Source organism: Ovis canadensis, chromosome 5, assembly GCF_042477335.2.
Source record: "Ovis canadensis isolate MfBH-ARS-UI-01 breed Bighorn chromosome 5, ARS-UI_OviCan_v2, whole genome shotgun sequence".
Lineage (NCBI taxonomy): Eukaryota > Metazoa > Chordata > Mammalia > Artiodactyla > Bovidae > Ovis > Ovis canadensis.
This window is the reverse complement of record NC_091249.1, coordinates 63,248,917-63,309,864: the sequence shown is the minus strand read 5'-3', so window position 1 is coordinate 63,309,864 and position 60,948 is coordinate 63,248,917. Positions and strand designations below refer to the sequence as shown.

Below are 60,948 nucleotides of genomic sequence, written 5' to 3'. Positions count from 1 at the left end.
TTGCAGGTAATTCTGATACATGCTAACATTTGAGAACCACTAGTAGAGAAGGCAATGACACCCTACTCCAGTACTCTCGCCTGGAAAATCCCATGGACGGAGGAGCCTGGTAGGCTGCAGTTCATGGGATCACTAAAAGTTGGACATGACTGGGTGACTTTACTTTCTTTTCACTTTCATGCACTGGAGAAGAAAATGGCAACCCAATCCAGTGTTCTTGCCTGGAGAATCCCAGGGACGGGGGAGCCTGGTGGGCTGCCGTCTATGGGGTCGCAGTGTCAGACATGACTGAAGTGACTTAACAGCAGCAGCAGCAGTCTTAATTCACAGAAGCATTTTGTTTGTATACCATGTCTCATACCTGACATGCAAAGGACGTGCATCAGTTTGGAGAGGCACTTTAACTCCAGCTTAATGAACAGCTCAGCTCAGGGTCCTGGTTGGAGAATACCTCAAATGCATTGCCCTCAACAGTTGATATTTAGGCTATCCACGGCCATATTCTATGGAAGCCAATACAGCAGTACAGAGCTGCTAACTCCTAGCCTTAGCTTGTATTATCCTAACCAAACTGTGTATACCAATTTTGTCTGATTTAAAAATAATATGCAGCATTCCTACAGATTTCCACTATATACAAGCCTCTTTCATCACAATTTATCCTGTTATTTTCCAGTTCAAAGGCACTAAAAGTACACTGTGAACAAAGTCAGGCAAAAAACAATGTGTATTCTTCCACTTTTATAACCTAACGCTGCCATACTACTTAATAGTCTGTATGTCCTTTTCACCCTAAAGTGAGTCACTTAGTCATGTCCAACTCAGTCCATGTTGTGACCCCATGGACTATACATCCATGGGATTCTCCAGGCCAGAATACTGCAGTGGGTAGAGCTGTTCCCTTCTCCAGGGGATGTTCCCAACCAAAGGACTGAACCCAGGTCTTCCACATTGCAGGCCGATTCTTCAGCTGAGCCACCAGGGGAGCCCAAGAATACTGGAGTGGGTAGCCTATCCCTTCTCCAGTGGATCTTCCTGACCCAGGAATCGAATCGCACTACAGGTGTATTCTTTACCAGCTGAGCTATCACGGAAGCCCTTTTACCCTAAGAAAAAGGGGTAAAAGAATTCAGAGGCTGGATATAAGCTTTAGAAGTTCCTTATAATCTATACCATATAAGAATCTCTAGAAGTACTTAGTCAGTACTCAATAGCCAGAAATCTACATTCCTCATTTACAACTCTAAATAAAATTATTGGGTTGGTAAGATCGTATGGAAAAACCTGAACGAACTTTTTGGTCAACCATGTGTTTTTAGGATACACACTACTACAGCTAGCCAACTTAAGCCTTACCAGAGTAATTCTCATAGGCCATATTTATTAGCAATGATAAAATAAAATTGTAAAACAAACATCAAGTTTCCTTCACTCAGGATTAACATCTGTATTAAACTAGAAACTAAAATGGGGGTGGGAAAATTTTCTACTTTATAGTTGGTTAAATGAAAAACATTCCTATTAAATAAAGGTTTGTCATAATCTGGGAGATAGCTGTTACAGGTTTATTCATCACTAGCAATTTATGAGAATTTATACTTTCCAAACCCTAGCAAATGAAGATATTAAACATTCTTTTCTACACCTTGGTATATCTAACTAACAAAGTAGGACCTATGAAAAAAAGCTGACAGAAAACAAGGGATGCCATTGTACACAAAATGCTTTGTATATAGCTACTGTTAGTTAACAGTTGGAATTAAAAGCTGGTAATGAGTAAAGGCCAAAATTAAACCGAAGTAAACTGGCAAGGATTTTTTGTGCATGTTACATTAAAGTGTCATTTTCCCCTCAGTGGTAAATCATAAAATTTCTTCGATTTGATACATCCTTTAATAGATCTAAGTGGTTCAAAGAGAATCTCTTAAATTATTTTTAAAATTAAAAACCTGCTTGACAATAATCTCTTAAACCAATTATCCCAACATATTTTGAAAGGCTGATACAACTAATTCTTGTTATTCCATGTTATTTCCAAGTTTATTGTTAACACTTAGACATGTCTAAACATGAGCTTAGCGTTTTGAACTCCGAAGGTCTGAAAAGACTATGAATAGTCCAATTTTTACTTATGTAACAGGAACAAGAAATCCACCAGCACCAAAAGCTTTAAAACTCAGATTTTTAGTAGCAGTTTTTAGAACACTCTAGATTAAAAATGGAATAATTTGTTAAAGCATGCAAGAAAAGTGTAACAGTAAATAAAAACCACAACTGTGACAAATATATTGGTTAACACCTCAAACATGTATAACCAATGAACATGGCCTAGGTTTTTCTTTTTTATTGGTACTCACTTAAGAAACTTGAATCCACAGATATAAGCAGTATATAATATAACCAGAAAGTTACAAGTAAACACAGATTATACATGCAAATTTCTGTTCACAAAGGTCACATATGCAAGTATATGAATTAGAAGCGTGCGTCTAAGATTATGGCCAAACTGTTTTTAAAATGCAGAAATGTAAAATTACATCCTGAAAATACAAAGAGATGGTCTACACACTTCAAAAATCAAATGTTGCTTATACCAGATGATGTATGACAGCTACAGGATTCAAGTGACAAGCAATAAGATCTCAAGAAATTAATACTGGTCAAAGAGAAGGGGAATATTTTTACATTTCACTGAAAATACATTGACTTCTAGAATACGAAATCTAGCAGGAACTTAGGGGAAAAAATTACAAAATCTAAAGCCAATTACTTAATATTTCTTATTATCTAAACAACATGACATTGAAAGAAAACTGCACCTGCATTTTAATTACCAATCTCACATTAGTGAAGTTCTCCATAAATGAAACAAAACCAAAAATGCTTCAAACTCCAAATGAAAAGTCTGCAAGGCTCAGATTAAAATGTGGAATGTTTCAGATGAAAGTAATAAAAATACAATTGGTTTTGTTCTTTATTGAATGGAATCAAAAGTTTTGACATATCTCTGAAGCTTGGAACTACTAAATTTCATTTCTCTGAATGCTTCTACATATCTTTCTTAGTGGTGCAAGTATCTTTAGCATATGAAGTCAGTCTCTACAAAGTATTTCTGTCTGTTACTATTTTGATAAAACAAAAACAATTCTTCATTAACTTAACCGTATATGTATTTTTGCTATAACACTTAACACATGAACAGACATCTATTATCTATTATTTTCCACTAAAACAAAAGAATACAATAGTTTTCTTCTAACTATCAGTACTGTATTTAAAAAAGGTTAACATTTAAAAACAAAGAACCATTATTTTCTTTGAAATCAATAAGCTTCTTGCACATCTCAAGCTTCCTTCTTCTGCCTGCGTTCCTCTGCCAATTTATTCAGAAATTTCTGAAAAGAAAAAGTTATAAGGATTAAGTCACCTTAGTAAAACATAACAACTGGATTAACTACAAAATAAAATATTCTATTGAAGTTTAGGGACCTGAGTCTAATTTAACTATAACCTTGTCAATATTTATAAGATCCAGTTATTCTTATCAAGCAGGTATAAAACTAAACTGGACACCACAGTAAGGCATGGGAAAAGAAACAGTAAAATATGAAAAAGTTACTTCAATGTGCAATTAAGACTAACTTACAGAGATGAGAAAACAAAGACCAAAATACGCACATAGAATAACTGCTGCTACCCCAAGAACTTAAGATTAAATGACATGTATTTATTCAATGCCCCTTCTTCTAAGACAAAAGGACAAAATATTATTAAATTTCTGCTACCACTGAAAATAACCGCTGTCCTTAATACTCTAGCAACTTTATATTATAAATCAGTATTATCTTTTTTAACTTCTACTTTCAAGTTTTCCCTCATCTATTTCAATACTTGGTCCTTAAGCCACTAACTAAAACACCAAACTTCAAAATATCCAAACAGAAATTTGTTATTATTATGTTGTGCTTTATTAATTTTTCCTTTTACCTGTATATCCTTTTGGTCATAAAACTTCACTGAAGTGTCATTATTAATAAAATAATAATTTAAAGTCAATGTAAAAATCATTAAGTATAAAGGGATATGGCACTTTATAAAGTTGAAAAAGCCTTTATAGTATTTCACTTGACTTTCAGGCCTCCAGTATCTTCCAAATTAGAGAAATTACAGTCTAATAATCATTTGAGAATACTCTTATACAACAGAATTTGTAACGTTTAAATCTATAAATTTAGAAATTACTGAATTATCATTTAGTTAATAGTGTATTCTAGAAAGAGGTTTAGCAGATGCTTCCAGAGTTCATCAAACTGCTCAAGGCCCATCAATAAAGAATGTTATCAGGATAAAGCGTGCTGGGTCCACAGATGGTACTGGTCCATAAACTTACGTGACTTGTTAGTTTTCACAAAAGAACTCTCCTCTTTTAGATTCAGCCTTACCTTTAATTTCTGATAATGAGGAAGGCTGCTGCAATGAGTATTCTTTGCAACTTCTTCATTTGTATAAAAGAGTGAACACAGCTTACAGTAAAACCCTGTTTTAGGTATCACATAGTCTATACCTAGAACACAAACATACATTCTTACAAATTCAGTAAACTGAAGGTTTTAATAGTGTTCTCAAATCTTTTTTTCCTGTCAATATAATTTGAATGAGTTAACAGTTGTGACATGTCCAATATAGCCTACGCTAAAACAAAGCAAAAACCATGACATCGTTAATAGCTTGTATTTAATTGATGTTTAAGGGCCCACACCTAATTGTTCTCTTAAAAATGTTGAAATAGAACGGTGAACAAAACAAAAAGCAATGTGAAATTCTCAGAAAATTTTATGAGGAGAAAAAAGAACATATTATGGAATGGTAACAAAAAGAGGAAAGAAGAATGCTTCAAGTAAGATTTACAAATTGTTCTGCGTAGAACTTCATGTTATCAGAGTTTATGTAAGACCAATTTAAAAAAATCTTATAGGAAGAGTTTGGGGAGGGTGAAGGGGAACAACAAAGCCTTAAATCTCACCAACAGGAACATTGGGTTGATATGGTCCAATTCTATACTCATCTGGGATTGTATAGTCCTCCTTGTTTTCATCACTTTGGCCATCTGCGTTTTCACTTGTATCTTTGTTGGGATCATCGGCGTTCTCAGCAGATTCAGCACCTGGCTCTGTATTTTCCTCATTTTTAATTCCATTTTCCAACGCTGCTTCATTTTCTTGGTCAAGTTCCTCGATCTTGTCCACCTTAATTTCAACCAAACCATCATCATTTTTGTCACCAGATTTAAATGCCATGCCCGATTTACGAAGTTTCTGAAGTTCCGAATCTTCCTCATCACCAACCTCATCTAGAGTGACAAAACCTTCCATATTCCCTGGGAAACGACGCTGTTAAGAAAGACAAATTTACTCTGCAACAATTATCCTGCAGTATCCCTTCCATTTGCTTTACTTGAAGGGAAAGGGATAGCGTCTTTGCCTTCATTTTCTCAAAAAAAAAAAAAAAGGTGGGGGGGAACTTTTCTTTCTCTCCCCCCAAATTTACTAGTCTAAAAAAAAAAAAACCTTAGCTTGTTTTAAAACTAAGTAATCCAAGGCTTCCCTTATACAAAGAGCAGAAAATAAATATGAGGACATTAATACTCTATACTTTGAGACATATTATGCTGCAAGATAATCAGAGAGCTGATTTCATGAAGTATCGATAAGCTGAATGATGTCCTTCAAAGAAGGTTATCTTATGGTGCAACTCTTTTTGTTACAGAACAGTCTAAAATACCACTGTGGTTTAAAAATTAAGCTCTGGAACATAACTGCTTAGGTTTAATTCTTGGCTCTGCCATTTATAAAAGCAGTATGACCACAATCTACTGAATTTTAACATGACTCAATTTCCTCATTCATGAAATATGGATAACAAGCATCTGTGGCATAAGGTTATTGTAAGAATCAGTTAATTAGCACACACAAAGAGATTAGGAAAATTGATGGCACATAATAAATGCTCAATAATTATCAGCTCTTAAGAGCACAAATGTAGTACTACATAACTATTACCTATTTCAGCCAGAAAACCTCAAGGATAACTTATTTGATCAAGCCATCAAAATCTAGAGGTAAATAGTAAGTTTTCTGGTAGTTGAGTATATCTTAGAAGGAATGAATGAAAGAGGATTATAATAATCTCATTTCAAGACTCATTTATCTTATGGAGTTCTAAAGGCATTGTAATGCTCTAATCTTTAATGGAGATAGTCAATTATACCATTGGTCTTCTGATTTACTATTTTTCTACCACGTATATATTTTTATATTGCTATTTGCCTTACTTTAAATATGTGACATGTGTTCTAAGAAAAAATGTTTTAAAACCTATTGAAGTATCTAATCAAGGTTACATTTCTATAATAGGAAAATTCCTCAAGTTCTACCATTTTTGACACAACGTTTTAAGTGTCCTGGGTCAGTTACCCCTGGGTCAGGTCAGTTAACTTACTGTAAAATCCATACCCCATGTTTCAAAAAACAAGTTGGACTATACATAAAGGCTGCCTACTACTATTTACACATTACCACTACCAAACAGAATCATATACAGCTTTAAGTCTTTCTCCTTTGTTACTAAAAAGTTCTCTTTGTGAATTGACATTTTCCTATTGCAGTTTAGTCCTATTCAATCTATGTATTGCAGAGTTTAGATTTCAATTTTTTTAGTGATTCCTTTCTATTTCTTCCTAATGTAAGTGACTGATTCTATTAAATGTGACCCTAAGATAAATAATTTGAAACACTGATCTAGTTTTCTACTGAAACAAGTCAACATAAAACCTTCATTTACCTTTTTAAGCTTTTTCTTTGCAGCTCCAGAAGCACTGGCATTTGCATCTTTTTTCACAGCTTTGTCTGAAGGTTCTTTCTTCCCATCAGATGCCACATCCCCTAAATTAGCAAGATCTGTTTCATCTCCCACTGAACTGCCACTTTCTAGCAGTGCTGCTGCTTCTTCTTCATCTACAAGTAGCTCATCTTCAGATTCAAGAAGCATGTTAGGCTCTTGTTCTGCCTGGTCATCCTTTGTATCTTTTTCACCATCTTCACCTGACTTCTCTTCTTGTTCTTTACCTTCAGCAGTACTTTCAGTCTTCTGAGAACCATCAGTTTTGGATTTCTTATCACTTGGAGATTCTTTGCCATCTGGAGAGTAAGATCTTTTCCTGAAACCAAAACATACACCTGAATTAATTCTACCGAGTTGGAAAACGAAGGTTTAATATATTAGTGTATACAGACACACACAAACACAAAGAAATTACCGTGATTTATCTTTTTTGAGTAAGTCAATCCCTCTGTTGGGAATCTAAAAGACAAAATTTCACCAGTTACATAAATGTATTAGATTTCATACTTAATTATCCCAATTAACTAATAAACGATGACCATCCTTTATATATCAACTAACCTTATTTAAACCATACCCAAGAATGTAAGCTTCTCTAACATTATTCATTACAACCAACATTTCAAGAGCAGTGAATAATAATTTTGTTAAAGCTTTACAAATAAAACTTTAAGTAAAACAGATAAAAATAAAGATGCTTTATACAGACATCAGTTTAAAAACTTCTGCATTAATGAAGACAAGAAAAAGAGAAAAGATTACTCTCTTTCAATAACTAAATCCTATACATGTATTAATTATTTACTTATTTCTGGTCATGATGCTGTGCTCTGGCTTTCTCCAGTTGCAGTGAGTGGGGCTACTCTTCGTTGAAGTGCTTGGACCTCTCACTGTTACAGAGCATGGCTAGAACACAGCTCAGTAGTTGTGCACAGAAGGGATCGTCCCAGATCAAGGATTGAATCTGTGTCCCCCACACCTCCTAAATCCTACATTCTTAGCATGTAAAAATTTATAAAAATGTCATGCCTTGAAAAGCTGAAAATAAGCTTTATAAAGAACCTGAATCAAACACTACATACCCTGAGTACCAATTTTTTGTATTTTTCAGACAGGTCAACTTTTACACATCTCCCTTGAAACCAAAGGGCCTTTTTCAAACAGTGGTCAACCATTGCCATTGCATCTTCTCTGGTCTCCATCTCAATAAAGGCCTGGGGCAAGAAAAACAAACAAAAAAAAGAACAAAAAATTTATTAGAAAGTAAAAGTCTACAAATTCATGAAGCTCCAAAAAGATTAAAGAAAAGATGCCCTACTTACAATTTTAAAAATGAAATGTAAGTATGAAATAAATTAATCCATCAATTAATTAAATTCACATAATTTGAAGTCTAATATCCAGTGTTTATAAAGCTCTTAGAATGCTAGTATGATTGTATATGAGTATTATTTTTTGAAGAGCATTTGGCACCGTCAAAGAAAAGAAAGCAAGTATCAGGATTCACAACTTCAATTATATGCATAAAGTCACATGCCACAAAATCCACAGCAGCATTAATGGCACAGCCAAAGAACTAGCATCTCTAATATCCATTAATTAAAGAAATTAAATTCATCACCGTTCACTCAATGGAATCATGTGTAAAGTGGAAAGTAACATTTTAATATAATCCCATTTGAAGTAAAGGGGGAAACTATACTTATATACACAAAGGAAGATCTTTGGAGGCAAATTCCGGAAATAATACTAGCCAAACTAGAGAAAAAGATCTTTACTTTTCACTTTATTTACTCAATATTCTTAAATATCTACTATGACTTTATGATAAGAAAGAACCAATCCCCTTTGGCCACCAAATTACTCCCCCACCCCTTCACTAAAAATGAGGATGTTAAAAAACAAAAACTTAAAATTTAAAAAACACTTTGGGAAATAATCTTTTTCAAAACCTTTACATGTATATTACCTGACTTTTCATCCTCATCAGTATATAATTCTTTATTTTCCCATAAGGCTCAGCCAGCTTGAGGACAGCACTGTCAGAATAGCCAGAATGAGGTAAGTTGCTGAGATGTATCACCCGTCCAAGCTCTTGTTTTTGATCAAACTTCTGGTCTGGCTTCCCCTCAGGTTTCTTTAATACACAGGAGGGAAAAAAACAAAAAACACAGGAAATCAAATGTTAAGTATGCCATAATTATTAGTCAAGATTATCCTAGATACTAGCAACAATTTTAAATAGCTGTAAGTTAGTAAGTATTAAAATGATACACTAACTGGTGATACAAATCTGGAGAAATAGAGATTGTTTACCTTTATTCTCTTATACTTCTGGGATAAATGAACTCTCACTGGCTTGCCAAATACTAATGCTGGGGTGGTTGTGTAATAATCCACTGCAGCCTGAGCATCTTCTGTGGTTGCCATTTCAATAAATGCCTAAAATTGAAAAAAACATATATTTACATTTCAAAAAATCAACCCAATTCCACACTGTCCAAAGTCTTTCCAAAAATATTTAATCATAATATAGAAAGCATTTTCAAGAACCTGAGAGAAAAAAAAAAACCCTCTAATTTCCTATTTTATTAAAGATCATCTCAGACTTTATTACTTTCATGACACTAACACTATCATTTATTATGTACTGAATTTGAAACAATAATTTGGCACCATTCAGGTAAAAGTTTGAAATGTTTTTCCAAATAATTATGTTTATATAGTCCTTACTGTGGCAGTAGTATAATAAAGACAATGTAACTGCTTAAGAAACACAATTTATAAAGTTACCAACAATCTATTAGTACTAGAATTTATTACTGATTAGTTCAACTATTGGCCCTTTCTGTCATTACATTCCACATTGATGATTAAGCTAACATTTTTTATAATACAAAATAATATATTCTCTTTAGGATATACTTTAGTGATGAATAAATACTACACACTTAACTCATACCTCATTAATTTTATTTAGAATAAGATGATTTGAAATAACTCCAAATGGTTCCACCAGCTGTAATAGTTGATATCTCAAGTTTTTCCCTCGCTGGAAATCCATGATGTGAACAACTCGGCTAGTTTCCTATTCGTTAGGAAAAAACCAAGTTAGTAAATAAATTTCTTTAGAAGCAATATGAAATAATAAAAACAAAGTTTTAGCTCTTATCAGAGTCACATATAAAAGCCTGTTGGTTTTCAAACTAAAACAATCTTTCTGTAATAAGGACTACAACACAGATTCAATTAGCAATGATTCAAGTCAAATCACATTTCCCCAAAGAGCTAATAAAGTTAATGCAGCCAATATAGTAAAAGCAAGAGCTTTATTACTGACCACTCTGCCTTTCTGCATGTGTCTTGGTCCTTGCAGGTTTCCATTTCCAGCACCTTTATGGGGAAAAAGTATATTTTTACTCTTAAATTAAGTATATTTGCCCTACCAGACTATTTTAATTGACAGACATCTCTCCAACAGCAAAAGGACATCACAAGTAACATGAGTATCATGTATTCTCATGAAATGTCATCTTTGAGTTACATTTCAATGACACTTCTTTTGCCTAAAATCACTGCATTTAATCTTTATGATAAAAGCTCTTAGGGAAAGGTAACATGAATTTTATAATCACCCAGATTTCCTCTTGGTCCAACTGCTGGTCCCCCAAGATGAAATGATGGGGGTGGAGGTCCCAGAATTCCTGGTGCTGGGTTTGTAGACTGCTGCAACATGAATGGATCACCCCTGGGAATGTGAAAACATAAAATACAAAGCATGATAAAGAAGTCCATCAAAAATAACTTAAATTTACTGTTAAAACACTCCTTGTATGACTATGATTCCAATATTTGGGGGCATTTATGCATGAAGTAACTAGGGGAAAATCTATGATAAAAAACAAAAATTACTACATAAAATAGTTTCTAAAAATTCTTTCACCCATGGTGACTTTTAACAAACTCATATTAAATAAAGAAATTAAGAAAATATTGTTTATGAAATGTGAAAAATTTAACCTGAATTCCTTACATTGATCTCCTTTACAAACAAGAGCTTAAAAAATTTAACTTACATTGTGTGTCCTGTATCAGTGTCAGGATTCCATTCTGGGTAGCTTTAAAAAGACCAGAAAATTAACTTTAAAATAAAACTGCTCTTTTCACAAAGTAGCCTTGTTTGGCCTTTAAAATAGATTTATTAGTAAAGTTATACGGCAGTATAAGTGTTAGAAATATTACTGTTTAAAACATGTCATATAGATACTTCCAAAGGAAAATTTCAAATTAATCCAAATAAAGGAGAATTGACTTGCTCTGTACTGCTTAAAAATGTTAAGTAATGCATATTACAATTAAAATAGTCCCTTATCTGTTTTTTTCTTGGGGCGCGGGCAGCGGTTCAGGAAGGATCACAGGACTCGTGGAATCTTAGTGCCCTGACCAGAGATTGAACCCTGCCTGGCCCACGGCACTGAAAAAGTACATGGAGTCATAACCACTGAGCCGCCAGGAATTCCCTACATTTGTTAATTCACAAAGAGAAGTGCTATATGAGGGACTGGAAATGTGGGTTATATAGGGAAACAAAGATTGACCACAGATATTTTTTTCCCTCCAACATTAAAAATGAAGAGCTGAGTTGAGTTCTGGCACTAGACAGAAAGGATAGCCATAGCACGGTGTATGTGAAAATGGCCACCCCAGTGAACAATGGGTGGGTTTCATGTTGTTTAGGTAGGGAGATTCTTTACAAATTCTATCCTAGCAGCTTAAACTCCATCACAAGTGTCTCAAAAGCAAAAAATATATCCTGAAGGGTTTTGCTTTAAAACTTGTTACTTCTAGTATAACTTCCCCCTTTTCTTCAAGGAAAATAAATATTTTCTTTATTCTTAGAGCATATATTATTATTGAAAATGCTCTTATGAATCTATTCTATTGTATCAATGGCTATCTTTAGGTCTCTTAAAAATTCTTTCCATTTTAAATAACAAACTATCACTATCACTTCATCTTAATAGTCCATATACAATTCCACACCTAAACATTGTTTGTAACTGGCATTGCCTAGACAGTGTCAACTATTCAGTAATAACAATGTGGATATTACAAGTAAACGATGAATTCCCCAAAACCAATCAACGGCTGTTTCTGACACAGTTAACTGATGCTTTAAAGGTATTTCAAACTCCTACATTTCAAGAAGAAGCTGGCATCGACGACTGTGACTTGCTCCATTGATATGTTGACTCCACTCCTGTAGCAAAGTAAATTAGTAGAATTAACAAAACTAAAACTAAGATTTCTTTGCAACCATTCAAACTCTAGGATGTTAATCTATATGTCTATATGCAATTATCATAAACTGAACACCTGACCATTCACTAATCACACTTATTTAAAACCATTTCTCTGAATCCTTGTAGCTTCATCCTGCCCTCAAATACGCCATGCACATTCTTGGAAAAACTGGTAACTTGGTTAACAAACTAACAGACCTGACAGGGAAAAGATAGAGTTAATAAAGATGAAGAGTAGTAACTGACTTTGAGATCAGCAGGTATATTAATTTCTGCTGTAGACAAAACTGAAGTTTTATTCACATATTATTAGAATTGCTTTCACAGAACTGATAAAATATCCATGCTTATATCACTTTTTAAGAAAACATATACTGTAAGTATGAATAATTAGTTAAAATAGTATCTTTAATTTCATCCAGCCTTTGAGGTATGTTGCAAGTGGACTATAGCCACAGAAAGTTAATTCAACAGGAGTGACTTTTCTAGGAAACACTCCCCAATTTAACAAAAACCTAAGTTCCCATTATATTTCCCAAAATTAGAGAAGTAAATTTCAGGAATGTCCATTTCTAAATTTTAGGAAGGAAAACATTTTATTTCTTCAATATTTGCTTTATGATTATTTTAAATTTTGAAGGGATTACTTTTTCCTTTACTTTATTCAAATAAACTATCCTTTCTTTAAAAATCCACATGTAAATGTTTAGCATTTTAGGCAATATAAAAAGAAGAGTTAGGAAAAGTAGGCTTTGCTGCCAGACTGCTTAGGTTCAATTCCCAAGGTACCACTTACTAGATGTGAATCCTTGGTACAAGTTATTTAAAAACACTGTGGTTCAGTATCTTTCTAGGGTTTTGTGGAAAGTAAATGAATAATAAAGGTAACCTGTTTACTGGAACACTACCAGGCACATAAGAAGTGCTAATAATAAAAAACTTTTTAATTAAAAAGGAAGAAAAGCAACTATTATTACACTGCTTATAAAACTATCTTGTTTTACAATCCCCACTTTACAAGTATTATTGTTTCACAAATCCTCACAAAATAAGGCAACTTTTCCAAGACTCATACTACCTGAAACATTAGAAAGTCCTTAAAAGGGAGTCTCACTTAGAGCTGAACTAAAGGAACCAAATTACAAGAGATACCATTCTGAAGTTTTAAAAAGTTAATTTATAAATGGAATATAATTTTTAAAAACTTACAGCCTGAATGTTTACACACATTTCTTTGCCCTAAATTAACTAAAATTCTGCGAATGAGGTAAAATGGAACATTTCAACAGAATGGTACTTCTAAGAACTTGGGGAGCTATCTTTCAAAGTTAGATTGTCTTTATGGCTAACAGTTAAGGAACTGGAAGAGATCTGTCCAGCTGCCTCTATAACCAACTGTTTGGGGTATAAAAACTTTCTATTTGCAAAGCAACAGACCACTGACTTGTTGGAAGCCACTTTAAAAATGGCTGTAATCAAGAGGCACCATAGGCAAAGTTCACAAAATTCAGAAGCGGGATTAAACAAATATGTTAACCAAGAATTTTCTTAATGAAAAGTATTCAGATTTAACATAACCTTGAGAAACAGTGTGTTCAGAGAGGAGTAAAAGTTACCCTATTAGGCATGCTTCTAATTAATAGGAGATGGTAAAACTATCTAGTAGACCAGAAGTTATTTATATCCAATCCCCCATGATCTTTAAGGGGTCAAACTTTTGAAAGTGGCTGGTCTTACAAAGTACTAGAAGGAAAATCAAGATCAAAGAATCAGTTATACCTCCCAAACCCACCCACTACTAATCTGCTCTACCATAATGGTTTTTTTTTTTTAAAAATCTGTATCCTTGGATTCTACATTGAGACAACACTCAGATTAATAAAGAATAAGGATTCACTTTTTGAATTCAGAAGTTCTGCAGGAAAAACTACATTAATGTCATTGAGATACCTAAATTATATAAAGAAAGGATAATTTGGAGAAGCACATGTGGAATGGCAAAATGAAGTTAAGAATAACTTAAGGGCTTCTAGAAAACTAAAAAGAAAAACATGAACCCAAGTGACAAAGACAGCGGAAGGGCTGTAGTGGCCAGTTTTCTTTAAGTGAAAGGAATTTTGAGGCAAGTTTGAGGCTGTGCAGAAAAGCAACTTGATGTTCTAAAATGACCTAGAAAGAAATAAAAGTAACATCATCACTGAAAGTTACTTAAAATAATCAAAAATAATGACAGATGTTTTTCCCCTAAAAGACTATTCATACTAAGAAGAAGTTTTGATCATGTAAGTTATTTAATGTTACCACTAAGTGAAAAGAACAGATTTTCCAAGTTATGCAGCAATACCAGAGAGCAGGATTAAATGTTTTAAAATTTTTCATTATCTATTTCCACAAGAATTTTCTCTAAACTCAGTGATTCTATCAGCTATAAATTAAAAAGATCCCTACCAAAAGCGAACATTTTTTTTTTCAATAATGAAGACACCTAGAAAACATTAGCTATGTTAAGGAAACTATATTAAGAGAATCCAGGTGTTAAAACTTCTTAAAATCGGTACAATTTATAAATACCACAAATTTTGAAAATCAAAGGGCCTCTAAAGTAACTGTTTCTAAATTTGTTAGAGTACATGCAGTTTTACAGAGTAAAAGTATCTCTTTACTAGGTAAGATACCTTACTCTTGAATCCAAAGTTTCAAATATTCAAAAATGTTCTTTGGCCAATTTAGATCCGTTTATTATCATTATTTATTAACTGTTCAGGAACTATAAGGTAATAACATCTGGACAAAAAAGAATAATATACAAAAATAGGAACTTTTTCTGATTCAAGTCCTTCTTGATTTCCTTTTGTGTTCCTTTACTGAATTGTTTTCCTGTATGTAAGTGGCAACATTAAGTTACTGCTCAAAGTCAGGATGAAGAGGCTTCCAACAGTGGCTTTTAATTTATGATGACTCCAGTAGCAAAGATTAAGTCCCTTACAATCATTTTCATTTGAGACACTGTAACTAGCTATCTTCCTTGGAATTTATAGAGAACCTATTTGAGAATATTTCTCATACTGTCATTTCTGCAAGCAGACATGAAGTAACAAAAAATATTTGGAGTCACCAGAGTTTAACGGATCTTTTCATTAAATCAATTCATACCAGATCTAAACCTTCAAGTTGAATACTGAACAAAAACTAAATTCCATTATATACTAAGTGTATCCAACAAATTTGAAAAATACAAAATACCAAAATATCTACTAAATACAATTCCCTAACTTTTATGAGTTTGTGGTTCCATGTCTTACATTAAAATTAATCTATGAATGTAAATTTACCATTTGAAGTTATTTTGACATGGATTGAAGAATAAAATATTCTTGTGTACCTAAACTATTACTTTGAAGATTTTTGTATTATAGATATATATACATGTATTTTTAGCTAGAAATCACTCTTAAAAAGATATTTTTCAAAATACTCTAAATTTAAACAATATAAGAAGTCTCTTAATTATCCGAGACAAAAATACTGAGATCTAAACACAGAAAAGGGGTTGATTGGTAAGACTTTTAAAAAGATTAAAAACAAAATCTCTAATGACTTACATGATTTAGTTTACTCAAAAATCAACTTACTTAAAAATGCATTTAAAGGGATAGATATGAAAAGAAAATGACCCTTCCAGATGTTACTGTGAAGAAAAAACCCTGTAACAGCAACCATCAAATCAGTTTCATGGCAGTAACATGTTCCAATTAAGTACAGCACATCAGGAAAAATGGATGGTCAGATTACAGATCAAGCCAGTGGACTGCTACAATGCTGACTTTAAGTCAACCGCACTGTATTCTGTTTTGGGAAAAAAACAGTGCGAATGATTAGCACTGAAAACGTTGAAAGAGAAAGGACAATATATTTAAAAGGGCATTTTGAAAAAGTTCCCATTTTGCCAGATGTGATAATTAAAGCAAAGGAGAATCAGGTTTTTTTTTTTTCTTCAAATGAGTATACCAGAAGTCTAAGTCAGAAAAAGAATATGCTTATGAGGAACACAGAGCAGGATACTGCAGTAGGTGATTTTCCCAAGTCTCTAACGGGATAGATGCAATATGGGATAATAAAAAGTGAGTTTTGAAGTATGTTTAAGAAAGTTGTGGAAAAGGAGAAAAAAAATGATGAAAAATTTCAGTTACAGCATGAGAGTTTGTGTTAAAGGGAAATTAAAAAGAAGAATAAACTAATCTAAAATATGAAATATACTGAAACAAACACCAGGGCTCTACATTAACTCTTTCCCTGTAGCCACAGATAAGGAAAAAAAGAGAATCGTTCAAGAATGTATCTTTACTACATATGAATCAGTAATTAAGACAGATGGAGAGCTGATTATCTAGCATCCTGAATGGCAGAGCACATTGACTGCAAAAAAACAGAAAAAATACTTAAAACAATTCAACAAAGCAGACAAAAAAAAACCTGCTTAAATATACGATTAAGAAGAACATATTGATGCCAAAAACCAACAAGATAATTCCAGTGGATGATAGCTTTGTGGCCAGAAGTAATCTATGCAGATTATATTAATGTAAAGCCCTGGTTTAAAATGCTCAAAAACAATTACCTTCCAAATAAAGTAAGTGTTCTCAAAAGTATAAAAATTCTTGATCAACTCAATGTCATCAGACTACAGATTCAGAGTACAAGATATAGGTAAATACAGAATAGGCACTACAACGTAAAAGAAATTAGAAGTATCTGTTGCATTAACTCACCTTATTAGAATGAACTGGCAAATCACATATAGAGCACAGATGGGGATAACCCTTCGGTAAGAGTCCATGGAAGTCTTCAATATTGCTACTTGGAGGAGCGCCCCTCTTTTTCTCAAAGAGAGATCTCTCTTGTAAGGGGCCAGGACCACGTCCCATTCTCTCATACTCACTGTCAAATTTATGATAGTTATGCGAGGTCTCACCAAAAAAAGAATCATCCCTACACCTTTCTCCATCTCTTAATCTGTCATCTTCATAATCCATTCTGTCATAATAACCAGATTCTTGAGAACGACTTCCATGGTCATAATCAAGCACTGGGTTGAGACTAGGACCACGATCATCAAAACTATCTCTTCTAAAGTGCCTTTTTTCTTCCCAATCGTCCCTAGGTACTCTGTATGGTGGCTCCCGTGTAGCAGATCTGCCATCTCTACCATAACTCAATGTAGGGCCTTCTTCAGTTCTCCTCCTTTTAAGCTGCAGAAGGATTTGGGGCAAATTCTCAGGAGTAATCTTGTCCTCTGGATAACGACTCAGTTCATCTAAGTCTCTAGCAGACAGACCAAAGCTGGCCAAAATGTTACTGGCCTGGTCTGCATCTCCACGGTGTTGAGAAGACAAAGGGAGCGGACCTCTACTTCCAATGTTAAATATAGACTGCAAATTATGGGAAGAAGTACTAGCAGAAGACAGTGCACTATGAGCTCCTTGTTGATTCAATGAAGAACTCATTCCAAGATTCATTAAACTAGCAAGGCGTGCAGTACCCTGGTTCATCCTTCCAAGAGATGCTGGCATACTTAAAGACTGGGTAGCAGCAGCAAGAAGGCCTATTCCTGCTGCAGACAGGTCACGCCCATGACCCTGCGAGTCCCTACCGAGAGATGACTGCTGGAATGACTTGGACATTGTAGAACTATCTCTTGTCTAGTTTATAGATTTAAAAAAAAAAAATTTTTTTTTAAGATGGCCAAAAAGAAAGCTCAACTAGAAAACTAGGTTAACTTTGCTTCAAAAAATGGTAACGCCAAGAAAAAGGATCAATAAGGACTGTAGAATCTTCTTCAAGCTGAGAACCAGCAGACAACTCTGTAGAAAAATAAGCAATTTTAGTCATAAATCCCTTTAAGTAGATGCCGTTTTTTTTTTAGAAAAAAAAAAAAAAAAACTTACGCATCATGTTGATTAAAAAAAAACATTTAAGATCTCAAACTTACAAGGAATTACATAACTTAAACAGATTTCAGATGTATGCAGAGCTTGCATATACTTAAAAAGTAGTCTTTCATGCTAAAGTTTAACTATTAAAGGGAATTTCATACGGAATTTAAAAACATTTCAATTGAAGGGTCAGATGTCTGAATATATCAAAATTTCAATAAAAATATAGATGGGTCTCTTCTTTTAGAAGAAAAATACACCCTATAATATGATGCTTAAGTTCCAGAAGACTAAAAACAAAACAAAAAAAAAATCAAGGTCAGCAAGTCAAAGATGAATCAGTTGTATTGTTTTAGAAAATGAGACCTATTAACACTATCAGAAAGAACCAAGTAAAATCACAAGTAACGAAGCTTCAGTGTCAAGTACCTAGCATAAGATCTAAGATCAAACACTATAGTTGAGATCTTTATGCAGCAAAATCAAATTGAGGTAAAGACAGATGTGAAGAAAAATAAGTGACTTCCTACAGTTTACAGATTTCTGCACAAATTTAAGCCAAATAATTAACTGCCTTATTCTCCATCCTCTATCAGGCAGTTGCTTACTTCATTTCTAATCTTATAAGGTAAGGAGAATCAAATATGGTCAGTACAGAAGTAGGAGACTCCCCAAGAACAACCACAAGTACAGGAAGTATAGGTGATTTAAAGAAGTGAAACTCCCCAAGGTAGTAGCTGTGAACATTCATTTAATGCTCAGAGCTATAACACCTCTAGAGCTCAAAACAGGTGAAAATGAAAATGAGATCTTGCTTACATAGATTTCTGTAAACACAGATTCTTTCACAAGAATAGCCCCATCATCCAGAAAATTTAAATTGTGAATACAATCCCTCAAGATGCGTTTCCTCAAAGATGTGATAGTAACAAAATTACTTTCATTTTTATTTTACCTCAAAAATTTTTATATAAGAATTCACAAAGCATTTACGAATGACCTCATAAAGTATTAAATGATGTACATAACTGTCCCTGGTGAAACAATTTTATAATCACAATTACACAAAGAGGTTTAATAAGTCTTAAATTGTTTGCTACATAATTCTACTATGTAGAGACACTGCTCAGTTAACTCATGAGTTTGATCACCCATATACCTAAACACTTAGTTTAAAATAGAAAACTTTATCAACATAAAAACCAGGCAATATTTAATAGTTACAAGTCAATTATGGGACCAATTCCACCAATGACAGATTAAGGAAACACTGGACGAAAACAGTGGTAGAAGAAGTATAAAAAAAAGTTGCAGGCAAGACTTAAGTTAGATTTTACAAAAAAGATGTAACAAAGTTAAAAAGACATAGAAATGCTATCAGAGGTGACTGGAATTACAGATGTTTTTGCACACCAAGAAAGATGAACTTGAGAAAAGACACCAAAGAAACTAATTCCAGATGAGATCCATTATGTAAACTACTTAGACCTTAAGATTAATAAAATAAAGACAAGAGTAAGTAAACATCATTGGATGAAAGTTTCTCTGATACAACTTTTAAATACCATACAGAATGGCGGTTAAAATACTACTGAAACATTTGTAGTACCCTCTTATGTTTTCATACATTGTTAAAAAAAAAAAACTCAAAAAACCATTATGAGGGTTTTTGAAATCAAAATTTCAAAGTATCTAAGTTACTATTAATTGCAGCTTTGCCCTTCATTTGGGAGTCAAAGCTTCGTACACCGAAAAGCCAGCCTTTCAAAAGAACTATTCTTTCCCTTTAGGGAAATTATACTATGGCATTATGACCATGTGCAAATTTTTAACATTGATATTTTAAGGAAATGATTGTTGAATTACAGAGATCTCAATTACTTTTCTTTGCAACATATATGAATGGTGGAGCTGCAAAAAGGAAAGGTTAAGAGAAGTAAAGGTAAAAGGTGATAACCTTAAGACAAAACAGAAAATGGATGTCAGAAAACTAAGAAAAAGAGAAAGACAACCATGTAAATCCCATGACAACTTGTAATTTAAGAATAACTTTCATATTTTTGTGAGTCAGATTCAACTTCAGTCCCACACAAAGACATGAGAGTAGCAGTACTGAAAAAGAACTTAAGTCAAACTTTTGAATCTAACAAATTTCTTAAAAAATTTCTATTAGAACAAAGAAATTAAGAGAAATCCGACAAGATAGCACTGATGTAAGAATATTTATGAAAAAGTTCCTTTAGTATCTTATCTTTGGTAATGAACATAAGATGCACAAGGCACTTTAAAGGCTCTAAGTGAGAACTTCTGCCTATGAAACCATCACAATGCTGAAAGGTTTACCAAGTTACTAAAGTGCTTTTTTTAAAAAAAAAGATTAGCTTCTTTTACTGCACGTTTTTTCTCCATAAAGCTACGTTTTCAGAGGCTAATAAAGTTTGAAAATAGTTCCTTTGAGATAACTCATCTAAAATGTAATGTTAAAACCCGATTTACTCATTTAACTTTATACAATATAGAATCTTTCACTTCCAAAAAAAAAGTGCCTCCACCCTGCCCCATCAGAAAACATTAGAAAAGAAACAACTAAGTAGGCTTCACAAATGCCATTTAACTATACTCTGATATTCAAATTCTCAATGAACAAAGTTCATGATATAAATTCTATTAAAGATGTTAGCTTCACATTCAACATCTGAACAAATATGTATGGTTAAGAAATAAGCTTCAGTTAATAATATTCAACCCTCACATTCCATAAATCTGATACCCTTTATTTATTTTCTTCAATAATTAGAAGAAATGGAATACTAAAACATTTTAGAAAACAAATCAAAGCTAAACTAAACACACAAAGTTAATGGAGAACACAGTGTTCTGTATCCAAATTTCCTGTGTAAAATAAAGATTATCTATTAGTCTATTATATATTTATTATTTCAGAGGGTTAGTTAGCAGGAAGTAAAATGAGCATAAGCATACTTTAGTTCTTTAAAACATGACATAGAAGAAACCTTCAGCATCTGAACTTAAAAACACTACGTTTTAAAGGTATCTACTACCACCATATGGATCTTTATACTTTTTGACTGTGTGAAATAAATCACTTTTTAGAAACAACCGATTTTAAGATAGTATAATCATAAAGGCATGTAGAGATACGTAGGAAAGAAATAGCCACACGTTGACATAATAACCTTTTAACCTCACATAAAAATTTAACATACAACAGCTAGAAAACAGCTTCTGAATTGTAACACAAGTGGGTCAAAGAAATTTTGAGATTTTCCCATCTCTATCAAGGTCAAACACCTTTGTGATTTAACTTATTCATGGGAAAATATGCCAAATATACACAGCAACCAACAATACAAATACATTAAAAATGTCCTAATCATGTTATCACCAGATGGCAGGGATAGTTCACTAATTTAAAGAAGTACTTGACTAATCAATCTCCAACTGAAGTACAGGGTATTTCAACTGAAGTAAATATTCCTTAAATTTTCTCACTTATTAACCTTATAATGGCTTGATAAATAACCTCAACATAGCTTCCATTTTAGAGATTAAATAAACTTTCATCTTAATGTTAGTTTACATCACTATATCTTTTTCTACTATATTTTATAACTTGTATTTCATTTGAGAGTTTTTTTTAAAAAAAAACAAGTATAACTGATTTATAATACTATATGAGCTTCACGTGTACAACATAGGATTCAGTATTTTTGCACAGTACACTCCATTGTAAGATAATGCAAGGTAACAGCTATTATTTCCTGTTGCTTATCCAGCTCTATTAACTTTGTATACACCAATGTGCCTCACCACACAACAAAGAAAAACTATAAAGTGCAGTACCCAAGAAGACTGAAAAAAAGGAATATTCTGAAGTGTTTTAAAACTACTGGTGTCAATTCATATGTATTACTGATCTGGATTAAACTTCTAACCCACTTCTTAATCCTTAGGTTAACAGCAGATTCAGTTGCTAAAAAATCTTCATGGTAATCCATAGAAAAGATTCCTATTATTCAGACTTGAAACATTTTTCTTCTAAGTTTTTTCCCTTGTGACTTTAAGTAAATTCATACTACAGGAAAGAAAGTTACTCCATTTAACTGACATTTTGACTCTTGATCTGACCTATGACACTACTTGGCTAACTCTCCTCTCTATTTAAAAGCAAATCTGTGGTTTTCCTCAAGGCAGCATTCTGCACCCTTATGATATTCCCCTCTGCTTCATGATCTGCTCTCTTGGCTTCCGCAAACATTTGTACAACTCTTTGATATAAATTGAGATTTTTTTTTTTTAAGAGCCCAAATGCCTGGATTTGAAAACCAGCTCTTCTGCAGAATAGCTGCATGAACCTGGGCAAATTACTTAACATCTGGGTTTATTCCCTCATATGTAAAATGGGAATAAAAATAACATCCATTTCACAGGGCCTGGCATATTGTAAGCACCACAGTGATCATCTACTGTATGCACTCTGATCCTCACAACCAATGAGAAAACAAACTAGAAGTAAAAGGACTGACCTAGAGACATAAACACCTTTCACTTTGTACTGGACTATTTCATGTATCAACTTATAATGTCTCATCCAATTCTATTCAAAGCCAGATTTAAAATCTGAAGGTTGTTATCAAGTCAGAAGTCAGCTTTAAAAGACTACAAACCTAAAACATCACTCCTCATTCTACTCTATTCAAAAACATACTATTCCCTACTATTTACCACATGAAGTCCACAGTATGGTTTTCAATGGCCTTCATATTGGTTGCATCCTACCTCTCTAAACCTATTTTGTGGCATATGCCAACACCTTAAGAAAAAGTTTATCTTATGAGCCATTATACAGACTGCTTAGTACTTGTTCAAACGTAATTATTAGCTAGTATGTGTCTCTCCTTTCCTCATTTAATACTAGCAATTCTCTTAAGGTCCAACACCCCCCTCGGCCCCAGCCTTCACATCATGTGTTTTACAAATCAGTGTATATAAATGCCAAAGGTCAGAAACAACATCAATAAAACCTTACATACCTATTTCCAATGATTCTTCCTTCCCTCATGGAGTCTCTTGTTTTTAAGTCCTACCACTTAACAGATATGTATCTTTTCAGTGTTAATTTTACTTTTCTTAATTTTACACAAATTGGCTGGATATATACATTGCTCTTGTTTAAACCTAATTTACACATGAATTAAAACTACATTTTCACTGTTATATAGATACCATTATGATATACATACTTATCTTTCAGAAGATGAACATTTAGACTGTTTCTAATTTCCTGTCATTACCAAGAATGCTGTTATGAGTATTTCTTGGTCTCCTGATGCTTCAGTATAAAATTCCCTCCTCCACTGTGGTTCTCAAGGATATCATAACCCACACAAGGATACATAGTTAAGCATTAAAATCGTTCTGTTGCTTCACACCTTTTCACAGCTAGAATGTTTTAAGCACAAATGTTTGTATTTCTTTGCTATTACTGTTCCTTTCCCAACTACTGTGTGAGTCAGGTGTTCAAACACTTTCACATAAGCTATAAAAGCTCCTCCTATCAGTGACTGTACCAAAGAGAGATATTTAATATCCTAGTAATTTCCGAAGGGGAAAAAAACGTACAGATCACCTTTAAAGACCAGAAAATTATCTATTTCATTAACAACCAATGATACTACAAATCAATGGATCTTCCCTGTAGCTCAGACAGTAAAGAATCTGTAGCAATGCAGGAGACCTGGGTTCAATCCTTGGGTTGGAAAGATCCCCTGGAGAAGGTAATGGCAATCCACTCCAGTATTCTTGCCTGGAGAATCCCATAGACAGAAGATTCTGTAGCCCACAGAGGCGGGCTACAGTCCATGGGGCTGCCAAGAGTTGGACATGACTGAGTGACTAACACTAAGTTCAGTTCAGTTTCTCAGTCGTGTCCGACTCTTTGTGACCCCATGAATCGCAGCACGCCAGGCCTCCCTGTCCATCACCAACTCCCGGAGTTCACTCAGAAATCAAAGATTCTACTGAGATTCTATTATCAACAGACTCCTTTCCAACTTCCATTTACTGCTTACCATGACACCTATAGACATTTTCCTTCTCTTTGCTCTTCTTATCCAGCAGCTATTCCAATGGCAACAGTTTGGAAGACCTATGATCCCACCCCCCACCATGGCAATCCTCTGTTCTATTAACCTGTTTCTGCCTTAGACAGGCACCAATAACCACAGGCTATTGGTACTCTATAAACAAAAAGTAGAGATTTATCAATTAAAAAACTTTCCAGAAAAAGAGCAAGTTTTTATATTAATTAGTCTTAAGTTCTGGAATAGTTTTTTAAAATCAAAATTTTAAAATCTTAAAATTTTAAAATAAAAAATTTACACCTAAGTTTTAATCGCTACTTCATATCAATTTTCAGAAACTCCTGAGCCTTTTTTAGACAAACATTAGGGCTTGACCTACAACTGGGAAAATCAATCACATCGAGGCTGCAACACATCGAAGATACTGCATCCATTCAGACCTGCCACCTAATAAATTATATTCGGGTCAGGAGAGAGAACACAGCATTTTATCATGTAACTTCTATTGTAGCTTATAGTCAATATGATCTGCAACAAACCAGAAGCGCAAGTACTTCAGAGGGCTTCATATTCACAGTTTTCTCAATCCACTGAGCTTCTATGCTCTACCTTTTACTATCCACTAAAACAGTTTCTCTATTTAAAAACCTTTTATCAAACATTTCAGAACCCTTAACCTAATGCTCCAATGAAAAGACCAACTACATAGTTACGAATTTTAAATTAAAGCAATTTCATGGACAGTGTTAACCTTGGATAAACCACATATATTAAAAAAATGCAAAACTACACTGTCCACAACCCTTCCACCTCACTAACCATGCATTTGGTAATGTCTACCCCAAACCTTCAGTCAGTCAGGTATACTGAGACCCTACTGCCACAGTGTGGGACAATTTTAATGCAATTCTAACTAAAAGAAGTATATAAATACAAAACATGGACTTTTAACTAGAAGATTTGCTAAGAACACCACTTAACAAACCATTGTCCAATTATTTGATTTCGATCATTTATAAACAGCTAATGGCTGCAGTTCATATCTTAATTATTAGTCCTATCAATATTAATTTTATGTGAGAATGCCTTCAGATTCCTATGTGCCTACACATAACAACAAGAATATCTTACACAAGCACTTCTTTTTGTCACATTTGAAAACTGCACTTCAGATTTCAAGAAGCTGGCTCATTTTCATCTCTATTCCCCTTAAACAGAGGTGAGATCCTAAAAAAAACAAGGTATCTTTTCAGCAGTTCTACTGCTGCCGTTGCTAAGTCATTTCAGCCGTGTTCGACTCTGTACGACCCCAGAGAATGCAGCCCACCAGGCTCCCCCGTCCCTGGGATTCTCCAGGCAAGAACACTGGAGTGGGTTGTCGTTTCCTTCTCCAACGCATGAAAGTGAAAAGTGAAAGTGAAGTCGCTCAGTCGTGTCCGACCCTCAGCGACCCCAAGGACTGCAGCCCACCAGGCTCCTCCATCCATGGGAGTTTCCAGGCAAGAGTACTGGAGTGGGTTGCCATTTCCCTCTCAGCAGTTCTAGCATTTACAAAAAATGTTTCACTTTCTCATTACAAAAGTAAGTGTAACGTCTTGTGGAAATTTCAAGGGAGGGGGGGAGAAGGAAATACAACTGACCCATAAACCCGACACTCAGGGATATTTTTTATGCTTATTTACATGTTCCTTCAAAAAAACATAAGTCATCAAATTTGGTATCAGCAGAGTTTTATTACTTTCTCCCCAATTAGTACTATATTCCACTATAATTTTCCCATCATTACTCTTTAAATACTTCTAAATAGCTGTACAGATTATCACTTGACGGCCACACTATAATTAGCAGATCTCCAAATGTTGAATCCTTTGGATTTTTAATATGCTTAGTAACCAACATTAACATTTATGTACACATACATTTGACACACTTCCCTTATTTACGAGATAAATTCCTATAAGCGTAGTTCTTCCATTTTAAGCCTATCTATTGTAACATGCAGAGCCTGAATCAAGTATCTAATCAAAATGTAAGCATTCTAAACACACCGGCTTCATTGACATTGGTTACCTACATAACAAGCACTTCCTTGGACTTCAATTCTTTCTATAAAATTGGGAATTTGAGCTACTTGTTATTTCTAAAATCATGGAAGATTTTTTTCTTTGCATTCTTCAGTTGTTAAAATGTCTTACATATCACTGACTTGTAACAATATTTGGGGTTTACATTTCCCTAAAAGCACTAGTAAAATTAGTATGTTTAAAGACTTCTTTAACATACAGAATGTTTAGGTCAAGGGTAGTTAAATACTTTAGAATTAATTAGTTCAAAATGTTACATAAAAGCAACTCCACTTACACACAGCTAAGAAAAGAGATCCGAATTCTTGATTTCCAAAACAGTATGTCGCTAGACTCCGAAGATCGAGTCGTTTAGTTTTTAAAAGGTAATTTTGAACACGTATGAAAATAGCCTGAAATATAGTTTTTGCCCGCAGAGTACAACTGTTTAAATTTACCTGGGAGAAAACTGTATAGTCGAATATCTAAAAATCTTAAACTAAGCTCTGTTCAACGCGCAGAACGCAGCATCAAGGCAAAATCTCATCACTACGGCCTGGTAAATCAACAACTCGCACACTTTACAGCGCTCGTGAAAGACTAGAATTCTGGAATCGCCATAACCGTTCTAGAAATATCTGGCTGGAAAACTGTAACTGATCCAATAGGACTATTACACAGAATAGCGCCACAGAGCAGGATAAATACCTAGGAGATACTACTCCACTGTATATGGGAAAAGTCTTTGTATATAACACAGAACGTGGCACAGCGCCGGCAACGAAAAGAACAACGAAGCCGCGACTACACCAGGCTACTATAAACCCTTTGTCTGGAAACCGGAAGGTCCCCACACCACACCATCCTCTCTACAGACTGATAGTATTTTAATATAGAGGAATAGGAATGTGAGGTGACTCTCTAAACAGGAGCAAATCTCCTTCGCAGCGTACTGCAGAAGGCTTTATCCACGACGCAACACGATGAACAAGCGTTAACGTTTCATTTTTCGGCCATTTTTACGCGATGGCGGGGGGAGGGGGGAATTGTTTCTGAGGCCCGGCAAAAATCGCGCGCGCCTGTGTGTGGGCGGGGGACAGGGGAGTATTAGGGGGCGCTATGAAACGATGGGCGAGTAAAGGAGCGAAGGCCGCGACACCAAGAAACACTGCTCAAACGGCTAAGCTTTTCGGAATGTACGAAATCCTCCATTTTGGGGAACGTTTTCAGGCGCAAAGTGGGGGGAAAGCAAATATATCTGGGGCTGATGTTAGCTTAACTATCCTCCCCAAACGGCAGGCCACCCTCCTCATGGTTAGTCGGTCCCTCAGGCCTCGAGCGCTCCTCCCTTTCCCTCAGAGCGGCAGCCCGCGTGTAACGGGCTCGTCGTCCCGCCCCCGCCCACAGCCAGCCCGGAACGCAGGAAGCTCGGCTGATCAGCTGCCCTCGGCGCGCCCCGACTCTGCCTCCGCACCCTGGGCCCTTGGCTGGCCGTGTGTCTCCCTCCGGGACCGCTCACCTCCGCCACCCGAGAAGGCTGGTTGCGCCGCCACTGAGCTCCTAACATGGCGGCCGCCGATCAGGCGGCTCACATACGCAGCGCGGAGGTAGGCAGAGCAGGCGAGCGGGAGCGAGCAAGAAAGGCGCGCCGCCGGCTCCCCGCGGCCCCTGTTGCCGTCGCTGCCTCCTCCCGGCGGACGCGGAGAGCCCCCGGCCACCCCACCCCGATTCTTACCCGCTTCACGCCTACCTTGAAGAAAGGAAGAGGGAAAACGAGAGGTACCTCTCTCCAAGCGAGCGGGACGCGATGGCTCCCACAATCCCCCGCAGCAACGGCGCTGGTAAGAGGTGGCAGCAGAGGCAGCAGCCCAAGAACAAACCCACTCTCGCGAGAACTCGTCCCAACCCACCTCTGGTCCCATTTCTGCGCGCTCCAGGCCCCTCCCCCGGCCCGGCGCGCGCACGCCGCTCGCGCCCTCAGGGGCGATCGTTGTTCTCTGATCTTGTAGCTCGCCTATGGGCGGGAAATGGAGAGCCATAGCTGATAGAGTTCGAGTCCCACTCCCCACAAAGAATTTTTTTCCCCCGACTCTTCCATATTGCTTGGTGCAGAATTTAAAGAAGGTATGCGTTAGAAGTGCGTCGCAGGATTCCCTGGCTTCAACCCTCTCTGGTATTCTCTGATAAACTGCGGAGAAGTGGCAGTTCGGGGCAGGAAGTGGAGACATACTACTGAGTGGTTTTAATTTCAGAAATTTTATGCAGGTCATTGAGGAAGATAGCGAAAACTCATTCCACTGAAAAGACCGCCGCCGCCATTTGGTGAAATTGAATTTGAATATAGGACACTCTTCAAGTACCCCATGAGCAAACAAATATAGCACATGTGAAAATCCTGAGAAATTGTATAGATAAGGATGGAGAAAAGGGTCACTTCCCTGGGGTTTGAATTTTAAATGCAGAGGGACAGGCAGGCACCTGACGTCTGAGGTAAGTTAGTGAATACAAGTCAGATGAATAGCCTTCAAAAATTTTAAATCTTGAGTATGCGGAACCATTCTGGGTCCACTGTGAAGATAGTGGACGGGGCAAAAATGAACAGCAGACCTGTATAAAATTTTCGAAATCATTTAGGACAAAAAGCAAGACTTGCTTGGATATGGAAGATGGAGAAGTATCATGTAAGAATGACAACTGTTTAGCAGTGCTATTGAGAATGGGAGGTGGGGGCAGTAAGGCTTCAGTTTGGCATCAGCTTTAAAGGAATTATATTTATTGACCTTGATCTCAGAAGAAAAGGGTGTGGGTTAGTGACAAATTCTAATTTATATAAATGAAGGAGAGTTAAGAGATGAACTGGAGATAAAGAGAGAAACCTTAGGTAAACCTACAGTAAAAAGAGAAACCTTAGGACCAAGCCTTGAGAAACTAATCTGGTAGTTAAATGGCAAGAGACCATGTTGATAGGGAAAAAAAGTAGAGGGGAAGGCACAGATATTGTACTGCCTTGACAGCCAAAGTACTCACAGGACTAAAGGATCAACAGGGTCTAATGCTACCAAGAGGTCAAGCCTAGGACTAAAAACATCTACAAAAGATTTGGCAACAGGGACTTCCAGTTCAGTGGGAGAGGATGTCAGATGGGAGGTGCTTAGTATATGAAAAGTGTAAAACAAACTACCAAATGCAGAATAACTGGCTATGATGAGAAGAAAGCAGGGTTGGGCAAGATTTGATTTACTACAGAATTTGGGGCCATTAAAATGCAGAAGAGTTATATTAGGAAAGGATTGGTTGGCAAAGGCAGTAAGAGAAGGAAAGATTCATATTGGACATTACTCAAAGGATGAGATCTAGAGACATCTCTTTCCTGTAATAGGTATGGAGAGGATGGTGCTATATTTTCATTAGGAATTAGTCAGGTGACTTAAGTTTTCTGTGACTAAGCCATCTATGGAAGGGGCTGGAGTTATGTTGCATGATTTTCTACAGGCTTTGAGAAGGCATTTGGTAGACTACATCAAGTACTGGGGCATCCCTAAGGCCACTACATAGTTAACTTTGGAATGAAAATTTTTTCAGTGAATATAGGGTCCTCCTTCACTTCTACTCTATGAGTCTTTGATTCCAACTGATTTTGGCTAAGACTTCACTTTATGTTCTCCCCAGATATTAGATGAAAGCAGCTCTGCTTTTTTGGATTCAGAAACATGAATGCATGCTTATTTCAGATATACACTTACCATGCTTTTGTACAGACTATTAATGCAATTTGGTGATTTTACAAAGAAGGAAAGGCAAACTTCAGTTGAGTAATTATTTATTGAGGATCTGCTTAGTAGGTCAACAGCAAAAAGACACTGGAAACCAAAGGTAATACAAGATTTCAGTCGTCAAATGTCTGTTTCATGATGGATGGTTCGATTCCTGGGTTGGGAAAATTCCCTGGAGAAGGGCATGGCAGCCCATTCCAGTATCCTTGCCTGGAGAATCGCATGGACAGAGGAGCCCGGCAGGCTACAGTCCACAGGGTTACAAAGAGTCAGACATGACTGAAGCGGCTGAGCACACATGCACACATACAATGATGGATAAGACAGATTATCAGCTTTTGAGAATCTCAGTCTGATGAAGACTGGACAGGGAGGCTGGCCTCAAGATGGGCCTGGCTATGAGAAGAGGTGGATCAAGAGTTCTATTCACATTTGGGTTTCTTAGGAGTGGGCGTGGTACACCAGTAATGACAGAGGCTACAAAGCAAGAATTTCTGCTGAGACTTTGAAAGGTCTAAGTGACAAATTTGGAATAAAACTTTAAACACCAGGATACAATCTCCATAAAGCTAATCTTTCTAAAGTTTTGAGCAGAGGAGTCATATTGGTTGAGGACATATATTTTCACACCACACAATCACTAAGCAGCTGATAATATAATTTTAAGAGTAAAGTACCTTTTCCTCTTATTTTTACATAAGAGATTCAGAAGCTTGCCTAGCTAGGATTTGAAGTCAGTTCTAAATAAATCCAAACCCAGAGCGTTTGAGCATTATATTGGACTGCCTTCAGCAAGGCTGTGGTCTTTTGGCAGTTCACCATCTACTTTTTAAATAGATATAATGCCCTGGAGGGGCTTCCCTGGTGGCTCAGTGGTGAAGAATCTGCTTGCAATGCAGGTGACCAGGGTTCAATCCCTGGGTTGGGAAGATCCCCTGGAGAAGGTAATGGCAACCCACTCCAGTACTCTTGCCTGGAGAATTCATGGACAGAGGAGCCTGGTGGGCTACAGTCCATAGGGCTGCAGAGAGTTGGACATACTGAAGTGACTAAGCATCAGCAGGTCATTTCAAAACTTTAGGCTATTTAAAAAACAGAAAATTGTTAACCAGCAGCTCTTTTAGCAGTTGCAAGGGAGGGGAAATGGGCTTAAAATTTTGGGGAATTTCCTAGTGGCCCAGTAGTTAGAGAACACCATGCTTCCACTGCAGGGGTCCTGGGTTTGATCCTTGGTCAGGGAAATACTGCAAGCCATGCAACATGGCCAAAAATAAATTTAAAAATTGGGGGGAGTTTTTGAATAAGGAATACATATAATAAAATTCAAAGCACACACAGAAGTTTTCCCCAACTGCTATTCCCTTAAAGGCAACCACCATCAACCATGTATATTTTAAGGATTTCAAATAGTTAGGCACTGTTACATCTTCAGGACTTCCCTGTAGCTCAAATGGTAAAGAATCTGCCTGCAGTGCAGGAGATGCAGGTTTGATCCTTGGGTTGGAAAGATCCTCTGGAGAAGGGAACAGTAATCCACTCCAGTATTCTTGCCTGTAGAATGCAATGGACAGCTTCAGTCTGTGGGGTCGCAATGTCGGACATGACTGAGCGACTTAACACACATACATGTTATATCTTTATAAAGAGTCCACTAGCAAATGATTTGGAAACCAACATATTTGTTTCCATGATTTTTTTCAAAATTTAACAAAACCAAACCAGCACTCTTGTTATCCTTACTTACCAGGGTATTGTTAAAAAGTAGGATACACCTATGACCTTACTCTATATTGGGTACATAATGATACACTGATACTACTAATATTTACCAGTTGAAGCTCTTTAGTCAGCTATTGGTATAATTGAGGTTGCTTGGCTATATGGGAGTAAGATAAACATTTAAAAACTGGTGAATAATACCTGTTCAAAGGACTGTTAACATGGCATCTGGCTATCTAGCTCTGTGGTTGAATATAGCACAATGGCACATAAAATGGGTGCTCAGTCAGGGAAGGTGCTATCTGAGCTGAGATATAAAAGTATACAAAGTGGAAATGGAAGATGGAATCAGAAAGGGAAACAGCATATGCAGAGACCTAGACACGAAAGGACTGAAAGAAACCAACATGGTCAGAAAGAAATCTGAAAGTGGTAAACATGACCGTGTCGTGTTCATCACGTATCACCAATGTCTAGCATAGTGTTCAGTTAATAAAAGCTGTAAAACCATAAAAAGGGTATGAGTTAAATAACTAGTCTTCTGACAAGATGAGCAAATAGCACAGGTTATTATCACTTCCTCAGCCCTGGATATATTATATGTACAAGTAAGAGGGAGGTTAGGGCTCCAAGAAACTAAATATGAAGAGTTCCCTGGATGAACAGATCATGATTGGACTCTACTATACAGGGGCAAGAAATGTAAGCCCAGTGTAGTAATATAGTGCCATTGGAATAGGGGCAGCACAGGTCAGCACAGAAAACTCTCCTGGAGTGGCCAGCATATTGTAACCATTAGCTCCTGGAGTCCTCATCTAGAGAACTACAACTGAGAATAAGTTCTACCATCTGCCATTCTGATGAAGTCCAGGTTCTATCTAACTCACAGGCTATGTGCCTTGGGGATTTGTCTACTTTTCTTCAACTCATTGAAGTTGGGCCTACACTAGGGCCTGGGCTTGGCTCCTCCCTTCTCCCACCAGCTGATACAAAATTCCATCCTCTACTGTGAGCTCATAAGGTAAAAATAACCAGTCATTTGGGGACTACAGCATCTACTGTAAAAGACAACAGGCTCGACCACTATTCTAAATGAAAGAGAATAAAGGCTATAACTAAGGCATTTTGAGTATTAAAGACAACCTACAGAATGGAAGAAGATATCTGCAAATGATGCTATGGACAAGAGCTTAGTTTGTAAAACATACAAACAGCTCAAACAACTCAGTATTAAAATAATAATTAAAAAATGGGCAGAAGATCAAGGAAGTCTAAGAAGCTGTCACAGCCAAGAGAAGCCTAAAGAGACATGATGACTAAATATACTATCCTCAATGGGATGCTGGAACAGATAAAGGACATTAGGTGAAAAATAAGGAAATATGAATAATGCATGAACTTTAGTCAATTAATAACAAATGTACTATACTAATATGTTACTATTAGGAGAAACTGGGTGCAGGGTACATGGGATTTCTTTGTACTATCTTCACAGCTTTTCTGTAAATATACAACTATTCTAAAATGAAATAAATTTCAAGGTCCATTTTATCACCTCTTCCCAGCTAGTAAAGTTACCCTTAAAAAGCAGTATAAAATGTTCTTACACCCTAAAGGGCTTGTAATGGAGAATAGGGAGAGCCAAAATAACAGGGGGCTCCTTTGAAACAGGCCTTAGGATCCTAAATTGACAAATCTATGACCTAGCAAGTGGGCTCATTAAGTGTTTCTAAATAACTATAAAGCGCAAGGTGTTGCTAAACAGACATTGTAAATATTAGAGTTGAATTGTTAATTCAGTGAAATTGTTTTCCAAGAGAATATTGACAGGTCTATTAACTGGAGCTGTTCATAAAGCCCTAATTAAGCAAAAAGATTTAGAGGAGCCATTGTCACTCTTTTAGGTTCTTAATTAGTTGCTCTAACCAGTTTGTCTTCCTTAGTGTGAATTCCTAGGCCCTAAGCCACCTTTTTATGTCTCTTTGGGGCCTGCAGAATTTATTTCTCTGGGGTTTTGTTTTCCTGATTAAAATTTGAAATGTAATCCAAACTTTCATTATAAAAGCTCACTGACGATAGTTTTTTCCAACCTTGAATGAAAGGAAATAAATCATCGACAGGTGACAGACTCAATATTTGGGGCCCCTTACTCATACTGCTTTAATTTTCCTTTCTTAATATGGTATAGGTCCTGAACTTGAGCATCTCAATGAAAAGGGGCACTTGTGTTTACTAATTGCTAGCTATGGCAGGAGGTGGCAGCTTGGATATTTACAGACCAATATCTGCCAGTTCAATTTCAGTTTTCATTGCAGCATGGGAAAAGGGTGATGGAGAAAGAGAAGGCATGGATTTAAAGCTGAAATGTGTTACTTCATCTTAGACTTACCAGGAAAAAAAAAAAAATTCAAGCCGACAGGGAGTAGTAGGTGACTAATTAACTTCACTTATCAAGTAGGAAATCCCATTAAATTATTTTAATGTGCATGATTAAGCCACTGAAACCTCTGGGGTACTGAATACAGGCATAAACACCAAATGAATTTTCCTTTTTCAAGTAGCAACATAGGGACCTCTCCCTGCACCTGGGTAGCTTTACCATGCTCAGGAAAGCCATCTATATTCTAATAACTTGAGATTCCAGATTTTAAAACCTGGATTTTTTTTTTCCTGGCTATTCTTTTTTTTTGTTTTTATGATATAATTATTATCTTTTTAATTCAAAGCTAGGTTTTAATTGAAGGATAATTGCTTTACAGAATTTTGTTTTGAAAGAATTGTTTTCTTTCAAACTTCAACATGAATCAGTCATAGGTATACATATATCTCCTCTCTCTTGAGCCTCCCTCCCATCCCACTCCTTTAGGTTGATACAGAGCCCAGTTTGGGTTTCCTTAGCCATACAGCAAATTCCCATTGGCTATCTTAAATATGGTAATGTGAGTTTCCATGTTACTCTTTCCAAACATCTCACCCTCTCCTCCCCTCTCCCCATGTCCATAAGTCTATTCTCTATGTCTGTTTCTCCATTGCTGCCCTGTAAATAAATTCTTCAGTACCATTTTTCTAGATTCCATATATATGCATTAGAATACAATATTTATCTTTCTTCTGGCTGTGGTTGATATATAAAAATTTCCTCTTTCCTTAGGGACCATTTCTACTTCACTACTAGGATTGGGTTTGTGATCAGGTTCTGCTGGAAACCAAACACTGCTGTTCTTTCTTAGGACCTCTTCCTTAGGCGTACATTTAAAAAAGAGAACCATTTTATAAGTAACCCATTCAAAAAAGCACATACAACAAACCCCAAACATAAGAAATAAGGACTATCCTACTACTGGATAGTTTACTAAAGTCACCCTAGTACTCTAAAAGCTGAAGAGTTTAATACCATATGGTAAAAGCTTGTTATAAGGCAAAGGTATTGATAACATCTAATTTTTCACGGACACATGTTGGTACTGGCCCTAAGTCTGTTACTAATGAGTTGTAAACTCCCAAGGCCTGAATTTCATTCCCCAAGACAGGGGTTGGTAATTCTGGCCTGCCATCTGTTTTTGAAAGGCCCTCAAGCTTAGAATGGTTGAGGGAAATTATTTTCCTTCACTGAAAAAGTTTATGAAATTTTTATTTCGGTGTTCCTAAATTAAGTTGTTTTGGAGCACAGTAGTGCTCGTTTGTTGACATATTATCTATGGCTGCTTGTACACTGCAACTGCAGAGTTGAGTAGTTGCAACAGATAAGTTTATATGGTACACAAACCTAAAGTATTATCAGCCTCTTTACATGAAGTTTGCCAGCCCCTGCTCTAGAACAGCAGCGTATAATAACACTTTCTGTATTGGTAAATGTCTTCTGAGCTCTCCAATAGGTAGTCACAAAGTACTGAGATGAAGAAATGGATTTTGTCAATTTTAAATCTACATGTACTATGCAGCAGAGCTCTAGAATATGAAGACAGTTTAAGTCATGAGTTTACTTATTTTTAGCTGTTCTGCACCTTAATTCCCTGAGTAGGGATCAAAGTCAGGCCCCCAGCAGTGGAAGCGCAGAGTCCTAACCACGGGACTGCCAGGGAATTCTCATCTTAGACTTTAAGCATTCTCCTCTAAAATTCTAGTTCTCACTACAGTTTTTTCGAACGTTAAGTAATTCTACCTTTTAAGAAAACCTCATGCCTCCTCCTATTTTTCCTTCAGTCTCAAACTCTGGCCATACTCTCAGTATTTTTGACACCAGATGTGTGGGTCTTGTCACCAGTTGGGTGTCCTGCAATGTAACTCAATTTCAACACCATCTACACCTAGAAATAACTTCAGATCTCAGAGGCTAAGGGCACAGTCCCACAAGACTGCCCCTCCTCCACTTCAGATGACAAACCTAAGTCCAGGTTGTTAGCCTGTGCTTCTGACAGAAAGGCTGTAAGTCAGAGATTGCCACAACCTTCTCCTTGGGTTTGACTAACTTTTGCTAGATGGGCTCAAAAGAGCTCAGGAAAACAGTTTACTATTTACTGGTTTACTGCAAAAGGATATGATAAAGGATAAAAATAAACATCCAGATGGAAGAGATGCATAAGAGAAGGTATATAGGAAGGGGCATCACTCTCCCAGCACGTGTTAGCTAACCTGGAAGTTCTCTCAACCCTATACTAATGGAATTTTTATGGAGGCGTCATCATGATCATTTCCAACCCCTCTCCCCTCTCTGGAGAATGAGTGTGTGCCTAGAGTATGTGTAAAAATTCCAGTCCCATTAGAACAAAGACTTTACTATCACCCAGGAATTTCTAAGGGATTTAGGAGCTCACTGTCAGGAACCAGATTCAAAGACCAAGTATTAGAACAAAAGATGTTCCTGGACCTTCAGGACAAAAGGACTACATACATTACTTATTTGGATGTCACAAAGGGCCATCAGACCTCCGGGATCCCAGCGGAGGAAGGTTTCTCACTCAGGCAAAGGCATCTAGGATTCAAAGAGGAAACGAATGACAGGCTGTCCATAAGACAGGATCTTTTTTCTAATAGAAAAAAACTGTTTGCACCCAGACTAGGACCAACTCCACAGGAGGAGTTACTCCACTCTCAGAGGTGCAAAACACTGCCCAGAGGTACTCAGCCACAACACCAAAACAGTGCTGAACTCAGACCTCAATAAAGGCAGTGCTTGCTCTTCCAACAGTGTAACACCATCCGAGGCATCACGCTAGCCTGGATAGCTGACAACTGCTGGATGATTCCTGAAACAGTTTTCTTACTTGTTTCAGAAGGTATCCCCATGAATTGAACATTGACTGCAAAACAGAGGCCTAGAAGCAGTGATTGCAGACCCTGCTGTCAAAACCTTGAAACAAATAGGAAACAGGAAACCCTTTCCCATGCCTTCAGTCATTTTATCCAACACTGAGAGTTCTTGCCATGTGCTGGGCACTGTGCTTGGGATCTAGGGACTGGGATCTGTGAACAAGGTAAGATACACTATCCTTTCCGTCATGAAATTTACAATCTCCCCTCAGTTTTCTCAGATGTAATAATACAGATAATCTCAAAAACCTTCAGACCATAATCACCAAAATCCTATTCAGCCTTTTTCTGCCCAGAGGCTGAATTTGTTAGGGACAAATACAATTGTTTCTGCCTTCCAGTTGTTTTCTCATGGGCTCCAACTAACAGGCCTGGCACATGGTCAGCATCGAAATGAGTAAGGACATTTACCTGATAATGCCATACAGATAGGTGGTCCACTTGCCACTAATTTCATCTCTTCAGGAGGGCCAAGGATGCCCTACTTTTGAGTCATCCTAAAAAGAAAAAGATTTCAGTGTTCAACATCCTAGCTTCTGAGGCTGCTTTTTGTAGAGATGGAAACAATGCTGTCTGCCATTTATGATTTGCCAGTTTTATATCCTCATCAATTATTTCCCATTACTTGCCTTTTTTTCTTGCCTGTTACCACTAAAGCTCTCTAGATTATCACTTGTATTATGGACCCATATGTAAAAGGCTATTCACAACGAACATCTGAGGTATTCACACAAAGCACCCAACGTTTAGCTAAGAGAATTCTTTTAAGGGAAAGCCAATCGATAGAACAAAACTACCTTTGACAAATAACACCTCTGCCTCCCAACATCCTCATCAAGTCCTTCTTAGAAACTAAGATGTTACTTTTCACTGAAAGCAGCAACTAAGTCTGCCCCATTGGATAACCTGCAGCGTCACTCTTGCCTAGAACTGAGAAGCATCTCTTCTCAGAAAATTAGGATTCCAAAACAAAATCACACAGGGGACTCAATTACTGCTCCAAAAGAATCAAAAACTCTGCTTACTCCTGAAAACCAGTAAAGTGAAAGTCACTCAGTTGTGTCCAACTCTCTGCAACCCCATGGTCTATACAGTCCATGGAATTATCCAGGCCAGAATACTGGAGTGGGTAGCCTTTGCCTTCTTCCAGGGGATCTTCCCAACCCAGGGATTGAACCCAGGTCTCCCACATTGCAGGCGGATTCTTTACCAGCTGAGCCACAAGGGAAGATACCAACAAAAAGTAGAAATCTGTCAACCTGAAGCAGAAATTAGTATTGCTATAGCTAGACCTAGTATTTGGAGCCCCTCAATTAATTGCTATTTTTATAGTCTATTAATGAGATTAAAGAATGCTCATCATTTTAAAGCAAATTCACATCTACATTCCTTGTAAGGTATGGCATTCTCACAAGTGACTACAGTTATAAAATCTTTCTACAAAGGGATTATCCTGAGTAGCTCTGTGTTGGTAGAGGAGTGGGAGCTATGAACTTTGATTTCATTGAAATCTGCAAAAATCCCATGGTCCCCTTTGAGCACTCAGTAGACTAAAAAAAAAAAGCCTCAACTTTTTCTATTTATATATCCCTCTATTTCTTCTGTTTCCAAGGTATGATTCAAAGAACTTCATACTAGTCAAACCTGTCAGACCAGAACCATTCTCTGTGTTAGGTTTCTCCCTGCAAAGGCACATGCTTGCAGATTTAACCTCAATGGAAAAACAACTGTGCTGGCATCCTGGTATAGTTAACAACAGAGTAGGCATGAACCAGGCCCAGAATGCCAACCAGCTATCGGCTGCTGTTCTCCCAGCAGTGTAACACTTGCCTAGGTACACGGAAACCTAGGCAGCTGCCTACAGCTGGGGCCAAAGATAGGTTAATGGGGCTGCACTTACCTGGGGCTGCATCTGCTCAAAAGTTCACAGCCGGATGCTCTGCAATCAAAGCACTCCAGGTTATAGACAGCCAACAGTTAGTGAACACTTGTGTGGTGTTTAAGGCCCCTACCCTCAAAACTCCCTTAACTTAGTGAGGCCTGAACCACAGAAACGATAGTCAACAATAAAACAAACAGCTTTCCTTTGGCTAGCTTTATTTTCGTCATTCTTACTTGCATACAACAGCAGTTCAACAGTAGCAAATTAATGATTTCATCAACAAGTTATCAGGAAGCTTGGCTGTTACTTAACAGCCAAGTGACAGTGGGCAAATAACCTCTGTACCTGTCTCATTTATAGAATGGGGGTGTTGTACACCGGGTGTTCGGGAGGTTTAAATGGAATATAAATTAAGTGCATAAGATAATATCTGCTATATACTGGGCACTAAACATTTGCTATTGTCAGGAACTTACTCTAAGCAAAGAAATGATGAATACTGGTGAGCAGAAGGGGAACTTACCCTTGGAAAGCAATGGGCACTAAAAATTGGAAAGGCTGGTTGAAACTAGATTGAGAAGGGCCTCAATTATGTGATCTATTGAACCATAAAAGCAGCATTTTATTTTATTTCTTAAAAGCAGCATTTTAAAAATAACTGGATGCAGTAACGGATGTTAAAGAAACTAGCGGCAGTTAGGTTGCCATTCCTGCCAACGACCCCAACTACTGGTTGAAAACAATAACCAAAATGTTTGCAAAAATGTTAATAAACATTCCTTCCCATTCACCCTTACGATTTACCTTGTTTGTATAAGGTGAGAGTATCTAAGACAATACTTTTTCCCAGCCTTCCTCTAATTTCACTCCAAAACGTTTCCAAAATTAGAGGAAAAGGAAAATAGAGGGCTCATTGTCCAGGTCTAAAAACGAATCTAAAAATAGCCTGTCCCTTTCGGCGCTCGGGTTGAAGGGACTGACAGAGCTCCACCCGACCACGTGTTCCTCACGAACCTTCCCAAGTCCCTGGCCCTAGTGCCTGGGGACCAAGGCTCCCCGAGACCGACTCTCGGCAACTCTCCAGGGACAGCAGGGATGGTAGAAAACGGGGTGACTCTTGGGGCGCGATCCCTCAGCATTTCTTCAAGATGCCCTCCAAACCTTGGGTCACTAGGGAATGAGCCCCAGTTTCGTCCCGTGCCTCGGAAGAAGCCTCCAAACCACTGTCTCTCGCCCCTGCTGGTAAACCTCCAAGGCTTCTCCCCACTTTGCCCTTACTCACCGGCACGTGTCCGGAGCTCGGTAGGGACACAGCAGCCGGGTCAGAGACCGCCGGGGAAAAGGGCAGTCGGGCGCCGAGGGGAGCCCCGCCCCGGGGCGGCTACTGGGCGGGCCCTCGGTGGGCGGGGCCCAGAAACCCCGCCCAGGAAAGCGTTAGGAAAATGGGAGAGCTGTGGTAGAGATGGGCATACTCTACACAGGAGCTAGACCCAAGAAGAGAAAAGATAGAATTCCGAACAAGCGCTACGGTTATTTGACAGCCATCTCATTTGTACTTACGCGTGGAAAGCGCGCTGGGTTTGAAACTGCTTAAGAGAAAACTTGATGTGTCCTAGTGGGGCGGTGCTTCCTGTCAGCCCACTCCGAGCGCCGCGGGTTCCTCGCACACGTCTGTGGCGCCTTTTGGTTGCTGCAAGCTCAGCCCACGCTTTTTCCTCCTCCCACGCAGATCCTCTTCCTGGCTTTCTTCAGCATTTCTGTCACTCAGCCAACGGATCGCCCACGCACACAGGTCACCTTGGTTTTGGGGATCTTTCCAGGAGGTTTTCGCCCGGATTATGCTAGTCGCTCCTACAGCGGGACCACATCCCTGGGGCCCTGAGTGGGATCTTTAGCTGAGCTGCAGCAGCTAAAGAGTACTGGCTTTCTCTGCCAAACTTGCCTTCCACCGTGGCACAGTCAGCCAAAGAGGCCATATCTTTGGTCTGGACGGGTTGCCCACCAGGTTATCAGCATTTCTTTTGAACACTAATCCTCCCCTCATTACTTGAAGTCAATATGATTCTCTCCTACTGAACATTTTGGTGAAGCTGAGGATGAGAAAGGCAAGGTCCAGTAGCAGTACTTCCTAAATCCATTCTATAATTTTCCAAAGTCTAAAGCCACTTTGTTTCTAGCATCTCCCTGCCCCCAACCCCCAGCATCTGGTTGGCTCTGCCCATCTGTTGCACCTGGCATCTTTGTCAGGTGAACCCTTGGGAGTAGCCAAAGTCCTTGTCATCTGCCAGCATGTCTTATTATCTGAATTTCCTCAGGTATTTCATAATGGGGAAAAAATGTGCTTCCTATAAACCCAACCCTCCCAGACCTCTGCTGAGAAAGCCCAGAGTCCTACATTGATTCCAGGAAAAAATTTTAGGCTCTAAGGATAGAGAGCCCTGAAGTGGCAAACACAAACCGCCACCACCACCCCCGCCCCGCCCCCCGCCCCGCCCCAGTATGGATGGAGTTGGACACAGTCTCTGGTAGGAAAAAGGCTTACATAAATACAGTATTTAAAAACATCACATGATCAGTGCTGAGCTGGTAGGCAGGAGATCTGCTTTGCAGTTAAATAGGAATGTGGCTGAAGACTGCTGCCCTAATCAGTGCCCACATCCAGCTATCATAGTGTGTTCATAAAAGATGGTTATGAGAGCTGTAAAACTGGGCCGATTGGGTGGGTAATTGTCCTGCAGAGCTCTGCTAAAGGAGAAATTGCATTGGCATCTCATGTATTTTGCTTTCTTTTGTTCCATACACACAAAATGAAGAAGGGACAGCTACCCTGAGGATTCATGAAAAGGAAAGATGAAGTTTGTGTGAAAGTGTGCATGTGTGCTTTCAGAGCAGAGACAGGAAGTAACTGAGAACAGAGATACCAGGGCCTTTGGGGACAGAGGGACCAAATAACTTGGAGTCACCTGAATTCACAGATCAGTCCAAGGAGAAGGCAGAATTTGTGTAGAGGGAAGTAAGTAAGTAAGGCTGAGAGATGGGCCATGTTCTCATGTGGTATTGAAAATGGAGTCACCTTTTTAAGGTATAGGCCATTCAGTGTCCTTTTGAGGAAAACCTAGATTATGATTTCTTCATTTTCCGGTTAAAAAATCGTTTATAGTCTTAATCTCCATCCTTTCAAGTTCTGAATTCATTTTGGTGAGTTGTATTATGTGGTCTTTTACTTATAGTATCAACTACTTTTCTACCTGTTTGTTTCTTATTCTTATAAAGACAAAATTGTTAGGAATAATAATGAAAAAGAAAAGGGAAAATTTTAGAGAGAAAAAAGCAGCCAGATGCAAAGGATTAGAATAGGTCCATTAGCCCCGAGTTTGACCTCATAATTGCAAAGCTGGCCCCAAAGGACACTAGGTTTCCAAGCTTCTTCTTTTTTTTTTTTTGTTTCCAAGCTTCTTGCCTGCCTTTCCCTTTCTCCTCCATTTATCCTTTCCATCTTGCTTCCTTACTGGATGTGTTTTGCCCTTGAGACTGCTCTTTTCCTCGCTTCTCTAGACAAGAATCACCAGTAGAGAAATATTTAATCACTTGTTCAATTAGTCAATCAGCCAATCAACATTTACTGAACATCTACCGTTTACCAGATCCTGATCAGGTACTGTGTTAAAGTCAGAGGAGTGGAAATTCCAGCCTACCTAAAGCTTACAATCTAGTGGGGAAGAAAGATAAGTAAAATAAGTATCCTTGGACATATGCAGGGGGCAGAGAACCTTGCCTGCGGAATCAAGGAGAGCACTAAAGGTATCAGTATTCCCTCTGGCTGACCGTAAAGGCTTAGAGTAGAAGAAGGATCCCTCCTGCGTCCCTGTACCCCTTGGTGCTGCTCTATAATAGCTACCCAAGTTAGAGTGGGGCCCTGTAGTAGTCCTTATTTCCCAAAGGCATATAGGGATTGGCAAGGATATAGAGAAATTGGAACCCTCATACACTGCTGATAGGAATGTGAAATGGTGCAGGTGCTTTGGAAAACAGCCTGGCAGTTCCTCATAGTATTAGACATAGAGTTACTTTAAGGCTCAACCATTCCACACCTAGGTATATACCCAAGAAAGTGAAAGTGCAAATCTACACAAAAATTTGCACACACATGTTCATAGCATTAATTGTTAAGAGTTAAGAAGTTGAAACAAATGTCATTTAACCGACAAATGAATAAACAAATGTGGTATATCTATACAGTGAAATATATTTTGGCCATAACAAGAAATGAATACTAATTCACATGATACAACCTAAATGAACCTTGAAAACATTATGTTAAAGAAGCCAGGCTGAAATGGAGTAGGACCCTATGGTCATTGCTCCCCATGTCCTCCACTTGCCTTTAGTCTGTGGAAAAACTTTTGTTGTTGTTTACTCCCTAACTCGTGTCTGACTCTTTTGTGACCCTGTGCACTGTAGCCTGCCAGGCTTCTCTGTCCATGGAATTCTCCAGGCAAGAATACTAGGGCGGGTTGCCATTTCCTCCTCCAGGGGATCTTCCCAACCTAGGGATCAAATCTGCATCTCCTGCTTTGGCAGGCAGTTCTTTACCACTGAGCCAACAGAGAAGCCCAGAAAAACTTAAGCCAAGTGAAAGTGAAGTCGCTCAGTCGTGTCCGACTCTTTGCGACCCCATGGACACCAGGCTCCTCCATCCATGGGATTTTCTAGGCAAGAGCACTGGAGTGGGTTGCCATTTAATCAGAGAAATGTAAAAACAAAGGAAAACAGTCTAACAAGATTAAATAATAGTTTAGTCCTTAGCACAGTTAAGGACTTTAGTTCCTTCTCAAGGGCATAGATAATATTCTGGGCCATATCCTGTGAGCTGTCTTATAGATACTGAAACCCCCACCAGGTGGAAGACGTTAACTACATGATGACCAGATTATAGCCATGACATAAGTTGTCACAACTCTGAGAACTGGCCTCAAGGAAATGTGACAACCTGACCATAGACCCGGAGAAGGCAATGGCAGCCCACTCCAGTACTCTTGCCTGGAAAATCCTATGGACGGAGGAGCCTGGTGGGCTGCAGTCCATGGGGTCGCAAAGAGTCAGACACGACTGAGCAACTTCACTTTCACCTTTCATTTTCATGCATTGGAGAAGGACATGGCAACCCACTCCAGTGTTCTTGCCTGGAGAATCCCAGGGATGGGGGAGCCTGGTGGGCTGCCATCTATGGGGTCGCATAGAGTCGGACACGGCTGAAGCAACTTAGCAGCAGCAGCAGCAGCAGACGACGACCACAGAACTGAAGATTAACTGTACTTAAAACAAGATGTCGCTAGTCAGACCACCAATAACCAATTTCAAGATAACTGTCAGAGCTGACTATACTGTTTCTGCATGTGGCCCCCTCCCTCCGACTATAAAAAAGTTCTTGTTTCCTGATTGTTGGAGGTAGAAGGGAACTGGCCTCTGGAGAGGTGTCCCTCTGCTCCCCATCTTCCCGGTTACTAGCATCCCAAATAAACCAAGTTTCCACCAACCTGGCCTCTTTATTGGCTTTTGAACAGCAAGCAGATCTCACTTTTGGTTACAAAACCACAAATTGCTGGGCTTCCCTGGTAGCTGAAACGGTAAAGAATCTACCTGCAATGCAGGAGACCAGGGTTTGAACCCTGGGTTGGAAAGATCCCCTGGAGGAGAGAATGGCTACCCATTCCAGTTTTCTTCCCTAGAGAATTCCATGGACAGAGAAGCCTGGTGGGCTACAGTCCATGGGGTCACAAAGAGTCGGATACAACTGAGCAGCTAACACTTTCACCACATATTGCTTAATTCCATACATATGAAAGTCCAGGATAGGAAAATCTATAAAGACAGAAAGAAAATCAGAGGTTGCTTAGATCAAGGAGAAGGGCTGTAGGATAGCTAAAAGTTATGAGATTTCTTTTTGAGGTGATGAAAATGTCGTAAAATTGTGGTGATGGTTGCACATATCTGTGACTATAATAGAAACCATTGAATTGTATATTTTAAATGAGTGAGTTGTATGGAATGTGAATGCTATCTCAATCAAGCGGTTAAAACACCAGTAGAAAGCATACCTGGGGACCTAAAAGATCTGCAGTTCTGATTGAAATAGTGGACCTCATGCTGCTGCTGCTGCTGCTAAGTCACTTCAGTCGTGTCCGACTCTGTGCGACCCCAGAGATGACAGCCCACCAGGCTCCCACCTCCCTGGGATTCTCCAGGCAAGAACACTGGAGTGGGTCGCCATTTCCTTCTCATTGCCAATTTTAAGGTCTAGAAAGGACTTTTTATTCTGGGCCCTGTGGCCTTTCAGAATTCTTTCCTCAATATACAGAGAAAATGCATTAGGGTTGGCAGCACAAACAGATGCAGACGGGTAGACTGTGCATTCTTATATTCCCCCTCCCTAGCCTGCTTCTCTGATAGCTCAGCTGGTAAAGAATCTGCCTGAAATGCAGGAGACCCCAGTTCAATTCCTGGGTTGGGAAGATCCCCTGGAGAAGGGAAAGACTCCGCACTCCAGTATTCTGGGCTGGAAAATTCCATGAACTGTATAGTCCATGGTGTCGCAAAGAGTAGGACAAAACTGAACAAATTCCACTCCCTAGTTTGACTCCCTCATACTGTTTTGGTTTAACATTTATAGTATACCTACTGCATAGAAGGTATATGGACCTGAAAGAGCTGGAGTCTCTTTATTCTTTCCAGTGGCTGAAATTAAATTTTTAATAGAATATCCTGTATATAAACAGATAAAGTCCTTTAGAAAATAGATGTGGTACAAAGAATGGTTGCAAGACATTCTGGGATTCGAGGCTCCCTCTATGGCATGTAGGGAAATATCATGGTGACATCAGCTAGAGCAAGACTAATTCCAAGTCCTTCTTAATTTTGAGCAAGTTCCAAGACTTGGCTCCCTCCTCACATGCTTCCAATCACCCCCTTCATTTGGTTTCTAGACTCAATTAGTTAGTCTATTTCCATACCCCTCATTTTCTCACCAACCCCACCCCCACAGTGTCCAAATTGGCCCTCCAATACTGAAACCATGTGCCGGAAATTCATTAAGCTGAACACATGGGAAATTACAGAGGAGATTTCACTTGTCACTTAGACTCAAATATAGAAAGTAATTTTAAAAGGACAGTGGCAAGAGGCTATTTTTATCTTGCTTGTTTGTGCTGAGTTTTCTTATCTTGCTGTCTCTCATTCTCTTCCTGGCTATCTCTACTCTTCCTTGCTTTTCTAAAATAAATGTTGGCCTTTTTAATCTTCATCTTAGTTTCTCTTATCTTGCATCATGGAGTCTTTTGTCTGTCTTTGTCATGCATTTATTCATTCATTCAACAAATATTGAATATCTACCATGTACCAGGTCCTGTGCTAGGCACTAGAAGAATACAGTGGTGAATAAGACAAACATGTCTTATTCCTTACCATTGTGGAGATTACAGTCTAATGAGGCAGATGACATCAGGTAGATTGAGTTCAGTCTGGGTCACAGAAAAACCTTCAGGGAGTTATTAGCACCTTTCTGATGCTAAGTTTAAACTGCAGTAAATGGGCCTGTGAAAACAGGCCAGATCCCAGCATGTTTGTGGGGTTAAAGAATACACCAAATTTATTATAAGGAATGCAAGACAATCAAAGACCCAGGTTTCTCTGTATTATACACAAGCCCTTGGGGTAGAAAGAACATGAATTTCACAGTGAAATGTGGATCTGATTCTGACTCCACTGAAGAAGGAATTCATAGGGCCTGGACTCTATCTTAGGCCTGTTCATGCTGATCATGCTCAGCCACCTTTCCAATGGACTCTGAACTCTGTGTTTAGTGCCTATGAAAACAACAACAGAAGGATAAGACCCCCTCAAGACAGGGGAACCTTGAAGATCATATCTAGGTTACTCATTGCCTAAGAGAAAACATAACGCTATCACCCCTTCCTCCAGCCAGGCCATAAATTTTTCTGTATCTATTGGAGCGTAACCTCAGGTTTATTGATTATTGGCTAATTGTTTGACTATTTGAGCACATGAGCACATAGCATGTGAATGATGGGGTTATTGGGATTGTATTTTCCTTGGTTTATGTAAGTCTCAAGGAATTTGGAGTGGTGGGTTTAGACACAAACACATAGGGTATAAATGATTTTCACAAATGCTGGTTGGGGTCCTTGGCTAGGAGGAGACTCTGCCTTGGGCCCGCCAGTATAATAAACTGCACTCCACTATCTGCATTGTCCTTCTGAGTGAGTTTGTTTCCCAGAACGCTTGGCTACAACACCACCACTTACATATTAGCGGTTTGATTTCTGGATTTCAGTTTCCTCACTTATAAAATGCAAATTGTAATCTCTGCATTTTAGATTGTCGTGATGATTAAATAAGAGAGCATATATAAGGGACCAGGAAGGTGCCCAACATATTTGCTTCCTTTCTCATTACCTCCTTATCCCATCTTCTAATCTCACAATTACAAAAAAAAAAAAGTCCAGTCTCTCATTTGGTGGGAAATGAGATTCTTTAGTTGGTATTAACCACTTGTATAACCCACTCCAGTGTTCTTGCCTGGAGAATCCCAGGGGCGGGGGAGCCTGGTGGGCTGCTGCCTATGGGGTCGCACAGAGTCGGACACGACTGAAGCGACTTAGCAGCAGCAGCAACCAGTTGTATATCCAGAGAAATCAGTTACTACCAAGTGCACTATACATACAATTTATGACAGATTACTTCCTTATTCTGGGGTAAAGAAAAGGCAATAAAAATAATGAAATTATACAAAAAGATGGAAATAAGGTGTAACAAAGAATTTCTTGACTGTGAGGGCTGGAAATATAAGTGGATGCCTGGGACAGCTACAGAATTTTTTTTCTAAAAATATCTGTTTAGACTGGGCTGGGGAAGGCCGATCCAGAGGTAAACCTGCTAACCTCTTCATGTCCCATTTAGCCTAGGGAATCTTTTCAAGAGAAATTGCAGTTCTTCTTCCTTTTCCAAGCCAGACATGCTCTGGGGAGATGAATGCTGCCAGAAGGCTTATTGCTCACAAGGAAAGGAAAAATGGCAGCTGCCATTTCAGGCACTTAATAAGTACACCAAATTGAGAAGCTGTTGATTTGGTTTACCTGATTCCTCCTCCCTGATAAAGAAGAAATCTCTTCAATCAGAGGTTCTTTGAAACTGAAAAGGAAGCCAGAGCTCTAACTGCGGAAATTGGCAGAGGCAGCGCTCAAAGGAATAAGCCTGGCTCAGCAGGCAGCACCAGGATTCCTGGATTCGCTCCCCCACCCCCACCCACAGGAAATTTCAGGTTGCCTTTGTTCTGCTGAGTTCTTTTCAAAGGAGATTATTTTAGTTGTCCTTTCCTCCCTTTACCACCAGTTTTCTTCTTTCTTCTTTTCCTTATTCTCGCTGCTTTGCTTCCCTCCTCTCTCGTGCCTCCTCCATTTCGTTTTCTTCATTCCTCCTCCCCCAAGTCTCCATATCAGCTGTTGGATCTCGTTGCCTGCCCCGCTCGGATTTCGGTTCCAAATACTTTAGAATTCCTTCTTGGTCTAAAGTAACACTGTTATGCTGCTAACAAAGGCGATACTCTCTATTTAGAGAGCAAGGTTCACCCCAAGTGTAGTCAGGTGCACTCGGGGAAAACCTTTCAGCAGAAGGGTTTTCAGAGCCTTTCATGTGCTAATAGATTGTGAGTGTCCATAGGGTTGGGGAGCTGGGGGTGCTTAGAATACTGGAATTCATTTTCCCAAACCTCTTGATCTTTTTTTTTCTCTACAGAGCATATCCTGGGTCAGGTGGTCTTTGGAATACAGTTCAGAGACACTTATGTGTTAGATTTTTTAAAAAATGCTGTAACATTCATTATCATTTGATTTTTACAACTATCCTATGATAGGACAGGGAAATTATAATAGACTTATTTTATAGATAAGTAAAACTGAGGCTCAGAAAGATTACACGCCTGGCTCATAGTAACATAGCTAACCAGCAAGCAACAAAAAGCTAGGTCTTCTTATTTATGGGCATACTCTCCCTGCACTGCCTTGCGCTTAGCTGCTCAGTTGTGTCTGACTCTTTTCGACCCTTTGAACTGTAGCTTCCTGGGTTCCTCTGTCCATGGCATTTTTTCATGCAGGAATACTAGGGTGGGTTGCTATTTCCTTCTCCAGGGGATCTTCCTGACCCAGGGATCGAACACATTTCTTCTGTGTCTCCTACATTGCAGGTAAATTCTTCACCCACTGAGCCATTGGGGATTTACAAATATACAAAGTATGAAGTTAAATAGGTTACTGAAAGAATAAGAAGAGAACATCAAGATGTCATGGTTGTTGCTGTTTAGCATGTCCAACTCTTTTGTGATCCCGTAGTCCACCAAGTCTCCTCTGTCCATGGGATTTTGCAGGCAAGAATACTGGAGTAGTTTGCCATTTCCTGTACTGTGTTTAAATATAATATATATATGATATCAACATATGGCATGTAACATATGATATAAGATCTAAAAGACATACATACTATAATTGGTTAATTACGGCATTCATTTTCCCCATTCAACTAGATATGTATTGTGCAACTACTACAATGTGTTTATTACTATTTCAGTTGCTGGGGACAGAGCAGTGACCAAAAAGACAAAAACATAAATTCTTGCCTTCGTGGAGCTTACATTCTAGTGGGGGAGACGGAAGTTATAAATATGTAAAATGTATTTTATTATCTATGTTACCTAATACATATATATGTGCCTTATAATCATAAAGAAAGAAAAAGTGAAAGTGAAGTCACTCAGTTATATCCGACTCTATGCGAACCCATGGATTGTAGGCTACCAGGCTTCTCCATCCATGGGATTTTAATCATAAAGGCTAAGAATAAAGATAAAGCGGAATAAAGGATAGACAAATGTGGGAGTTGCCAATAAAGGGTGCAGGGGGTCAAGGAAGGCTATACCGAAAACCTCACATCTGAATAAAGATCTGAAAGAGATAAAGAAGTAACCATGCAGAGATTTAGCATGGTTTAGGAAGGGTCTCCAGCAGATATGAAAGTAAGTTCAAAGAGCCTCAGGCAGGAGTGAGCCTAGGGTGAGGGTGAGTGGAGAGAATGGGGTGGTAGGAGATCAGGTTAGAGAAACTGAAGGGTTGGGGTCCTGATGCCAGCTCTTACAAGGAAATGAAGTGATATGTCATATGACAGGTATATTATACCATATGACAGGTTTGTTTTGTTCAGTTCAATTCAGTTCAGTCGCTCAGTCGTGTCCGACTCTTTGCGACCCCATGAATCGCAGCACGCCAGGCCTACATAACAAATTACCCCCAAACTTTAAGAATTTCAAACAGCAAAAGTTAATCTCACAAAGTTTCTGAACTGGGAGCAGCTTAGTTGAACTGGCTCAGAGTCACCCATGAGCCTATAGTCAGGCTGTCCACTAGTGCTTCTGTCATCTTAAGGCTTGCCTGAGGCTGGAGGATCTGCTTCCAAGCTCAGCAACGGGGCTGCTGACAAGAAGCCCCAAGTTCCCTCCCATGAACCTCTCCATAGGGCTGTTCACTATGTAGCAACTGGCTCCCACCAGAGAGAAAGTAACCAAGGGGGAAGCCACAGTATCTTTTATGATCTAATCCTTAAAGTTATATACCATTACTTCTGTTATATTTGTTGGTCGCACAGATAAACTGGTACTAAGTGGGAGAGGACTGTGAATATGTGAATATCAAGAGATGGGGGTCTTTGGGGATCACCTTGGAGGCTGGCTACTATAACTAGTTTGAGGAAGGAAACGTCCTTAAAATAACCATTACTTCAACAAATATGTGGCAGATATTTGCATGTGGCCCCTAAAATACTGGTGCTCACAACCCTATCTGGGTTGAGGCCTGAACAGGGCCAGAGCTTCAGAAACCCACTGTGAGTCTGAAGATCTTACTTCATCCTCCTACAGGAGGATGTTTCTTTTCATCAAAGCCCCACTTCCTCTAGGCCTGGCCTCATTATTTCATTCACCTAATTAACAGAACATGGACTAATCTTAGTTAAACCTGCAAAGAAAAAAAAATGCTTTAAGGAAAGCAGTAGAACTTCAAAGGCAGGCTAGGACCTCTCTGGGCAATTTAACCTTGAGATGACACTGGACTTTTATGAAGACACACCTACCCTGCCACATCCTCCTGTACCTTCATGTGAAGTCTTCCTGCCTGGTCTAAAAAGACTGATGACAGGGAAGACAGTATTTGCTCAGTCCCTGAGGCCCAGTATTGAGTCTGTTCAGAGACAAAGACAGGGCTCTCCTGAGACCCAGGCGGGTTCCCTGCTGACTCCTGACAGGTTCAGCCAGTTTCCTCAGTTGAGCAGCAGATGGCATCACAGCCTCAGGAGCGAGCAGCCCAGACTGCTGGCAAGAGCAGCAGCACAATTAAGAACTCAGACTCCTGCTTGGCATCTGGGAGTTCCTGGGGTGGGGGCCTCTGCCTTCCCAGCTCTCAGCTCAGGAAGTTTCTGCTCTGTGCGTGCAGATTAGGATATGGTCAGGCTGGTATCTCAGTGAGCAGAGCCTGAAGCCCCCAGTTAGGAAACAGATGGTGAATGCAGAGTCTTTTCTATGATCTTTTCTGAAAAAGATGAAAATCAGAGATTGCTGTGCTCAGAGCAACTGTGTTTTTCCATCACCACGTATCTTTTGCGTGTCAGGATCTGCACAGAGTATATCTTGGTTTGAGGGCTAATGGGTCCTTGGCAGAAGGTTCCTGGGATGATCAGATGGGGCCAAAGACAATTGAGGGATCAGAGGTCTCGGGAAAGCATCTCAGGAATCCCAGGGGCTCAAAATTGAATCTTTTCTCCCCCAGTGACCTGAATGAGAAGCTAAGCTTTCTCCTAGCAACGCAGCGAGGGCTCAACCCTGCAGGCCTTCTGTTTATGCTTTAGTCTCCTTCCCTCTCCCTGTATTTCTGACTCCTCCTCCTCCACCTCTCTGTTCCACTTTTTCTGTCCTTCCTTTTTCCTCTGTCATTTCTGTCCATTGATGTCTTTCCCTCAGCGGATCTCCTTCTTTCTCTGCTCCAAGATAGGGAGGAAAGCCAGTTACCAAACTGCTCTGGCAGAGTGCTTGTGAGCATGGGGCTGCAACACTGTTGCCTGTCCTTAGAGGCTGGGACCCTCTCCACTGGGCCCAAACTCCCTCATTCCCTTCCTCCTGGCTTCTGCTACTGATGCTTCATGGCTGATCCCAAGGAAACCTGGAAAAAGGGAGATCCAGAGGTCACCAAGAGAACGTATTACCCTCCCTCAGAGTCTATGCTCCGTGCTTTGTAACTGTAGAAAGGAAAGTCTTCAGGGGCTTCCCAGTAGGACTGGGATCCACTCAACCTCCTGTTCACTAGTTACCCATATATGCCACTAGAATATAAACTTGACAGTAGGGCCTGTCTATCTTGTTCACTGCTGTATCCAAAGTGTCTAGTGTATATATATGTATATATAGATATAGATATAGATATAGATATTTGTTTCACTTTATTTGACTGCACCAGGTCTTAGATGTGGAATGCCCAGATCTAGTTTCCCGAACAGGGATTAAATCTGGGCCCCTTGCATTGGCAGTGTGGTGTCTTAACCACTGAATTACCAGGGAAGTCCTGATAATAAATATTTTTAAAAAAAATACAATAATGAGAAAATGGATGGAAGGATGAATGCTGTGCTCTGAATTAAGGGTTGGAATACTTACATGAAAGGTGCCATGCCAGTCCATAAAGAGAGAGGAACACCTGGAGAAGCAGTAATCCATAAGAGTAACTCTGTGGATAATGGTGGTAGAAGCTGCAGTGGGTGTCTGAGTTTGCACTGTGAAGACAGAGAAGGCTTTGTTCACTAACCACTGCAATAGTTATCCATGGAGAGCCCATTAGTACTAGACTCTGGGTTATAGCAGGTGATAAGGTAGGCTCCCAATTGAGTTTGGGGGGATATGAATAAATACATAGGTAATAACAAACAGGATAAATGCTGTCTTAAGGGAAATAATGGGACTGGGAAGAAGCAGCTCGCCTATTTTAGGGAGTTCTGGAAGGTTCAGTGTGAAGGGAGTTCAGGCTGAGACCTGCCTGAAAGGTTGGTGGAAGTCAGCTGGGGAAGGAGAAGGGAAAGAGAATTCCAAGCCAAGGGAACATCATGTAGGGTCAAGAGAGAATAGCAAGTTTCAAGGAACCGAGTAAAAGTGTCCGGAAATCTGGCTGGAGTACCAGTATGGTGGTTGACTCAGTTGGAAGACACACCTTTTAGAGAAATGGGTGGGAGTTGGGTAGAAGAGGCTCTAAACCAGGTTAAGGATTATGTCTTTACTTTGAGGACATGGAAACCTTTAAAAGCTTTAAGAAAGGAGGTGATAAGATTAAGTTTACATTCTAGGATGATTACTCTGGTTACAGTGAGGGAAATAGATGGTGTGGGGTCAGAGTAGCAACCTATAGACCAATGAAGGAATAGTCCATGCCAGGAATGCTGGACTGAACAGTGATGTTGGTGGGGATAAAGTTCAAGGTTTGAGTCAAGACTGAAGATACTTAGGAGTTTTCCTGGTGACAAACTTGGTGTGGAGGGGATGTTGGCATTCCAGAGAGAGAAAAGACATGTGCAAAGATTTCAGGAACTTGGCATGTTCTGAGAAGGTCTTGTGGTTTATGTGTTTTTAGCTTGTAAGAGGGCACAGGTGTAGGAGATGAGATAGAGAGGAACTAGCCTTTGCTGAAGAGCCTTGGAAGCCCTGGATGAGGCCAGCCCTCTTTTGTTAGAGTTTGGGGAAGAGGGAAGAGGTATGGCTAACCTCTCCAGATACTTGAATTATCTGGAGGCTTTCAGAAGGTCCTAGTCCATCTAGGCATGTTCGGAACAAATGCATTACCCAGAATCTGAAGGATAAGTGCAAGCAGAATCCAAGGAGGTGAAGGGAAATATGGGAACTGGAGGAAGCAAGTGGGCCAAGACAGGGAGTGGGAAAACAGAAAAAGACTGCCTGGTAAGCATAGCCAGGCAGTACAACTGGGTGAGATAGGTTCCATCAGAGCCTGGAAATCTCTGTTCCAGAATTATTTAGTCTCTGGATTCTTTCCTGTTCTGTCTCCAGACTTCACAACCTCCTATGGACATCTCTAATTTTTCCCCCAAAGGAGAGATTTTGGGAAAGGGCAGAGAGCATGGACCAATCAATGTATGCTTAAAAAATTGGGCTCTGCTTCTTCCTTGATTTGCAGTTTTGGACAAATCACTGGAACCGGTTTTCTCACCTGTTACATGGGGACAATAATAACATCTATCTCATGTATACTAAAAGGTTGAAATGAGGTAGTATGAACAGAAGGCTTGCATAGTGAAAGTTCTCAATACATTTTTGATGTTATTAAGATTGTGATATGAGCCAAATGGGATGCCAGGGGCAAGATGGGTACAGAAAAAGATAGGAAGGGATGTGAGTGAAGAGGGCTGAGAAGAAGAGGAGTGAGTTCCAACCTGTGCAGAATTCTTCAACGGCTTCCATGGCCCATGAGACAAAATTCTCCACCAGTGCTACTACCTGCCTACCTGTCCTGCTCCATCTCCACTATTTCCAACCTCACTTAACATGATTAAACATGACACATGCTACCTGTTATTCCTAGAACATACCAGGTTTTTAAAAACTTTACATAATCTGTTCTTCTGGAAATGACTTCATACCAAATAGCAGGAAGTTTTTGGAGATCTGGAGACTTATCCTAGGAAGGTACCTAGGGTAAGTCTGTTGTGGGAGGGGCATGGTCGCTAAGGGAGGGAGGAGCAGGTAAAGATAACATGGCTCACATAAGTGGCATTTGACCGTGTACATAGGTGAGACAGAGGCGGGCAGGCTGGTAGGCATGCTTCGCTTGGTAGTGAGCCTAAGACTGGAGAAGAGGGAAAGGGTAGGTGTTTAGGGGAGTCCCAGCACAGACCTAGTCTTCCTCCCTCTCCCTTTTCTCTTTCCTTTTCCCCTTTAGAATTCATATTCCGTGGAGGGAATTGCAAGAACTAGGAGTATTTCCTGGAGGACACAAAGATTCCATTACTATACTATTTGAAAAGTGTCTTATAAAGACGTATGTGAAGGAAAATAGGAGCCTGGAGACACAGGTAGCTAACCCAGGCCCCAGGAAGGATTTGCAGAAGAGGGGAGCAGGGCACCGGGGCCTGGGGCAAAGGAGTAGGTTATCAAATGCAAAAAGGTTTCCAGGTTGTAGGCACAGCTTCTGCCTGGTCCCTGTGGAAGATAAACACATTCTTCATCCCTCCCCTTTCCTCTGGCTCCAGAATTGAACTTTTGCACTTCTTTCTTCCAGCCTACTCTTAGAATCATTGGTTGTTAGAGCCAAAGAAAAAAATCTTGGTGACTTGTAGTTCATCCCAGTCTTTAGAATTTTTTGGTGAGGAAACAGACCCAGAAGGGAAGAAGAGCTTATCTAAGGGATCTCAGTGGATGAGGAGGTTGGACTTAGAAATCAGGGTTTCACACTCATTTCTGCTTACATTTCCTGGTGCTATATTGCCCTGATCCTCCACCCTGAACCTCAGGAGAAGGTTTTTTTTTTTCCAGGTAAGGACAAAGGGAAGGAATTTTTACCTAACCCTTTATTATCCAATAGTAATATCTACCTACAGCAACTATACCTCATTGAGCATTTGCTGTGTGTCAGGCACAATTCTAGGGGCTAGGGACGTAGTTTTCAATTGCATGTAACTCATATTCTGGTGTGGAGACAAGTTAAACAAGCTGTTCTATAGTAAGTACTATGAAGAAAATTAAGGTCAGAAAGGGGGTTGAATGTGACTATAAGGAGAACTTTAGATTAGGGCATGTATTAGTTATCTGTTGTTGCATAATGAATTGCTCTGAAACTTAGAGTTTCAGTACCAAACAATAAACATTTATTATCTCTCACGATTTCTGAGGTTCAAGAGTGGCTAAGCTGGGTAGTGTGGGCTCAGGATCTCTTTTGAAGCTGCACTCAAGGGGTCAGTCAGGACTGCAGTGAATGAAGCCTTGACTAGAACTGGAGGATCTTCCAAGATGGCTTCTCACACGGCTTTGGCTGGAGGCCTCAGTTGCTCGCCACATGGTCCTCACCGTTTAAGTATCCCCATGGCATGGCAGTGTGTGAGTCAAGAAAGAGAGCAACGAGGAAGCCACTTTTTAATGCTGCAATCATTTTAGATTTAGAGACACGTTGCAAAGATAGTACAGAGAGTTCCCATATATACTTTATCCAAGCTCCTCTAACATTAATATCTTATATAACCATGGTGCATTTGTCAAAACTTAGAAATTAACATTGGTACACTACTATTAGCTAAACTATAGACTTTATTCAGATATCAGTTTTTCCATCAATGGCCTTTTTTCTGTTCTAGGATTCAATCCAGGATGACACGCTGTATTTAGTCATCATGTTCCTTTAGTCCCCTTTGATCAGTGACAGTTTCTCAGTCTTTGTTTGTTTTTCATGACCTTGAGAATTTCAAAAGTACTATGAAGTATTTTGTGAAATGTCCCTCAGTTTGGGTTTGTCTGATGTTTTCTCCTGATCAGACTAGGGCAATCATAATGCCTTTTATGACTTTGTTTTAGCAGTCACACACTGTTACGCCATATTCTGTTCTTTAGAAGCAGTCACTAAGTTGGACCAACATTCAAGGGGAGGATAACTGAGTTCTACTTCTCAAAGGGAAGAGTATTGGATGGTTTGTAGGCATATTTAAAATTACGACAGGGATGGGTAGGGAGGACGTCTCTGGTGGTCCAGTGGTTAACGCTTCACACTCCCAAACACGGGGCATGGGTTCGATCCCTGGTTGGGGACTAAGATCTCATATGCCACATGGCAAGCCCCCCTCACCCCCACACAAAAAAAATCACGGGAGTCAGGAAAGGCCTCTGTGAAAAAGTGACACTTGAGTAAAGGCTTGAAATAAGCAAGGGAGCAAACCATGGATACATCAGGATAAAGCTTTATAGGGCTTCCCTGGTAGCTCAGTGGTAAAGAATCCATCTGCCAATACGGGAGATGCGGGTTTGACTCCTGATCCTGGAAAATCCCATATGCCAGGGGTCAACTAAGCCAGCCACAACTACTGAGCCTGTGTTCTAGAGCCTAGGAGCTATGACTACTGAAGCCCTTGTACCCTAGAGCCTGTGCTCCGCAACAAGAGAGGCCACCACGATAAGAAGTTCGTGTACAGCAAGTAGAGCGGCTCCTGCTTGCCACAACTAGAGAAAGACCTTAGCAGCAACAAAGACCCAGCACAGCCAAAAATTAAAAATGAAAAGCACTTTGTAGGCACAGAGGATAGCCAGTGCAAAGGGCCTGAGGCAACAGTGTATGCAGCAGTATTTGAGGAATGTCAGGAAGCCAGTGTGGTTTATCAGAGAGAACAAGGCGGATAATGGTAGGGCAGGAGGTCATAAACTTTGTGGCCTGGAGTTAGGGAGGTAATAGAGGGCCCTGTGGAATTACAGAACTACAGAATCCTATACTAGGGATTTTGGACTTTATGCTGAGTGAAATGGGGACATTCATTAAAGGGTTTTGAGCAGAGGAGTGACAAGATTTTAAAAGGCTCTCTGGCTGCTGTGTGAATAGGCTATAGGTATCATATGAGGAAGAACTCTGTTCTAGAAGGAGGCTCTTTCCATAGTCCAGGTGAGTGATAATGCTTATTGTCTCATTTAATCCTTAACTCAAGGGCCATTATAGGATTAAATGAGATAACATATTTAGGGTGCTTGGCACACAGTAGGTGCTAAGCATAACAAAGTCTCAAGGAACAGCAGTATCTAGAGGGAGTAAATGAGTATCTTTGGGTCTGGACAATGTGCTTCTTGTATGTCCTGCATGTAGCCTGACTCTAGGGATGCAAAGAAGAAAAAGCTGAGTTTTTGAGGCACTCAGAATCCTGTGTGTTGGACATTCCTGCAAGAGATAACCCCAGTTCGAACCGTCAAGCTGACTTAACACACGGGGCTATGGTGGTCCTTCAGGGAATGCCTGATTTGAGGAAAGTACCCAAAGACTCATCTGACACAACTTCTGCCCCTGTCATCTATAGTCTACTCACTGAGAAGCCAGGCTTCAGACTCAGGGCTGTTGGAATCTTCAGGCCCACTTTCCCAACCACTCTAATATACTGAAATGGATTAGGACCCTGTGGTCCTTCCTCTTAAGACTTTTTTAAAAATATAAATTTATTTATTTAAATTGGAGGCTAATTACTTTACAATATTGTATTGGTTTTGCCATAGATCAACATGAATCCACCACAGATGTACATGTGTTCCCTACACTGAACCCCTCTCCCACCTCCCTCCCCATACCATCCCTCTGGGTTATCCCAGTTCACCAGCCCTGAGCATCCTGTATCATGCATGGAACCTGGACTGGTGATTCGTTTCACATATGATATGATACATGTTTCAATGCCATTCTCCCAAATCATCCCACCCTCGCTCTCTCTCATAGAGTCCAAAAGACTGTTCTATACATCTGTGTCTCTTTTGCTGTCTCGCATACAGGGTTATCATTACAATCTTTCTAAATTCTATATATATGTGTTAGTATACTGTATTGGTGTTTTTCTTTCACTTCACTCATATAATAGGCTCCAGTTTCATCCACCTCATTAGAACTGATTCAAATGTATTATTTTTAATGGCTGAGTAATATTCCATTGTGTATATATACCACAGCTTTCTTATCCATTCGTCTACTCATGGACATCTAGGTTGCTTCCATGTCCTGGCTATTATAAACAGTCCTGTGACGAACATTGGGGTACACGTGTCTCTTTAAATTCTGGTTTCCTTGCTGTGTATGCCCAGCAGTGGGAATGCTGAGTCATATTGCAGTTCTAGTTCCAGTTTTTTAAGGAATCTCCACACAGTTCTCCATAGTGGCTGTACTAGTTTGCATTCCCACCAACAGTGTAAGAGGGTTTCCTTTTCTCCACACCCTCTCCAGCATTTATTGCTTGTAGACTTTTGGATAGCAGCCATTCTGACTGGCATGAAATGGTACCTCATTGTGGTTTTGATTTGCATTTCTCTGATAACGAGTGATGTTGAGCGTCTTTTCATGTGTTTGTTAGCCATCTGTATGTCTTCTTTGGAGAAATGTCTGTTTAGTTATTTGGCCCATTTTTTGATTGGGTCATTTATTTTTCTGGAATGGAGCTGCAGGAGTTGCTTGTATATTTTTGAGATTAATTTTTTGTCAGTTGCTTCATTTGCTATTATTTTCTCCCATTCTGAAGGCTGTCTTTTCACCTTGTTTATAGTTTCCTTTGTTGTGCAGAAGCTTTTAATTTTAATTAGGTCCCATTTGTTTATTTTTGCTTTTATTTCCAATATTCTGGGAGGTGTGTCATAGAGGATCCTGCTGTGATTTATGTCAGAGAGTGTTTTGCCTATGTTCTCCTCTAGGGGTTTTATAGTTTCTGGTCTTACATTTAGATCTTTAATCCATTTTGAGTTTATTTTTGTGCCCCTTAAGACTTTTGCTGGCATATTGTCCTTGGAAAAAACTTTAGCCAAGGAATAAGTTTAAACACAGAAATGAGAAAATGTGTAAGCAAAGAAAAACAGTCAAACAAGACCAAATAATAGTTTAATCATTAAACAAAGTCAAGGACCTTTAGTTCCTCTTCAGGGGCTATAAATAATATTCCAAGTCATATTCCTCTGAGCTGTCTTGTAGATATTGAAACCCCCACAAGGTGGAAGATGTTAACTCCATCATGACCAGACTGTAGCCATGGCATAAGTTTCCATGATTCCAAGAATTTCTCTCAAAAAAACAGGAACAAATGGACTCTGGAACTGAAGATTAACTGTACTTAAAATAATCAAGATGATGCTAATCAGACCACTGCATGGCCAATTTCAGGATGCCTAACCCTAACAGAGTTGACTGTGCTGTTTCTGCATGTAGCCCCGTCCCTCTGCCTAAAAAGCTCTTGCCCACTGATTGCCAGTGAAGTAAGTTTGACTTTGGACATCAGGAGTCTGGCCCCACCCTTGGTTGGAAGCCTCTGAAATAAAGCAAGCTTTCTTTTCCACCAGCCTTGCCTCTTCATTGGCTTTAGAGAGGTGAGCAGCCAGATTCCACTTTTGGTAACAATATTGTCAGCCATGTAGTGACATGGTTCTCCTAAATTTAACCCATGGCCTTGCTGGTTGCATCCTGGGCAGAACCTGCTATGCAATGGGCTGAGGAGTTTTCAAAACCCAAAGAGGGAGGGAAAGCCAGGCTTATTATTCTTTGATTGATATTTACTGCAAGTAACACTTAAATAACACACAAAGTGGGAGAGGAAATAGATATGTGTTTGTTATGGGACTCCTATGGTTAAGGCTTTGATGAGGCTTCTCTGGATGAGGATGTGGGAAGGTCAGTTCTGTGATCCTGAGACCCCTCTCCCACAGGTCCACCAGCACTCGTTAAAAAAACTGCCTCTCTCTCTTTTTTTTTTTTTTTAAGTTTCTGCCCATTTTAAAGTTGGAGAAAAGTACCCTCTATTGGAAGAAGGGTTTGACACAAGACTGAACTTCCACTTGGCCTTTGAAATCACCAATTTGCAATTCTTTGGATGAGCTTTCTCTCAAAGAGAAAAAAAGAAGCATGGAAGCAAAAAGAACAAGAATGAGAGTGAGACAGAAATTGAAGAGGGTACAATTAAAGGAAGCAGGATGAATCATGGGACAGGAAGGGGCAGATTATCTGAGGGAAGTTACAAAGAACACCGCTGAAGACTAGAGAGAATAACACACACTGCTTCTTTCCAAAAGAAAGGTTAGCTGATAATAGCCCCCTTCATGTCTGCAGTGATAGAGCATCTTGAGCACCCGCCCTCAGATCCCCCT

General features: G+C 39.1%; 1 protein-coding gene and 1 non-coding gene across 22 annotated transcripts; both read right to left on the bottom strand.

The window, feature by feature from the left end:
• Nucleotides 1-2,329: 2,329 nt before the first annotated feature.
• On the bottom strand, nt 2,330-40,366 carry MATR3 (matrin 3). 21 transcript variants are annotated; one of them, XM_069592179.1, is made up of 18 exons: nt 40,270-40,366; nt 39,006-39,044; nt 37,517-37,602; nt 36,687-36,767; nt 16,973-18,064; nt 12,099-12,160; nt 10,977-11,018; nt 10,536-10,648; nt 10,241-10,293; nt 9,863-9,988; nt 9,217-9,342; nt 8,870-9,037; nt 7,983-8,114; nt 7,316-7,359; nt 6,841-7,216; nt 5,024-5,390; nt 4,443-4,564; nt 2,330-3,395 (listed from the first exon to the last, which is right to left on the bottom strand). In XM_069592179.1, exons 5-18 carry the CDS (start codon nt 17,882-17,884, stop codon nt 3,345-3,347), a joined length of 2,694 nt encoding a protein of 897 aa, XP_069448280.1. In that variant the 5' UTR covers nt 17,885-18,064; nt 36,687-36,767; nt 37,517-37,602; nt 39,006-39,044; nt 40,270-40,366; the 3' UTR covers nt 2,330-3,344. The 21 variants fall into 21 exon arrangements, with proteins under 21 accessions (XP_069448280.1, XP_069448285.1, XP_069448292.1 ...); XM_069592184.1 differs by having other exon boundaries at nt 5,024-5,246; XM_069592191.1 differs by lacking the exon at nt 4,443-4,564 and having other exon boundaries at nt 5,024-5,246.
• Nucleotides 36,836-37,035, bottom strand: LOC138441902 (small nucleolar RNA SNORA74). The gene has a single exon (XR_011257472.1). It is a non-coding gene; the product is annotated as a small nucleolar RNA SNORA74 (small nucleolar RNA).
• Nucleotides 40,367-60,948: the final 20,582 nt, after the last annotated feature.

Coding starts and splice junctions, on each gene's coding strand:
- MATR3 (XM_069592179.1), bottom strand. CDS start 17,884: ATGTCCAAGTCATTCCAGCAGTCATCTCTCGGTAGGGACTCGCAGGGT. Junction 9,989..10,240: donor ACATGCAGAAAGGCAGAGTG/GTCAGTAATAAA, acceptor CCTAACGAATAG/GAAACTAGCCGAGTTGTTCA. Junction 7,360..7,982: donor ACAAAAAATTGGTACTCAGG/GTATGTAGTGTT, acceptor TTTGTCTTTTAG/ATTCCCAACAGAGGGATTGA.